At 34.8% G+C, this 62128-nt stretch overlaps 4 protein-coding genes across 6 annotated transcripts; 1 reads left to right on the top strand and 3 right to left on the bottom strand.

Moving 5' to 3' along the window:
* The first annotated feature begins 6598 nt into the window (after positions 1 to 6598).
* slf (C-type lectin domain-containing protein slf) lies at positions 6599 to 29300 on the top strand. Of its 2 annotated transcripts, XR_001848465.1 has the most exons (4): positions 6599 to 6757; positions 16766 to 16910; positions 28355 to 29166; positions 29210 to 29300. XR_001848465.1 is itself a non-coding variant. In XM_017624162.1 (3 exons), exons 2-3 carry the CDS (start codon positions 16766 to 16768, stop codon positions 28915 to 28917), a joined length of 708 nt encoding a protein of 235 aa, XP_017479651.1. In that variant the 5' UTR covers positions 6599 to 6757; the 3' UTR covers positions 28918 to 29300. The 2 variants fall into 2 exon arrangements, 1 of the variants encoding a protein (XP_017479651.1); XM_017624162.1 differs by having other exon boundaries at positions 28355 to 29300.
* Positions 29301 to 30224: 924 nt separating this feature from the next.
* LOC108369157 (U2 small nuclear ribonucleoprotein auxiliary factor 35 kDa subunit-related protein 2) lies at positions 30225 to 32986 on the bottom strand. 2 transcript variants are annotated; one of them, XM_017624163.1, is made up of 7 exons: positions 32907 to 32986; positions 32743 to 32834; positions 31956 to 32679; positions 31787 to 31890; positions 31435 to 31579; positions 30523 to 31095; positions 30225 to 30448 (listed from the first exon to the last, which is right to left on the bottom strand). In XM_017624163.1, the coding sequence occupies exons 1-7, from the start codon at positions 32918 to 32920 to the stop codon at positions 30358 to 30360; spliced, it is 1743 nt and encodes a 580-aa protein (XP_017479652.1). In that variant the 5' UTR covers positions 32921 to 32986; the 3' UTR covers positions 30225 to 30357. The 2 variants fall into 2 exon arrangements, with proteins under 2 accessions (XP_017479652.1, XP_017479653.1); XM_017624164.1 differs by lacking the exons at positions 30225 to 30448; positions 30523 to 31095 and having other exon boundaries at positions 31488 to 31579; positions 31747 to 31890.
* Positions 32987 to 33527: 541 nt separating this feature from the next.
* Positions 33528 to 38519, bottom strand: Gr28a (Gustatory receptor 28a). Its single transcript, XM_017624165.1, has 4 exons — positions 38155 to 38519; positions 37766 to 38068; positions 33770 to 34393; positions 33528 to 33691 (listed from the first exon to the last, which is right to left on the bottom strand). Exons 1-4 carry the CDS (start codon positions 38473 to 38475, stop codon positions 33581 to 33583), a joined length of 1359 nt encoding a protein of 452 aa, XP_017479654.1. The 5' UTR covers positions 38476 to 38519; the 3' UTR covers positions 33528 to 33580.
* Positions 38520 to 44335: 5816 nt separating this feature from the next.
* On the bottom strand, positions 44336 to 56341 carry Gr28b (Gustatory receptor 28b). The gene is made up of 4 exons (XM_017624166.1): positions 55643 to 56341; positions 46350 to 46748; positions 46091 to 46249; positions 44336 to 44705 (listed from the first exon to the last, which is right to left on the bottom strand). The coding sequence occupies exons 1-4, from the start codon at positions 56339 to 56341 to the stop codon at positions 44562 to 44564; spliced, it is 1401 nt and encodes a 466-aa protein (XP_017479655.1). The 3' UTR covers positions 44336 to 44561.
* Positions 56342 to 62128: the final 5787 nt, after the last annotated feature.

A 62128-nucleotide genomic window follows, 5' to 3' on the forward strand; every position in this document is an offset into this window, starting at 1 on the left:
TAAACATTAAAAGCGATAGAGACAAAGATAGAGAGGAAGAAAGTGATAATGATAAAAAGTAAATACAACTGAAGAATGTGCGATGTTATATTGTGATGTGTAATGCTACATATGTTATGTTATTGAATCTACTGCTATTCTATGTTATGTTATGCTAAGTACTAAGCTAAACTCCCCTCCACTTAACCCATTCCAACAAATTTTATTTCAGCTCAACTCAACTCACATAAACTATCCTTAATTTTAGCGGTTGAATTTCAACCGCTAGGCGAACACTAGTTTATATAAATGTAAGTGACCTAAATTCTCTCTCAACTCTTTTCGAAAAGGCAAAACTTCAGTTTACATCCGCAGGCCAAGCCCTTTAATTTGGCACCTAGTTTTAGAAAATCGAACGAACGGTGTGTGGATCTGATGGCATTGATTATTAAATAATTCAAATTCAATTGTCTACAGGTAGCAACTCTTTTCGAAAAATAAAACCTTACTGCACATCTACAGCACGGGCCCTTTAATTTGACAACTCATTTCTGCGAATTATATATATAAATATATAGATGTACAGACATTGGTCTGTCACAATTTTATAATATGTATAGATGTGTTAAGACGCCTTCAGCAGGGGAATGAGTTTAGAGAGAACTTTTCTTAAAACAAAAATATATTCTCAAAGGGTGTGCAGTTACCATCGCTTTGAGAAATTAATTTTCTGACGCTTCATCACCCGTAATTTCAGTTAGGCACTTAATCTCGCAGCTATGGCGGTTGCAAAAGGAAAAAAAAAACACTTATGAAAAAAGTTCAGAAGACTATTAAAACTTAATTTTATGGTGATAATAGGATAGAGAGATACTTAATTTGCATTGCGCGCATAAACACACTCACACAAATATGTAACTATATGCAAGAAACTATGTATGCACATATAAAAAAAGATGTATTTAAGTCTATGAAAACAAGTTGCTCGCTTAAGTCTTTTGTTTGCAGTTTGCTTTTGCAACACTAAAATGCAAGCTGCATATCTATGTACGTATCTATAATAAGCTTACCGACAGTACCTACAACGAATGCATATTAACTATGCATTAACACATAGTGCTGTAAATACAAACATACATACATACCTACACATACTCCTTTACGACAAAGACGTTCATCCCATGAGGCCTCTTAGCACAGCCACTTATGCGCATTTAACTTTTCTTACAGCTTTGTGTTAACTTAACTATTTAAGCTATTTACGTGTTTTGTATGTATTTGTGTTCGTATGTACATATGTACGTATGTATGTATGTAAATGAGCGGAAAATTAATTAAGTTGCAGATGTGCAACAAGTTGTTGTGAACCTTAAAAATACTAAAATGATATTAGTGTTGAAATTTTACACTATAAATATTTAGTGCGAGTAAGCAGAAAACTGGTCAAGCGTTTTATGTTTTGTTTTTTTATTTTTCTTTATTTGCTTCATATATTTTTTTTTTTGGCTTTATTCATGTTAATTTGTATGCAAACGCCCACCAGACATTGCCGCCGGTCTGCGGAAGTTTGTATTGGTTGCATATGATATATGTAAATATGCAGTATGGGATTTTTACGAATTAATATTACTGATTAATCAGTGATTAAGCCAACGATGAAATCATGTGATAAATCAAATTGGATCTAGTAACGTGATACTTTGTTAATAAAGATTAATTTCTTTCTTTAGCTTAGGTTAGGTTAAGTCAGACCTGTTAAATAATGATTAATAATCATAATGATTATTAATTAAAGAGTGTTTTTTTTTTTTGGGTAACCATTTAATGATTAAATACCATTATTTTCACCTTTTTAATGATTAATAATTAATTACTTTAATTTACTTTAATTAAATAATGAATTTTAATTACATAATTATTTTATTATTTTCGATTATTTTTGAACTTTTTTTATTACACGATTAATATAACTATTTAATTATTTTCACTTATTTTTGATTTATTTTAATTGCGTGATTAATATAATTTTTTGATTATTTTTAAATATTTTCAACTTGTAAATAATACATTACAGCGCATTAATATACATATGATGAGAAATAATACAGTAACATAAGATAAATGCACAAGCAGAATAACAAAAACGCGGTCAACATGCATACCTATGTCTATATGTAAGATCCGTTCGAATGGGTCCTCTACAAAATTCTTTCTGAAAGTATTAATGAATAGCAAAGATAGTTTACAATGTCTGTAAGAAATCATTATTTACTTGTAAACTACAGTACAAATATTTACTCGTAGAGTTAATTTGGTTTCAGTTATTTAATACTAACTTATAAAAATTTGCCTGCCAAACACAGCTTTTTCTATTTCGAAAAATAATTAAAAGTAATTATTTAACTAGAAATAATCAAATAATTAAAAACATTCAAATAATTAAAAATAATCGAACAATTATAAATAATCAAATAATTAAAATTATTAAAAAAATTAAAAAAAAAAAAATTTGATTAAATTTGATTATTTTTGGTTATTTTTTTAATTGCCATTAGTCATGATTTTTTTGATAATTTTTAATTATAATTAATTATTAATTGGTGGGTTATATAAGAAAATTAAAATAATCATTAAAACTAAAAAACCCAAAAAAATAGGAAAAACGCACCATGCTCACCACGAAGCTTCCCAAGCGACTGATATCTATTTCCGAAGGTGCGTGAGCCTTAGGTTCGCAAAGGTAGGGCACCAGTGCAGCAGGTGTTGAGATGATTTCAGCTCATCATCCCCCATGCGGCGGGTGCAGTTGGAGTCATCGATGATATTCAGCCTTACTGCTTGCTTACTTATCACGCAACGACCAGTTAAAATTCACATCAATAGCGAGAGGTGTAACTTGCTTAGTCACAAGAGCTCCCTGGACTGCCTCCGGTCTACAAGTGGCCACAAAGATTTAGCCACCTTGCATTCCAGCGCACGCTGGCACGCAGCGCAATGTTTCAGAAACCAAATCAAAAAGTGATGTCTGGTTGCTCTTATTTTACATAACAGAGTGCTATTTCCGAGATGAATTAATACCAAATGCAAATACCGAAAACATATTTTTGGATCTAATGCCATGTCTTCTGGAATTGATTTTAAAGCTCACATGCTATTTCTTATTTCTGAAACGCTTTCTATATTTTAGTCGAATTATTGTTCTTTGAAACTTCTGCCAAATAGACTTTAAGTGGTTGTGGGAGAAAAAAAATTAAAAAAAAAATGTATTCAGTGAGAAGATTGCATTGAACACAGCCATTGTAAATATTACAGATACGTCCATTTAATGAGTAAACTTTTTTTCTTAAGCGCACTTTAAGCCAAGGCGAATTTATACATATAAGGTGGTGTTGCTAGAACAGCTGATTTAATTCGTCTCGGTACAAAATGTATGTCAAAATTTCTTATGAGCGAAGACGAAATTTTGACATTTGTGTACCGAAAGCGAAAACAAAATACATGTATTTTTTTGTTTTTGTACTACCGCTACCACTGAGTATGAATTCGCCCTGCTTTAACAACACAAAACGTGCTCCCGTCATATCCGTATGCTACGAAGGTCAGCCTACGCGATGAAATCATGTCCAACGGTAGCGTTGACTGCCATTTGTCATATACCACCGATTGATCTCTTTATTGAAGAAAGTTTTTCACAGAGTATCCTGCGGTTGAGGGAATTGAGTATTTCGCATAATAAAACAATGCAGAGATTACGTTATGGCTTTAACTGATAGGAAAGTCGTTGCACAGATCTGAATTCCGTGGCACAGCAGCTTTCATAGCAACGAGTTGGCCGACGAGCTAGCTAAAATCGGCTTTGGATATCTCAGTGGCAGAAGAGATTCTTATGCCTCTGAGGTGGTTACCACTAGGCGGAAAGATATACAATTCTGCAGGGTCTGTAGTAGTCTCTGACCCACCTACTGTGCTAAGCGAATCGCATATCTCATTAAACTGAAGAGGAGGGATTTGTAACGACTAACTGCCGTTTTAATAGGGCTCTGGCGCTGAAAACCCATGCAGCAAGGACACTTCTTATCGCAGCTGTAATTCACCAAATGCAGTAGAAATGGTGAAGCATCCGAGATAGAGGCAAAGAAAAATATAAAGATAAAACTGCTGAATGAGATATTTTATGATATCCTATGTTGTGTTATGGTACGTTATGTTATGTTATGTTTCTTTATGTTATGTTATGTTATGATTTTATGTTATGCTATGTTATGTTGCGTTATTTTATGTTATGCTATATTATGTTATGTTGTGTTATGTTGTTCAAGGCATTTCACCTCAAATCCGCACAGCTCACTTTAAATCACCTAAAACCCCCTCATCTCACCTCAACCAACATCACATCAGTTGCTCTAAGCCCACCACGACTCACCTCATTTCATCTCAACTCTTTTCACCTCAACCAAATCATCTCAATTAAACTCACACTAACTAATGTTATTACACCTCATTTCACCTTATGTTACTTCAACTCATGTCACCACAGCTCTACTCACTCGAACTCACCTTAACTTACATAACTGAACTCAGCTCACCTGAACTCACTTCACTTTTCCTAAACTCAACTCCCCTTCATTTTAGTGGTTGAATTTCAACCACTGCGCGAACACTAGAACACTATAAAATTTTGTTTACTAACCAGAAAAATGTTTTATCTTAGATTGTGATTTCCGCAAATTCTTACGAAAATAATATTTTACGTTCTTCAAGTTTAATAGCGTATTATGATTATTATTAATGAGAATACTAGATAGGACTTGTCCAAAAATCTAACTCAATTTCTCATCGATGTGCCTATACTACGAGTAAATAACAATGCTATTTAGTTTTACTATCTAAATATGCTTTTGAACATTATTAATTGGCTACTTATGGGCTTATAAAAACATAAAAAATTAATAGTAGAGTACTTACTGGTCTCGTAATCTTTATGAAAATATTTGCTTACATTAGACTTAAATTTTGGTTATTTTCTAAAATTACACTAATTTTTGACTAGAACAGAAGTTAAATTTATTTTATATACAATTTTTGGCATCTTTTTCTCGTTTGGTGCTATAATCGCCTAAGCAGTTTTGGCAGGGTTCAACATAGCACAATCTTTTGTATGCATGCGTTAAGATTAAAGTAAAAAGTAGATGAATACTGCGATTGCAACAATTCTTAGCGCTTATTTCTATTTAAATTTTAATTTTTTTGACAATTCTTCGAAGCAGCAGATCTTTGCATTTTCACTACGCCAACACCAACCACCATTACCGGCAATGTCAGCTAGCGGAACCAATGGCGACTAAATGCATCCCAATGCAACTGTGGAATCGGCAAGTTTCAAACAAAATCATTGAGAAAAAATAAAGGCTTTTGAGAAACAGCAACAATAACTACAACATCAACAACAAAAAAAAGCAACAAACAAGTGTGACAACACACACTTATCGATTGAGATGAAATAATAGCGATGATGATACACAAAAACACACATACATACATATGCACAACAACCCTGCAGTGAAATGCCACAACAGTTAGAAAAAATACTAGTTCATTAACTAGTATGTGCCTACCAGTTCGACAGTTTCGAAGAACCTAAGCGTTCGGCGACATCTGCCTTTGAATTGCCAAAGCCAAAAATGAAACGCAATTAATTGCTTTTCCTACAAATGACGGCTGTGGCGTAACGCGAAGACTGCTGGCTCTGATTCTGAGAGACTACATACAGGTTCGAGGCCGTTGGAGGTGGTTAAGCTTTTTAAAGTTAAATCAATGTAAGTAGAAATAATTATTTCAATTTGAAAATCGAATTGCTATGCAGAAAAAGCATACATATAGAAAGAAATGATTGTGCCATAAAAAAAAAGAAATAAAAAAAATATTTCTTTTTAATTAAACTAAAAAATTACAATAAAAACTCTGAATAAAAAAAAAATAAAATAAAAAAAATGTTCTTTACGCCAGGATTTGAACCTGGGACCTCAGGTATTCCGCGCGAGTACTTTGCTCTGTCGTCCATTGCGACTTTTGGGGCGCCGCGAGCAAAAAGGCATGCTTATGCTTTTCACGGGGGATGAATTGACAGACTATCTCATCAACTGGCATGACGCTACTAACATTTCAACTAGTAGATGCTGATGCATAGCCTGACAATCGATATCTCGTGAAAAAGGATAGAAGGTGAACTAGTTGGGCTGTAACGTAAACTGGTTGAATTCTAGTTCACAGCTAGTTGCTTTCCCTGCAGGGAAGCACCTTGCCGCCTACCTACACTCAGCAGTCACTCACTCACTTGCTCACTGCTGAAGAAGCGCCACAGCCGCAGGGAGTCACACAACTACAGTTGCAGAGCTGCCGATCAATACACTGATTACCTACTTAGAATTCGCTGCAAATGTATCTACATATATACACTCGTATGTACGTATCAATGTATTTGTGTTGCTGTCGCGCCTGCTGGTATGGGTGCTATTGGTTAGACGCCGCTGGCATGATGTCGCCGTTGACTGACTGGTTTAACGCTTCGACATCCACTTTGCTGCGCGCCCTGACACTCTAAGTGGCTATAAAACACTTTGCAGCTCGCATTTGACTTTTGTTTTCGTTTGCAAGTTACAGCGTCTGGTTGTGCCAGATCCGGTAATAGTCGTCGAGTACACAGGCACGAGCGCATACTTTAGAAAATTGTGAATTCTAATAATTGAAGAGAGCATTTAGAGTGCTAAGTGAAGCAAAGGTAAGCGAATTGGAAGTGAACGCGAACGAAGAAAAGGATATATATTTGCGAAAATAGAAAAAAAAGAAAAATTATCTTTGAAAAAACAAAAAAAAAAAAAAAAAAATTGTGGCGCTGCAAAACAAAATGGATTACATTCGAGTGAAATTACTAATAAAATTTTAAACTCAAAGGGTTTTGAGTTAAAAATTAAACGAAAAACTGAAGAAAATTATTATTGATTATGACAACCGGCATGAAATTAAAAAGGACCTCATTAAAAATGGCAGTGTGAAAGTGCAGTAATAATATTGACTTCATATAAAGACTGTAATGGACGACGATGAAGGGTGAACTCTTGCAGAACAAAGATACAAAAAATAAATTTAAAAAAATATTACATTAAAAAAGAAGAAATAAACATTAGCATGCCAAAGGATTTAAATCAAATTAAGTGAAAAATGCAAAATTAAGCTGTTGCCAAAATTTCAAACTCTTGAAAAAATCATAAGCAGGTTTAAAAACAACTTTTTAAAATTTTGCAATTATTATGAAGTGTTAAGAAATTCTCAGTTTCACTCACTCGCTAATCTCTGATTGGAAGCAATAGTTACTTAGCAAGTTCGTGCCTTAAGTCTTTCGTTTTATGAAGGAAGCAGTTTTGTATTTTTGTTTTTTTAGGGATTGCAAAATTTTAATTTATGCGTTTGAAAAATAATATGCCGATTGTGATTGGACGGTGATGAGCCAATTGCTTGACTGTGTTTCAGCTGATTTCAAGTTCGTGACATAAGTCTTTTGTTAGGTTGGGGAAAATAGCAGCGGTTGTTATATCAGTACGTATTAAACTATAGCAATGGACAAGGGGTCTTACAGGCCTTCGAGCCAATGCCGAGAATACTTAAAATGCTACGTGCGCTAATTTTGACAATATTTTTTAGTTTCTTACAAAAAAATAAATAATTATTTCAAGATCAAACTTTTCCTTTGAGACCTATTCATCATCTTCATACTTTTTTATGAATTTCGCTAAGATTTGTAAGAAAAAAATGGCCATTTAAAGGTTGAAAATCGTATAGTAATTAATTCTTCCAAAATATTATTTTTGATAAAAAAAATATATTTAAAAAATTTGAAAAAAAAAATTTCAAAAATTAAAATTAAAAAATTACAAACTTAAATTAAAAAATTCGAAAACATTGTTTTTGCTTTGATCTAAAAGCTTTAAAAATAATATTTATAAGTTACTTGTCTAATTGGAAATAAAAAAATTACAATTTTGTTCCCAAATAAAAGTCTGTTTAAAAATAAGAGGACGCTATTTTTATTTAAAACACACTTCGTAGAAAAGAGATATATATACATATGTTAGTTTCTTTATTAGGGTGCACCGCTCTCTATACAAAAAATCAGTATTGTTTTCCCACCAGAATTATAAAATTTGTTATATTTTAATGGCCTTATTCATAAAAAATAAAGTAGGTTTAGAGAGCTTTATAAATTGATGTTTTCATGCATTTTTCAATTTGTAAACCTTTTATAAAGCTACTTTATTTTTTATGAATGAGGCCATAAGACTTCGGCTAAACTACCTCGAAAAAATATTAAGATTTATCAATTTGAGCTTAAAAGTTGCATAAGAATATCTTTCAATGCAAAGTTTTTGTTGTAAAAAATCTAGATTTTTGGAGGTACGATCACGTTGATCTTTCTATTTTTCCGAAATATTTTGGCGCAAGTCTTATACATGTTATAAGAAATTTTGTAATTTAGGTGGCAATTTTTTTACATATTTTCAATGAAAAAGTTCAAACTTATATATATACATATGCATATCGAAAGATGTGTCAATGGATTTGAAAAATATATTGAAAAATATATTTCAAATTATAAAAAAAGTTTGAATTTCACACACAGAAATTTTGAACACACAGAAAATTGTTAAGAAAGAATTTAAATAGTGCTTTTTATTTATATAAAACACGTATGTATTTCAAAATAGGTAATCAGTCGAAAGCAAAAGTTGGAAAGTTGTATATTTTTTACCATACTAAACCTAATAGCATAGCCATTTTCTTTTTTTGATGCAGAAATACTGCTAGATTATCTAAACGCAGTTCTACATAAAAAAAAAATACAAAATTAAATAAAAAATATAAATTTCTTATAGCTCGATATACATACATATGTATGTACATATTCAAAATTTTATTCAGCGCTTCAAGTTTTAATATCGATATTAAAATATATATAAAAAATTTGAATTTAGAGAATTTTTCTGGAAATTTTTAAAACATAAAAATTTGTATAACTTGTATAGGAAATTAGTTTAACATATTTTCAGTGTTACTTAGAAATCCAATATCATAAGTTTAAGTGCCCATATTATCTAATCGAATCTTATTTCAAATCAATTTTCAAGCTTAAAAATTCGAATATTTTGAAAAGTAATTTTGAATATTGATTGTATATAAAGTGGTCAACAACATCTTATTCTTTTTTGAAAATTTTCTTTAATTTCGAAATACATATGCTACTCAATTCAAAATATTAGATATTAAATTCCATAATGAAATTACTTCTATGGTATTCTGCAGCATAAATTCGATATTAAAAAGCATAAATCCTATCAATTAGCCCAGTAGCTTAGGAATTTATCCTGAATCAAGACTTTTTTCTTAAAAAAAAAATCACAATTTTCTGGCTCCGGCTATTTATTCGGTTAGTAACTAATCGATTAGCAACTTTTTTGTCGGTTGATAGTTGAATAGCAATTTATCGATTAACCGTTCGAATTCGACTAAGCGTTCATTTTCGACTAACGCAGTATAATATGGTAAAATTTTCACATTGCTGTTAAGAAATTCATTGAAAACTTTACCCAATATGTGCTATTTACCGACTATTATTTGAAACAACTTTTGCTAATCGACTAACCGATTAGTCGACTAACAAGAGCTCTACTTCTTCCACATACTGTTTTATTCATTTCATTAAATTTCATTTCAGTTATAAGGAAAATCCCTCCCTTTTAAACCACTAATGGTGTTTTCGTTTCTATCGGAAAAGTTCGCCTTTTTTGATTGACCCTTTCTCTTTTTGTGTTCGATTGTAAAATTACGACACTCTAGCAAGGCGAAAAAGGCTGAAGATTGCTGCCATGGAAATCAGATGGTTGCTTAAAACGACAAAATTATGAAATGCGTAACATTTTTTGGAATGAACGAAAACACAATAGGGCTGTTTAGGATGTTGTGGAAATGGTCTTGGATTTGCATTTGCCAATTTTATGCTTGCTGCCATGGCAAGCGTGTGCATTTTATTGTTGTGTGAATTTTACAAATGCAAATTTTAGTGATTAGTATTCAAAGTAGAACTACAAGCGCAACTTTATCCCTGACCCAAGCCCACTCATTTGTCTTTTTCTAGTTCAATTGTCAGCAAATGTGTGCGCTAATCACAAGCTCAATAAATGAGTTTAAATCTCAAGTGACGGAGCTAAATCGATTATTAAATTAATTAATGATACATTTGTAAAAAATGCACGCCCAAATGTATGAACGTCATTTCGTCATTAATTTTAATTTAACATAGAGATTTGACATTCATGGGTGTATAGATTTGTGACAAATTGCTTCAATTATTTGTGGCTGTTGATTAATGAAGTGTGATTGGATTTTTTTTTTGTTTAAATAATTCGTTTTCTAAGTTTCATGTGTACAAGTACATACATATATTTAATTTGATAATTGCGCAAGTTTATGTAATTGTTATGATCAATAAATTTAAAAGATATAGCCCAAGTAAGACAAGTTAACAATAACAACGCTTTTTATGGTCACTGATATATACCTAGATATATATATAGTTACATATCATCACATTGATCAATAGCGATAGCAGTACTCCGCGTTTCTCTGCCGAGGTTATAAGGAGCTTCTGAGAATTTCTTGTGCAAGACTCGAAAAGGGCTTTTGATAAACAATGAGGATCATTAGCGCATATCACTTATGCACGCCGAAATCATCAAAGAAATTGTAATCAATGGATTCTAACGTTAATGAAAGTTCTAGACAGCCAGAAAAATTACTATCGTTGTCACTAGCCAAGGGACTTTGAAAGCCAAATTATATCGAATACTGGGCCGAATTAATAAAAACAAAGCAATTGCTTTTTCTTAAAATTGCATACCTTTTACTTCAATTTTGTTTGAATAAATCGAGTAAAGTGTTAGAAATTTTAAGAAAAAGCAATTGCTAATTTTTTATTCATACGGCCCACTGTGTAGAAATATTGTCGTTTGACGAAGGCAAGAACCTGTGGGGATGGCAAACGAAGCGTTGGCACTGGTTTTCTTACTTGTAATAATTCAAACAGAAATCCTACAGCTGGTCTGATATACAGACTTTGTAAAATATCAAGCAAATTCAGGCCTGACCATAACAGGGCGAAGAGCTTAGATCTGCTTAATAGATCCCTCAAGTACATTTTCGCTATAGTTTTATTATTAGTAAAAATACTATTGAAGACATTTTGTAACTTTGAGTTGATCTGTTGAATTGTAGTAAATAATTTTTATTTTATTTTTATTTAATTTATGTTTTTGTACGATTTTCAAATCTTCGAATGTTATAAGGCACAAAGTGCGTATATCCAATGAAGAAATAAGGAAAATCCTTTGTTAAAAGCCTCTTTTTATGTGAAAAAAATGGAAATTTATTGATCTCAATTGAGGTCAAGGGCGATTAACGCAGAGTTGTAAACAATAAGCATTACTCATTACTATTATATACAAATAATAATATTATTTTTGTGACTTTTGTTCATTACAAGTTCGTTGCTTAAGTCTTTTGATTAAATGCAAACAAATGCCCGTACTTTAGTAGAAATGATTTTGGAAGTTCGTTTCACACGCCACATATTTCTATAATGAAATTATAATTTAATGAAAATGAAATCATTTTCAGAAGTACATATGTACGCACAGATATATGTAAATATTTACACAACTATGAAAAAATATGCGCCCATTCACGCAGCAAACATTCCAAAATCGCATTACATCAACTCTAATTCAAAGTCAAAGCAAACAAACGAACTCAAAAAAAAAGCACATAAATGAGCTTTGAGCGTGCACTGAATTATTTATTGTCACATTATTAGACATTATTGTGCAAATGAAAGCCTAAAGCTATACAATAACAAAATCAGAAAAAGATTAAAATTACACACGCATCTTTTGCACAACACATCGCCGATGAATCAATAGCAATCAAATTAAAAATTAACGAATTACTACATTGTTGCTTATATACATATGTATGTATATAAGGGTGCCTCACCAAAAAAAAAAAAAATTGCGTTTTTTTAACGAAATTATAAAACCTACTATGTTTTAAGTCTTCCGGCAAAATATTTAGGAAACTTATTAAGATTTACGTGAGCTGGAACGATTTTAAAATATATCCAAAATGGCATTACATATCGATCCCTAACTGCCAAAATAACGTAAGCAACATTTTTTTCAAAATTTTTTTTTGATGTAGAAATATTCCTAGAGCATCTAGATGCATTTCTGCATCAAAACGAAAATTTTGAAAAAAAATGTCGCTTACGTTATTTTGGCGGTTGGGGCTTGATATTTCAATTCCGCTGTTACTTTTCCAACATTTTTATGCAGACCTTTTAGGCTTGAACCCTTTGAGGTAATTTTAAGAAAACTGTTTCTTTAAATTAATTTTGTTTATAAAAAACTCGATTTTTAAGGTTTTTTCAACTGCATCAAGCTAACGTTAATCGTAATATATTTCCGAAATATTTTGGCGCAAGTTTTAAAATATAATAAAGTTTATGATATAAAATTGTTTTTTTATTTTTTTTTATTGCGAGTGATGCACCCTAATGTACCCATGTCGGTGCTTTTGTATAAAGCGTATGTATATATGTACATAGATTGGTTGGTGAGCAGCTTTGGCTCTTTTTTTGCTGCTTCTTGACTTATTATTTATTGGTGAGGTGATTTTTTTTTTATATGCAAGTCTCGCGATGCTCAACCGGTTATATGAACATCCTTGACATAAAAACAAATCAAACGAGTCATGTGCACACACACATATTGTATGAGCCGCGCAGCAGCACCAGTAAGTACACATAGTGGCAGTGGCAGACACTTGCGCATGCGTAGCCGCTGTCAGCGGGATGCGCATTACATGCACGCACGCACACCAGCATCAACATTAGCAACAGCATATCAAAAAAAAAAAAACAAAAAGTGATAATCATTGTTGCACACTTGCTATAATAGCGTAATAATCAATTTTTGCCGTTATTGTTGTTGTTGTTGCTGTCGCTGCTATTGTGAATTTGTTTGTTAGTTTTATTGGTTATTACTTGGTGGTCGTCGATCGCTTGCCCCTATGGCTGTAGTTGGTGGCGTCAACTCTAAGCCAAAAAATTAATGTCAAACACTAATGATCAGTGATTATTAAGATCTATTATTTCGCTGTACATAAGTGTGTAAGTAGTTAGCAACAGCAACAACAATGAACGAACTTACATATGCGGTACACCAAAATATCTGCATGTGTAATGTGTGTGTGTGTGTGTGCCTTTGTGGTGAATTGATTGTCACTTGATTATGGCAGCTGCAACAGCAAAGTTCAGCTACATTGCTACACCCATACACGCAAACATTTTGTGGTGGTCATTGTCATTTGAAACAACGGCATATTGAGAGGGTGCGTGTGTATTTGGAATTTGATATCTACTCTTTCCCCGCGCTCTACCCATGCCAGCCACTCAAACTTCGTTGATTTATTTACTTACAGCTGCTGTTGATGGCTTTCATTTATTTGTTGAAAATTTTATTGCAAAAAATTGCAAATTAAATGATTAAAGTTCATCTGCATTAGTTTTATGCAAATTTTATGCGCAAAAGCAGTTTTCTTCGTTTATTTTTTAAACAAAATAAAATTTAAATAAATCAAATATACAAAGCCAAGTTTTTAAGGCAATCATTTTGGCACTAATGACCCGCAAGTTCAACATCTTCAACCAGCCGTAAATGGCAACTTGTTTTTACATAGGTAGCTAGCTATCAATGCCACGCGCCGTAGAATAGCTAAATAAGGTAATCGAAAATTAGTTAAGAATTAATACAAGAATGCTGCCAAGTCATTAGATTTATGAAATATTTAACTGAATCTTCTTGGCAATGCCTTAAACTGAAATCATGAAAAATAAAGTTTAAGATTTGTTTATATATACAGCTAAATTGAATAATTAAGAAGTATTTCTAAATTAAAAAAAAAGCAAACATTTGGTGCTTCATATTTTGCTAAGCGCTTGGCCGAGCTGCTACTACGATTTTCTGTGTAGACCTTGATGTTGTCACACAATTTAGGTATTCGTTTAACTGAGTTTACCCGACATAAAGTCAATTTATAAGTTCTCACAAATTGAGAAGTTTAACTAAATTCACCTTGAAAATTGTCTATTCTAACGATTATCTTGAAAGCTCTTTTCTGTGTTTCGAAAGACTCATTGAAAGACAAGCAAAGTAGGAGGCCTTAACGTTATTCTGTCTGCCCTTTAGCAATACGTTCTCTGAAAATTAAATTAAAATCTAAAAATTAAAACAAAAATTTAATTTCATTAAAAAAAGAAGCAGAATAGACCCTACAAATTAAATTAAATAAAAGCGAATATTTTTCTTAACAGTATATATGAAATCTAAAAGAAAATTAAAATAAAAAGAAAAACTATATTAAATAAGAAAAAAATGTACTTAACATAAGTTTATAAAAATTAAAAATATATACTTGTATTTAAAACAATAAAATCTAAAAATTAAAAACAATTAAATGAAAAAAGAAAAATTAATTAAAAAAACATTAAATCAGTTTCCAAAAATTAATTGATATTAAAAAAAAACCTATAAATTCAATTTAAATATAAAAAATAGTTGTCTTTTTAAAACAGTAAAATCTAAGAACCAAAAGAAAATTAAATTTAAAAAGTACATAAAATAAGTATCTAAAAATAAAATTAGATTAAAAAAAAAGATTTTTATTTTTAAAGCAATAAAGTCTAAATACTGAAAGAAAATTTAAATGAAAAAGAAAACAAATTAAATTAAAAAAGGGAAGAAGAAAAAGTTAAAAAAATATTTTTCTTTTTAAAGCAATGAAAACTGAAAACCAAAGAAAATTTAATTAAAAAAGAGAAATTAAATAAAAAAAGAAAAATTACATAAAGTAGGTTTCTAAAATTAGATGAAATTTAAAATAAAATTTCTATTCAAAACAATATAATCTAGAATTTAAAAGAAAATTAAATAAAAAAAAAGAAAAATTTAAGTAAAAGAGAGAAAGAAACACATAGTTATTATAAAAATTAAATTAAATAAAAAAAAATATTTTTTCTTTTCAAAACAATGAAATCTAAAAATTAAACTAAAACTAAATTAAAAAACTAACTAATAAAAAAAAACAAAATGAGTTTCTAAAAATTAAATTAATTCAATAAATTTGTATTTATAAAGCCCGTAAATATAATTTATTATCAGTAGCTTTGAAGGCGGAGGAGGATTCAATACACCAAACAATTAAATATAGACTTTAAAATATTAGAATTACTTGTAAGGCAAGGTATTGTGAAACGCCTGAAGAAAATCTACATATTTTTTTTTAGATTACATAAGTTGGGTAATTTGGAATTTCGATCTCTATTTTGTTGTTTTTTTATTTTATATTAATTTTTATTTTTTTTAACTTTCTTTATTTTTCATGGTTTTTAAATTTCTGTATCAGTTATTATATTTTTCGAATTTTTGATTGTGAAACGCGCGAAGTAAATCTACATATTTTTTGGATTACATAAGCTGGTTTATACATAGTTTTATAAAATTTTTAATTTTAGGATTTTTTATCAATTGTTTATTTCTACCTGGTTTTACGACTGACATCCAGTTTAAATTGTTTATTAATTTTTTCCGTTTTGGTTTATTTTTTTTTAATTTTCTTCTTTTTGATCTATGACTGTTTACTTCCAACTATTTCATTTTAATTTCCGGTTTTTTGTACTTTTCTTCTTTTTAATTTTTTTTTTTATTTTTTTGTAACTTTTTGAATTCTTTGATAAGTTTGACTGTTATCCATTCCAGCTTTTTCGAGTTTTTATAACTTTTACAGTTTTTAATTACGTTGCCATAATTTAATCACTCTTTTTTTACAATTTATTATTTTTTGAAATTTCGTTCTTTTTATTTTTTTCCAAATTTTGTATTTTTTTTTTTTGTATTTCTGACTGTTAGCCATTTTATTTTTTTTTATGAATTTTTAATTTTTTTGTTTTGTTTTCCATTAGATTTTTTATATATTTTATTTATATTTTTTTGAGTTTCTTTTATTTATTATTTTTTTTTTTAAATTTTGTTGGTATAATTTTTTTATTATTTATCTTCAGTTTTATATTTCGTTTTTATTCCCATAATTCGATTTTTTACAAGCTTTTATTTAACTTGCTTTGTACGTATGTATGTATATATGTTTGTTCGGATCAAATCTTATAATCAATTTTCAGCCAACTTCCTGATGAGCTACACACTTGAAATTAGATGAATTAATCCGCTAGGTGGTGAAAATCCCGTATTTTTAGTCAGATTTGGTTTATATGTGAAATGAAATGTATATTACCCAAATGAAAGGAAATAACTCCACAAAAAATTAAGCCGATATATGGCGCGAGTGCCGATATAATTGAAAAAATGTTTTTTTTTTTTACTATTAGCTTATTTTAAATTTTCTTCAAGGTTAAACATTTTTTTCCAATTTTCCATTTCATTTAATTTGTTATTTTTCTTTAGTTTTGTACATATTGTTTCTGGGGTTTTTTGTTGTTTTGAGAATGTAATCCATAAAATGCGATCTCCTCAAATCACAGTTTACATATAGATGTTTTGGAATGAAAATAAACTCAAGTCTTAGCAAATAATTAATTACTTGTGTTTTTTTTTTTTTGTATTTACAGATGAAGATCACACTTGTGATAGCTGCTGTCTGCATAGTAGTGGCGTGCGCTGAACCTGCCATCTCACAGGCCAGAACAACGACAACAACATCAACAAAGCCTGGTAGATTCTTATCACTGCCTGTGCCAGCGAAATGTGCCAGACGTAAGTAGAGATCCATAAAAATTTAATGCTTGTTTTAATTAATAAAAAATGATACTAAAAATTAAAAAAATAAAAATTAATAAAAATACAATTACAAATTGAAAAATATTGCTGAAAAGCAAAAAAAAAATCTATTAAAATAAACAACAAAAGGAGCACAACTGCGCAACTTGCCGCACGCATGCGCCTACCCACCTACCAACCTAATCGTGCCATTTGTGTAGTCACCAATTGGTTAGTGTGTAGTTAAATAAAAATTTCATATTTATGCAGTGAACGTCAAGCGACAAATGTGTGTAATGGCTGCGAAGCTTACATAAAGTCAAAGCAGGCAAAATGGGTCATAACAATTCGCTTCCTCGCATTTAGTCAGGCGAGACAGACGTGACACTTGTGACTGATGTCCATAAAAAAAAATTGCATATTAAGAGTGGAAACGTGCGTGAGTGCGTTTTTTAAGGCGAAGCCAATTGATTTCGATGAGGGGGAAATAGTAAAAAATGAAAATAAAAAGCTATTAAAACAAGGAAAATTTGAAAAAAATCGTGAAAAATTAAACGGGCTATGTACTCTCGTTTACAAGCTACACAGCCCAGAAAATGTGTTAAATTTGATGCAATTGCATTTTAGGTTTTTTTTTTTTAACTAAAATTTTGTTGCTATCGTAGTTAGTGCAATAACCAAATATTTATGAATTTTAGCTGATTAACTACCTGGCTACTGTTTACTCATTGCCCATTTAATACCGGCTGTTGGTAGTTCGCTTTTGGCTTACCAGCAACAATCACAACAACGCCTAAAACTGTGTTGAAACGTGTAACTATTTTGTATACTACTTATGTATGTGCATGCATACGGATGTGCATACAATCATACGTGCATAACGTGCACATACATTCATAAGTAAATAAACTATATATGTATGTATGTACGTGCCAACACTTTTTGGCCACCGAGCCACCAGTCCGCATGCAGCGGCGGTCAAACACGAGTTTTGCATTTTTAATAAGTGGAAAATTGTATTTGATTTGGCTTTTGGCAACATTTACACAATTTTTCTTCACGTCTCTCCTTTTTCAATCGAATGCCTATACATACATACATAAGTATTCGTATGTTTATATATATATTTTTCGTACGTGCAGTACAGTAATAGATTTTAATCGAAAACCCACATTTGGTTACATCGACATTGTTGTACATTTATGAAGACATATTCCACATTTTTACACATTTTCTTGACTGATAATTATTTTCAATTGCTGCGGGCACTTGAACATGAAAACCACGAATGTATTGTTAAAATTTTACCATTGAAGGTCGTTGCATGCAAACTTGCATTGGAAAGTGTGTAGGAGAGAATGAATAGAGCGGCAAAAAGAAGTAGAAAATGAGGTCGGTTGTTGGCCTTTGGTGAAAATGCGAATAAAAGGATGGTAATAAAATAAAATAAAATGATAAAAAATAAAATAAAATGCAACAAAATAAAAAAACATAAAAAAAAATAAAAAATAAAAAAAAATTAAATAAAATAAAATAAAATAAAATAAAATAAAATAAAATAAAATAAAATAAAATAAAATAAAATAAAATAAAATAAAATAAAATAAAATAAAATAAAACAAACTAAAATAAAAAGGTAAAATGATAAAATAAAATAAACTAAAATATAATAAATAATAATACTATAAAATAAATTAAATAAAGTAAGATAAAATAAAATACAAAAAAAAAGAAAGGAAAAATGCAAAAAATAAGAAATAAGCCTTGCTGGTCACCTTTTGTTGAAATTTATTATAATCTCTATTCTTCACAACACTTCGACTACTCGTACATCCCGCTCAAAGTCTGCAATGTCCTGTATGGCTACCTGCGACAAACTTTAGTTTCTCTTCAGGGAAGCTCATTAGAAAATTTTGCATCCCTTCAGGTTGTACACCGCTAATAAGCCTTTTGCTTGACGAGTTCCTGCGGTGCTTCCTCGGTGTTGCTCTATCATTCCAATTATCTCTTTTCCCAAGCTCTTCTCAAGTTTGAACCTACTTCAAGCAATGTTTCAGATCTTTTGGTGGTGTATAAAGTTTCCTTCCCATTTCACTCTATCCATGGGCCCGGGAAACCCTGGAATCAGATGTCATCTCGCTAAAGTCGGAATCGTAAATCATCCGGTTTGGCTTGTTTACTTCCCAATAAGAATTCATTTGTTCGCCAGACTTTAGAACAATTTTCTATGTATTTTTTAGTTCCGCTCTTGTTTTCATGAAAAGCTAATACATACTACATAAATCTGTGCTTAACAAAATTTGCATTTATAAATAGATAAGAAGAAGACTAATGGAGTATAGCAAAATAAATGCTGGCATAACCTGATTTGCTATAAAATAAAAAGCGCTCATCTCTTAGTAGTCTATTAAATTCCAATATTCTATTATTTATCTTATTAGAAAAATAAAAAATAAAAAACAAAAAACGTGCACACATCCGCTTCGCGCAAACGAATAACGAATACGCTTTTATCGTCAAGCGGATTCTTGGTGTGCGAGATTTACTTGGCGAGCCGGTAAATGGAAAAGTTATGGGTGCGTTTGTATGTAATTTTTTCCCTTTAATTTTTTTAATATTTAAATATACTTTGTTAGAGCTTGAAATTAACATGAGACACGCTGTAGTCGTTGACGCTATATTTTTTTTATTGTTGTGCTAAAAACAGTTTTTTTTTTAATAAAAATGAATTTTTAATTAACTCACATCAAACATGAAATTTGTTGATGACACAAATCGGCTTATACATATGTATATACGTAAATATGCATATTACGTATACACATTAGGATGGCTCGCCAAAAAAATGTTGCGATTTTTTTCAACGGAACTAAAAAATTTATTATATTAAAATACTTCCGCAAAAAATTTCCGAAAATAATTAAGAATTACGTGAGCGGGAGTGATTTGAAAAAGCTCCGAAAAATCGATTTTTTTAGATAAAATTCGTTTTTATAACAATTTTTTTCCATTTCCAATTTTTTTTTTTTGGTAGAAGAGTTTGAGTTTAAGCTTAAAATGTTGGCATACAAATTTTTGAAATTTTTTTCAATGGCATTAAAATAATAATACTTTTGGTAGCATTTTCAAATCGGTCCCGCTTACGAAATTCTCAATATTCTTGCCAAATATTTTGGCGAAAGTCTTAAAATAAAGATTTATAATTCCGTGCGGAAAACAGTGCTATTTTTTATTTTTGTATGGACAGTGATGTACCCTTTTATATGTGTATATGTATGCATTTATGTACTTACATACATATGCACGAGTATTTTGTAACGTGGAATATTTTAATATGGGAATAATTTTTATAATCAATAATTAAAATTGAAACTGCATGAAATTGAATTAAGAAGCTTGAGAAATTCAAACTGTTGCTCGTACACGTAGCAGTAATTTCAGTTGTTTTGAAAGTCTTTTTTTTATTTAGCTGCTGAATTAATTACACTGAATATGTGTTTTCGTTTTTGGGTGTTGCGAAAGGGAGCAGTGCAACAAACACAGCAGCAGATATACGCTACTGAAGATAGCTTTTCTGCACTTTATTATCTGTAATGTAATATACGAGTATACTTATATTATTACATATTAGGGCTGTGCGATTAATTGATTACTCAAAATTTTAATTAATCATAAAATAAATAACTCAATTATTCGATTAATTGGAAATTATGATTACTCAAAAGTTCCGTTACTCGAGTAATCAAGATTTTTGATTAACCAAAAACAAAAATATTTGAGTAATTTGCTTTATGATTAATCAACATTTCGAGTAAAATGAGTAATCAACATTTCAACTCTTTACATATGTATAAAGTAGTTAAAGTTCCTTGATACTTTGAAAACAACGTTTCTGTTTTCAAAAATGAAAGCAAACAATTTTTTTCATATACAGAATGTAAAAAAGAAAATAAGCATTTTCCAAAGCAAACTCTGTTAACGAGCAAAATTATTTTTTTTGAGTAATCATATTTCAAGTAACTCGATTAATCATCGTTTTGAGGAATCAAAATCTTGATTACTCGAGTAATTGATTAACCGAATAATTGATTAACCAACTTGCTCGAGTAATCGAATAATCGCACAGCCCTATTACATATGTATGTACATATATGTATATAGGCTAGTGAGTTGCATTGCAAGTTACTATTTACATAGGCAATAAAGAAAGAGTGACCATAAAAATTGCCAGCAATAAATATCAAATAAAGCCGGGCCTGCAAGTTTGTCAGCTTGTCGGCTGGTCGCTTAGTCAACTTTTTTGACCAATCAATCGGCTGGGCAATCTCGATTGCTTACATACTTTGCTACAAGTCGAATGCAATCAACATTGCGGATGTGTGTGCAAATGCCAATGCAACAGAAATAACGAATACAATTAGACGTAATTTTGTCCGCAATTCAAAGAAATCACTTAATTTTTGTTAGATCGTTTGTTTGTGCACTTAATTGTGCAACGGCATAAATAGTTAGCTATCTACATCATTGCTTGTGTTCAGATGCGAAGGGTGTGTAAAAGTTTTCTAGAGACCTAATTGCATTAGATAGAAAAAAGAAAAAAGATTGAGAGCCTGATTGCTGTGAATAAATGTGAATATTTGGTAAATTAACTCTTTAAGAGAAGCCAAAGGTGAGAGCCTATCAATATTAAGGTTCAAATCTTGGCACACATTTTTTTTAATTTTTCAATTAAATTTCCAATTGAGTTTATATGTATGTACATATGTATATTCGAATCGTGGGACTTGTAAACAATTAACAATTTTCATTAATATAACTTCCGCAGCAGTCTGATTCAGTATGAAAGCTGCTTTTCACTTTTTATGTAATCACTCCTTTTAATACTTTTTTCATAAAATAATTTTACACATAATTGTGTATATTAAAAGTATGTAAAAAGCAGCTCATCTTCATCAACTTTTACTTTGACTTCTTGTAGCTCACAATGTCTCAAACGATAACATTTATTGCGCATTAAAAAGTGTTTATTGTGAGTTACTATCATCTCACTTTGAGCTACCTTAAAGCTCTAAAAAAAAAGCGCTTTAATAGACAATAAGCAACTTAAGCCCTGATTATTATTTTCAACTATTGTCGCCATTGTATGCAATTTTGCACATAGCATTAAAAAAAATGCTGCATATTGTGCAACTCATTTTTTCTTTTGTTTTTACGAATAACTGCTGCCCTTTACTGCCAGCTACTAAAAATAAAAAATTGATTTTCTCTTTTTCCAAGTACTTAAAAACTTTTCAGGTCAGCTTAGCAAGCAAAAAATGGGTGGTTTTGCAAAAAGAAATAACGCTCAACAAAATATTGAATGATATGCTCACGTTTTTCATCTTCATTGGCGCACAGCGCTGACAATGAGTGGAAACAGTGTTGCAACATCGGTATAGTACAAAAATTGCTAGTTGCTTGAAGTTGTTTCCTACATTGGCGTTGCGAGGAGCTGCATTGTTGCAGTCAGCAGCCAATCTTTGGTTGTGCATTAGCGTTGCCTTTGCTGCTGCATCACCTTGCAACATTACTACTTACATTCATACATAGTGTATACTTTGCTGTCAGTTCTGCTGCAGCACAATGTTGCTTCTTAGATTTTTTTCCTATTTTTTTTTGTTGCTATTACGGAAGAGTTATGACTAGAAGCATCTGAAAACGAAAAATTGAAAAACTAATTGAAAATTCTATTAGGCAATGCATTGCTGTTAGAAGCAGAATTTCGAAAGAAGCGTCTGAATTTGGGGCAAAGTAAGAATTGTAGCTGTAGTAAAATAAGAATTGCTGCAGTTCAATACTTAATTAAGAATATTATACATAGAGTAGAGTGCAATTAAATTTGAGGTTGAAATAAATTAGGTTTTGATTGCAAGAAAGAATTTTTTGCAAGTTTCGATTTAGTTTTGTAAGTCAAAATGTAACAAAAAAAGAAGAAATAAATGAAATAAAGTATTTCAAAATAAAACTCTTTGAGTGTCGTTCTCTTTTCATCCATATTTTAAAATTTCGTTGAACTTATTATTTGATTTGAATTTAACTTCTTAAACAGTGGCAATACTCTCCAAAAAATATCCCATATGTTAATGCCAGTCATTAGCTAACTGTATATCAAATTTTATCCCAATCCGTCAGGCGTTTATGCGTAAAAAAGCAATAAAAATACTCGCACACTTGCTGATTCCCAAACTTTCAGACTTATTAGTAGGCTTCTTATAGGATATATACATATATGAATACTTTATATACATATATGTAAATATATGCATTCATGTTTGTGCAAAAATATCTAACCTAAAGTTAGCTACTCTAGTGTTTGATTTCCCTTTATCTAATTAAAAAAGATTCTAGCATGCAAGCAAGTTCGTTGCTTAAGTCTTTTGTTTGCTAGCGTTTGGATGTTGCACATCTTTTATGAAGAAACTATTTGCAACTGGTTTTTACGAATTATTCAGTTTGCAATTGCCTTGACCTACATGAAGAGAGAGATCGCTATAAGCAGATACTAGCGGATACAAGACTAAAGGAAAAAGATGATTTAACGGCAGATGCATTCAAGCAATGAATGAGTCGTTAATGGCGTAGTAATGAGGCTATTTAAGCTATCAGCTACATCAGCAGACTCTTCTACTGCACAAATCATTGGCATGAGTATACAGGATGCGTTAAGCATTGCAGTTATATACTTTTTTTTGCCAACTTTAAGTTCTTGCGCACGCCCTTCCATATGCCATAATTAAAAACTTCAGCCACTTGAAGATTTATAATTATTAAGCGCAGAAGAAAAACAAAAATTATACTAATTGCGGAAGTCTTATGAAAATAACTTATAGCGCCTTTTGTTGTACACCGCAAGTTGGTAATTGCATTTTCGGCTGCAACTTTTTCTACAAACCACAAATGTGTCTTAAATGCAAGTCATAAGTCAAACAATTTATTTGCTGGCAACTGACCACAAAGTACTTCCGCTTCACGCACCTAGGCGAAATGAAAATCCTTTCTCAAATCATTTTCTTTTGCCTCTGCAAATGCACTTGATTTTTTGACTTATTGTTTGTCACCATTAATGCCAGCTGGATCACAAATCTTCTCTGGTGAGGCGGCTTTTATCGCTTTTCAAAGAGCGGAAATTATAGCGGCTGGTATTTGCTTGAAATGGAAATGTGTGAAAGATTTCAACAGAGCAGTGTCTGTTTTGAAGTGCCATTTGTTAGCTAAGTGATTTCAGTTTTCCACTCCATTTTGTTATTGTTGAATTTTTATTTTCTTCCGCCATTTAAGTATACCATTTGGCATTGCTGGCTTTATTTCAATTGGAAGTTAAACTTTCTGAACCAAGTGACTGTTAGAGTGTCAAGTTTAGTGATACCATTGAACTGGATGCTAAAAAAATGACTGAGTTGAGTAGAATTAATTCCAAAAACGACACATGCTAGCTTAAAAGAAATGTATGTTGGTATGATAGTAAGGGGGAAGGGTCGAAAATTGCCGGTGTCAGAGATTTAGACAAAAGTGCCCATTTAATGCCCCAGGAAAGACAGACGCCTCCAGTACCTTTATCGAGCAAGAATGCTCTACAAAAGTTGAATTCGGGATGACATATATGTAGGGTGGGTCAGATGGGCAAAACTCATATTGCGCTCAAGCTCAATAGGTCAAGCTAGGCATTCGTTTTCATTAAGGAAATGAAAAAAAAAAAAAACACCTGAACCTCGAAAGTACGGTCCGAGCTCAATTCCGTTGCGGTTTAAAAACAAACGGTGATGGCTTGTCGGTGAGTGCTGCTCCGAAGGCTCGCGATTGTTGCAAAAACTCGACTACAGAGCTAACATTCCTGCACTTGAGAGAAAGCGCAGATATATCATTTAGCTCGCGTCGCTCCAATAGTGGCAATGGCCGAATGAGCAAAGCACTGGTGTGCCCTTCGAGAGATCCGGGTTCGAAACCTCGGGTAGCGAACTTTTTTTTAATATAATTTTATCCTTTTTATAGTTCAATTTGCTTTTAATTATTAGATTCCATTGTCTTACAAAAAAAAAAGTATAAACTTTTTTATTAAATTTAATTTTTAGAAACTTAATTTTTTTTTTTAGATTTTATTGTTTTAAAAAGAAAAATATACTTTTTTAATTTCACTGAGCTTTTAGAAACGTATTTGATTTTTTTCTGTTTTATAAAAAAATTTAAATTTTTCAATTTAGTTATTTATCTTTTAGTTTTGGATTTTTTTGTTTTACAGTCGAAACCGATTAGTTGCAATCTGGTTAACTGAAAACTCTGCTTAATTGGCACGGAAACTCTGGTGGCCCCACTTTTATTTTTGCTTGTTTGATACATCGGTTATTTGAGACTTCGGCTAAATGAAAAAATCGGTTCAATGGATCAACATTTATATACATATGCCTCAAAATTGGAATATACACTCGTTCAGATCCGTTTCAGTGTAACTGTTTATTAACTCATGTTCACAGCGTGAAATGGCCGGGAAGTGTTTTCGAATTTATGGCAACCCAGTTCTGGCAAATAATTGATCAGCTGATTTCATAGAATTTATCGAGCAAGCTGACTTAGTTCAAATTATAAAATTTAGTGAACCAAATTCGGATAGCTAAAATTTGGCGGTTTAATAAAAGTTTGCTTGTTTGTTAATTTTATTGTGGCGTTTTAATTTGCTTATTCCAATAGTGTTATTGAGCTTTATATCACGTTTTGCTTGTTAGGAGAAAAGGAAACAACAATAAAGGCTAAGCGGTAGAAGTTATAGCTGCTATTTCGGAGATCACCACATCTCCTCATCAGACTTTTTTCCTAGACTTCGGCGCGGATCAAGCCCGCATCATCGATGTGCAAAGTCAGAAGTGCTAACTACTGAGCTATGCACACCCCGTAAGCTGTTGTTACCTTATTCAACTTTCCTTTATTTCCTTATTCAACTTAATTGGCTACTGTTAACCAAAGTTCAGCTAATTGAAAGCCTCGGTTGGTTGCAACTGAATGGCGGAAAAAATAGTGTTGCAATTAATCGGTAAAAAGGAAACATATATATTTTATTTCGTTTACCTTCTAGGATTTTATTTTTTTTTCAACTTTGGTTTTTTGTCTGTTTAAGTAAACTATTTTTAAATTTTGTTTAAAAATTAAAGATATCATTTAAAAAAATAATTTTTTTTATTTAATTTTTAAGTACATACATACTATTTATTCCTTTTTTGATAAATTTTTTTTTATTATTTAATGTTTATGAATTTTGTTTGTTAGTTTAATTAGTTTCATTGTATTTTCTAAAATATGTTTATCTATTTCCATTTTGTTTTTCATTTTAATTTTTTAATTTATTTTTGTTTAATTGGTTGCTTCAAGTTTTTTCAAGTTGTATAGTTTTAAAAGGAATAAATATATATTTTGTTTTAATTCATTAAACTTCTAGAGACCTATCTTTTTTTCTAGTTTTTAATTTTTTGTCAATTTAATTATCTTTTTGGTGTTAGATTTTATTGTTTAATTTGATTTTTATGATCTTATGTTTTGAACTTTTTTTCTTTTTCAATTTAATTGTTTTTTAATTTTTGTTTTTTTTTTGTAAATAATTTTTTTTTTAAATAAAATTTTAGGTACTATTTTTTTAATTTTTATTTAATTTTTTTTATTTTATGTCTCGGCAATTTTTGAAATTTTCTTTGCCGAATTTTTTGTGTAGTATTTTTATGTTGGGCATGCTTTAAATATGTGAAAAGTGCGCAACATCGTATGGAAAAAATTTTCAAAATTCACAAGTTATAGTCCTTTGTAACTTGTCTGAACAAAACGCGTCATTATTCCACTTCTGAAACATAAATTCTTAATACTCCGCATCTATTGCTTACAAAACAAATAATTTTTAAAGAAAAAAAAAAACCGATTTAAGATCTCATACAAAAATTTAAGAGTACCGTTAATTTCTGCATAATCCAATGATGGGATCTAAACCACATTAGTATGGGACAACCTCTGAGACCTTAAAAAAAAATGATAGAAAACGGTTAACATGGTCCAAAGTTATGCGGTAACATACAGTAAAAAAAAAAATATAAAATTCAAAAGAATTGATAACCTCCCCCTTTTTTGAAGTCGGTTGAAAAGTAAAATCAATTACAAAAAAAAAAAAAAAAACAAGATAAAAAATAAGGTCGGCAGAAAATGAAATCTGATCAAGAAAAAAAGAAAATCCCAGCGGCTATGGCGCTCACGAGTATTATCAAAGACGCGTGTGCCTGCAACGAGCCCCACCCACATTGGCGGTAGCTGCTGATACTTATTCATTTGAGCAGCATTTTGCAACTTTGCATACAAACAGCGTCATTAACTATGCAAGTGTTTACATTTGTTGTGGCTTATTAGCCAGTAAGTAAACTGAAGATATGTAGGAAAATTTTAACGGCAAAAATGAGTTACAAAAGGGGATAAAGAAAATAAATCAACGCCGATGTGCGAAAAAATTCCATAAGCGCTTCGCTGCTGTTCAAACAAGTTTTTGCACAATATTTGGGCGGTTGCTGTTTCAATTCACTGCCGACTTTACATACATATTTACATACTGCATACGAAATTGCACATTTTTCTAGACACTTTGCAACATTTAAGCCGCTGCCGCCGTTAGTGGCGGTGTTTTTTTTTAGCTCTATCGCTGGTCGTTGGCGAAGCCGTCAAGGTATTGTAGTAGACATGTGTAACAAGCCACCTACTTAGCGCCAACACACACCCATTTGCGTTGCACATTAGCACAATTGCGAATAATTGTTGGGAAAAAATTTCTATTATTTTTTTTCTTTCTACAACCGGCTGAACGAAGAAGAAGAAGATAGCAATGGCAGCGACAAAGTGCAGCTAAAGAAGCGACTCCATACGTATGCTACAGCAGAAGTTATGTATTACCTGTTCAGCTGTTGTTTGCTGCGAGATCGTTGCTGCTGTTTTTGTATTTGTTGCTTTTTCGATCTGTTGTGGCAAGAATTGCGCAACAGCGACCCAGCAGTCGATAGCTACTTATCGTTATCGTGACTCTCAGCTGAGCTTGTTGCTGCAATATTTTAGCACTTGCCTTATGCTGGCTGCATGGCTGGCGGGAGGGTTCGGAAATAATGAATTGTTGTAACAGTGGCACGAATAGCTTGAGCGACGGTGGTGGTGTTGAAAAGGGCCAACGGAGAGACGATGCATGTGTGGCAATCGCAAGCGAGTTTGTTGCTTAAGTCTTTTGTTGTTTAACTGTTGGAAGAGTTACTGAATTCATAATACTAATACAAACATGAAGTAATATTTACATGCATGCATACATACATACATACATACAAATGTCACCTACTGTTGCATCAACTGCTAATTTCCTTTTTCTCCTCCCTCTCTCTTTCTCTATATCACCCATTCAGGTCCTAAGGAATTCTCCTACCGCGGTCGCAACATGTTCCTCAGCTCTCACGTACCAGCGTTGGCCAACAAGAAGGTCGATTGGTTGGATGGTCGTAATTTGTGCCGTGAATACTGCATGGACTTGGTCGCTTTGGAGACACAAGAGAAGAACAATCTGATTTTCCGTGTCATTCAACAGAACGATGTACCTTACATTTGGACTGCTGGCCGTATTTGCGATTTCGCTGGCTGTGAAAATCGTCCCGATTTGGAACCCAAAAATGTTTACGGTTGGTTCTGGTCTGCCACCCGCGAGAAGATTCAAGCCACCAATCGCATTCCACAAGGCTGGGGCTACAATCCATGGTCGCAAACTGGCCACAAGAAGCGCCCACAACCTGACAATGCCGAATACGAGATCAACCAGACCAAGGAGCAGTGCTTGTCGGTATTGAATAATGTCTACAATGATGGTATTGCATGGCACGATGTGGCCTGCTATCACGAAAAGCCGGTCATCTGCGAGGATAACGATGAACTGCTGCGTTATGTGGCAGCCACGAATCCGGGTATTCGTCTTTAAGGCGGCGTTGCAGTGAGTTGGTGGTGCCTTCGCATTGTCTGTGTGTGTGTTTTTTTGATTAATTTTATTATTTTATTTTAATTTCTTTTTTCGATTTTTTTATTTCTAATTTTATTTGTAAAAAAAAAAGTATAAAACAACAAATAATAGACTTTAGAATTTATTAATTGCGTGCATTCTTGAAAACTCACCTAAAATTTTCCGCTAGCTAAATTGCAAAAATTTGGCTGCAACGACGTTGAGATCACTTTACTTTGTAATTTTTTATTTTTTTGGTATTACACTGCTTGTGCTCTACTGCCAGCCTATTACATAAGCCGTTATATTTTTATTTGTTATAAAATATTTATTCTATCTACATAAATAAATTTATCGAATTTTTATATGCCATGCACTTTTCACAAAATGTACTTTTTCCAATTACTTATCTGCAATGAGTGCCGAAAATAAAAAATTAAAATCTTAAAAAATTAAAAAAAAAATATTGTTTTATTGAAAAAAAAAAACCTTAAGAGAATTATGAAGAGGAGTGGGTATGTATGAATTACAAAATTGTTAAAAGTGATGGGGCTTTTGTAACAGTAAGCGTTGTCTCGACAGTAGAACTCAAGTAAAAGCATAGACAGACGGCAACGTGAAACCGGATTAACGGTGCAGATGATCTGATCAAAATTGTACCTTGACTGACGGCAATAATGTGGACTGTAAGCAATAAGACTACGGATTTTCCAATACAACCAAGCTGCTACAGATAACACCAAAAATTTAGACCTAATTCCTAAAACAATCGCTTCTACGCCAAATCCAAGACATGTTGTTTTAAAGATCTACGATCGTTTAGATCAGTAAAAACCATTAAGTGTTGCCTGTATCAGAACGAAAACTTCTAGAAGGGTTGCACCAAATCCTTTAAAGCATTACAGACATTGACCCCAAGCCTGCAGGCACTTGCGGCAAGGCATGTTTCTCAAAGACCAGACTCAGCCAGGGACGTATGTAAAAGCTTTAACAGACGGCAGCGTTGATCGGGATTAACTGGGACTTAAGCCGGATCAACTGCAGTTAATTCCAGAGTTGATCCGGATCAACGCTGCCGTCTGTTTAAGCTGTAAGTCATTTTCTAAACCAGAAGAACTATAGACAGGCCTAAACGACATTCATCGGGGGCAAATCAAAACTTTTGTAAACTAGAAGAGTTCAAAAAAGCTATAAAAAACAAAATAGTTTACTTTTATACATACTTTAGGTGTAAAATAACTCGAAAACATATTTTTTAACTATGAAATTTTTTAACACTGTATGTTTTTATTGAAAATATTTAGTGCTTGCAGAATATCGTCGGTGATACTGCAAAACGTCAAGAGTCAATTATTACCCTTGGCGCCTTAGATGTGCTTTGATCTGCACCAGAGGTAGAAGATATTTCAAAATAAACCACTGTTAACACTTCGACGCCGCGTTTCTCCGCTCGGGACTTTCTTTGCTCCGACTTCTGTTGCTGTCAATGCTTTTATTTTTATTTGGAGTAAAGCTAGGCGATTAAAAAAAAAAAATAGTAATATTAACAATATTTCTCAGACTGTAATTCAGCAAAACTATATGCACCTATCTGAGCTACTAGATTTATGGTATTTTCGCTTTTTATGCCTCTCCTCAGCAGTTGAATGCTCGCATTTGTCGCTGCCATTCTTATGCTCTCCCTTGTCATCATCCTGTCTAGCTGAACGACTACTTTCACTTCCAGCAGATTTGCTCTGTCGACCATCATCACTCTTAGTGCTGGGTGTACAAGAGCGCGTAGTGTGATCATATTTGCTTTTACTGTGCTTATTGTCACTAGTTCTGGACTCATTTTGGCAGTCTTGATGCTTTTCAGAATGCTTTGAGCTGCGCGAACGCTTTCTTTTGTGCTTTTTATGAGACTTGTCGCGCTCATGTTTGTGTTTTTTGCGTTTACGCATTGATTTACCATCGACATCTTCGTTTTTTGTTTGGGTGTGGGTGGAATTTTTTAGTTTATCATCATTTTTATATCTACGGCAATCATCGCTTTTGCTAACTTTTTTCTCAGTCTTTTCTGGATCAAATCTCGTTGCTGCAACTTCAATTTCAGGACTTTCGGACCAACGCCAGTTGCGTGAATTGTGTTTCACATCATTCGCTGTCACCATGTTCCAGCTTGAAAAATATATTAAAGGAATTAAGGATAATTCAAGGCTTGCTTTGTTAATATGTATATCGTCGTTTAAAGTACAAAACCGCGTATCAAGATAATTCAAAACCACGTATGTGAGGGTGCCTAATTATTTTGTAAAGTAAAAACACTCATATTTCAAAATGTTTCTCTCTTTTATAAAGCAATCGCATTTCTGGCTAGTATATTTCAGGACGAATGGATAAGGCTTGAACCAAGGGCTTCTGTGAGTAAATCCAATTTTTGACAAAAAGAGGTCAGTTACGCGGTCAGAACGACGACGATACGCGCTTTTGTACTTCAAACGAGGATATGTATTTTACCTTATTAGGGGCGTGGCTACCTGCACCCTACCACTTGGTGTTTTCTTGGCCACCAAAGGCGTGTTGTACTTATTACCAGGGTTTTTGAATAAGTGTAAATAATTACATTTATCACCCTTAGGACATTTGTGCGCGTGCGATAAGCCTTTTTTCGAGAAATAGAAAGTTTTGTTAAGGAAAAGTGTTTAGCATAAAATGTTAAAGTAGAGAGATACAATTAAAAATCATATTTAACACAAGTTATGTGCCCTGTATGTTTTCTTTTGATCGTTTTGATGTTTAGATTGTTATTTGTTTTTCTAAAAAGGATACCATCAGAGCAATATGTGTTAGCTGCTAACGCCTCACGTACCACAAATAGCGCCCCGCCAATTTTCAATGCTTGAAAATTCTACATTTAGTTGCCTGCCGGCATAAAAGCGACCTTGTAGCTTTATAAAAGCTTTTAAAGCGGATCTGCAAATGAAAAATGATTATAATTTTCTGTACATGTATCACACGCAGCGATTCATCAAACGCACCTCTCCTCCAAGTACTCGACGAACACATGTCCACGCAAGTGTCGCAGCACATTACGCACAGTACGGAAATTTCGTAAATAACCAAATCCCTGCAATTCCGGTATTACATCATCAAAGAATTCTACATACGCCTCGCGCAAGTCCTGCTCACTTAACTCCAAACCACCATCAGCATTTGCGTATTCTTTGTGCTCTTCCTGTTCCAACAGCGGATGCATAAAGAAGTGACGCACAACAATTATGTTGGAAAGCAACGGTCTACGATGATTATTCGCACATGACGGCCCAAAGCGGCAACAATTTGTACGATCATAGAGAATACACAAATTCTGACCGGGACGTGACTCTACCACACGTCTCAGCTCTGCAGGTGCTGGACCATCAGTGTTAAGGAACCTTTCTGTACATTGCAACATTTGCTCAAACTCCGCAGCTGCTGCCGCTTCGCTACGTTCACGTTCCTCGCGGCGTCGTCGTTGTTCGGCTTCCTTTGCAGCCAGTTCCTCTGCTTGTTGTTTACGTTTAGCTCTTTCTGCGGCTTCCGCTGCTTCGCGTTGCTGTTGCTTTAGCCGGAATTCACGTTGAGCAAGCAAATCGCGCCTCAACCAAGTTTCCTCTTCTTCTGCATGACGCTTTTCAGCTGCGCGGAGCTGTTCCTCCTCAAGTTGAGACTGTTGTTGTAGCCACAATTGGTAGGCCGGATCTTTGAGTTTGCTGGCTTCATCTGTGTAGATTTTAATTTATGTAGTTTTTTGAAACGCAAGTGATATTTTGCAAATAGATTTACCTTCTTCCACACGCAAGTCACGCGCCACAGCAGCTTTCCGCCGTCTGCGCCTCCGTCGTTGCTTCTTTAACTCTTTTCGCCATGGCCGTTTGCTTGCGATTTGGAGCATTGGAAAATATGGCTTTATTAACTTTTTTTATAGTCAAATCAGAAATAAAATTTACCTTTTTCCCGGCATGGTTTTCGCTTTTGGTGTGTCTTTCTTTGTGATTTGTTTCGCGAAAAGTCAAAATCAGCTGTTCCCTGGTGTTATAGTATCCAAAGCACAGATGTCGCCGTTGAGCGAAGGAAGAGACACATAAGGGAAACGGAAAGCGCTGTTTTCAAAAGCGGTGGTGGAAGTCAGATGTGTTTTCCCGACACACTTTAAAATTTAATTACAGTGTGGATTTAATACGTATTGAAAAATATGATTGAAACGTCGGCCGGGTAATGTTCTATAATAAAAACGCATTTTGCGTCGAAAGCGGTCCGCCTCGGATTTATGAATGTACCCCTGGCCAAGCACAGTCACTACAAGAACATTTCTCAAAACTTTGTGGGAATGTTTTTATGATGTTAGAACAACAGCATTTGCGGGCATGTTATCGGAACGACCTGGACTAATATCTGAACAAGGACTGTCAGCAGTATTGCTCACAACTCTGGAGATAATTGTAATGTTGTTACTTGTAATTGTAAGGTAAATACTTTCTGTTACATTAATGAAAAGCAATATAAAACCTTTTGTACGTATTTATTTTGCAAGATTATTACAATAATTAGTTTGCATGAGTGACACTTATTTGAGACATTTTAGGTTGAAATAGATATTTTTCCATCCTTAAGGCACATCTGTTCATCCTGAAGCTGGAACGGCTGCCGATGAGGCGTTTGTTCGTTCCCAGTGGGACGGCGTGGAGCGAAATTGTATCAAAATAATGAGATAGCAAGTGGCGGCACCACAAATCTAAAGGTAAGACAAAAAATATGAAAGTACCAAATTAAATTCCATCTTATTTCCTTAACAAACGCCAGCACTTCTCACCGTAAATATCAAAGTGCGATCCAATTTGAAAAGCCCAGCTGCGGTGAATGCCACAGGTCGATGTGACAGTTGCATTGAAAAGCGCAAAAGGCGATCTTGCACAGCCGAGTCATCAGAAATATTCAATATTTTATGTACAATAGCTGCAGTTCTATTGCTTTCCCTAATAGTTTTGCTGCTGCCCTCGACGATCAGAAGTATTATTACCACATACCACACCATTTGCGTAAAGAAGAATGCGAAGAACTCATCTGCTTCAAATTTATCAACACGACTTGGTATTATAATCGCTTCCAATATATAGAAATCATCAAATAGAATGAATAGAAAGGATATAGCGATAATGGCGAGCATTGGATAATTGAAATAATCCTCAATGGTACAGCAAATGTCGCAAAGTAAATTGTGTACATGGCTCACTTGCTTCAGCGCTGTTTCAGGATTTTCACGCACAATCGAAGTGACGCTATAGCGTGGACGTGGTGTGATGGTTGGTTGAATAACAGCTGCTACATGTCGCCGTGGTATGCTATGGCGGCGTGCTATACGTATCACTGAATGCATGGGCGAGAGCTCGATGGCATCACGTTCCTCGATATGCGAGTCGAGTATGTCTTGCAGGACCTGTGAAGGGAATTAAAATTAGAGGATTATACTTAATATTAGGCAAATGAAGTGAGATAAAGTAATTTGAAGCATCTGGGTATTATGCAACAGTTCCTCAACTATAATTAATTCCTACTCTTGCGCTCACTGGACAACGTCAGCAGCTCAAGAGCGAGATTTGATAGTCAGCCAGTGTGTTACCTGATCAGCCGATGGATTGCGGCTCGCTATACAAACGTGATTAACGAGGTATTAATACCCAAAATGTGATTGCGCGACATATAAGCATCGGATGGGCTACCCGCTTTTGGTATTCGTCCAGTCAACCGTTTTAAGGACTCTGATTGTCCGCCCCCTTGACGTCTTTCTGAGAGCAAATCTATCTACTGGGAATGGAGTATCTCCACATCAACATATCGCTTATTTGCGTCCAAACCTCGCCACGACATAAAAATTGGGATAGGCAAAGAAGGTATCTTTGGTAGTATTGTCGGAGAATTTAGGTCACTTGACGATACCTGCGCGGATTCAGGCTGATCACCTTCACCGTAAACCAAAACATGGTAGTGTGAAGCAATAAGTTCTGTCAACAGAAGATCCACCATGCTACAATGTTGTCATCGGATCGAAAAGCGAATCCAATCACATTGTGATAGGCGCAGAGCACGTCGCAATATACGTCGAAATGATTCGCCATGCCGGTCTCACTCTGGCTCTAGGAGAGTACTATTCAACACACCACCAAAAGTGTGCAATGGTATCGCCACTCTAGTTTCTGACGTGGAATGTCAAGCCCCTGCAGAGAAAAAGGGCAAGGTGCGACCAAGATGGTTATCGAGAGATAAATAAGAAAGAAGAGATGAATCATAAAAACTATGATAAAAGCCAAAGTGGGATGCTGGCCTTCAGAATAAAGTACGATTTTTTTAGAAGTGGAATAATTATCTGCATGAAAAATGAGCCAGGTGCACCAATAAACTTAGCGAAGCTGGAGTATTGGTTGACCGTTTCACAAGGGTCCATAGTAAAGGTATGGACATAGCATGGTCAAAAAAGTTACAGGGAGGCAAGAAAACCCACCTTGAAGAAGAGAAGGATCGAAAGCTATCACAAGACACGCAGAAATACCTTCAACCAATGGGGTACATTAGGATAAATACTGGGATTAAGAAAGAGCATTGTAATGCGATGAAGTTTAATTAATTAGGAGGTAGGCCAATCCAAAGGTGACCGGGTGGTATATGGAGTTAGGACAATAAAGCCAAAATACACTGTCGTGAACAAGATTGGGAAAACTATATAACAAGCTAAATTACTAAAAAAGTAAAATAAGGGCAGCAATGAAAGATTCCTGGCAGAAGTTCTTCGGAACAATGAGACATCAAGGCTTCGCAATACCAAAACCAATTCGGAAAGAGGAAGTATCGGGATGGCAGATGGCTTATGGAATCAATGTCAGCAAAAGGCCGACACTTCCCACAAGGGAAGTTGGGTAAAGCGGTGTACTGTCGCTAAATGATGATATTTCCATCCAAACCGATGTCTCAAGGATGGAAAAAGGAGTCTACAGTTAAGGCAAAAATAGTCCCTGCCTGATTGCTGCAGTATCTTTCAGGAGGAGATCTTCGTTGGGTTCACTGAGTCATGTCAAAACCTCTCTCTGCTGGGTTCCTGGATATGGCAAACTCAAAACGAAATAACCGATGAGATGGCTAAAAGTGCCTCGGAAATTAAAATGGACGAAGCGTATAACTCCCTACTATCACCGATTTCTTACCTAATAAGGAAGGTAAGCAGTAGCTAATTCCCCATGAACCAACCATGACAACTGTGAGATCTAAAGATCCTTCTGGCTGAGATTCAACAAGAGTCGTAATAGTAATAACAATCTCCTACGGAGTGGTACCCTCCTCTTACCTCTCAGCCACAGCGGCTGCCGTACTGAAGAACAGTTGATGCTAAAAAAAAATCTGAAGGATGGGCTCTTAACGGCGTCACCACAGGGTACTGGACCAATGTTCCATCGATAGCGTATACCAACAAGTTCTCTCAGCAGAAGTTGTCGGATGAGAAAGAATAGGAATGGATTCACCACAGGTAAGGTGTTTCAAGCATATCGGAGCTCTACAGCTTCGTCTGGGATAGAAAATGGTTTAACAGACATTGTACTGACAATATGGAATAATTTCGGTTAGAAGGAGGTGTGAAATTCGGCCTCCGAGTGGAAGTACAAGTCATTTCTAGCACTCGCCTAACCAAATGTAACCTATATAGAGAAGTAAAGCGTGTGGGCCTGGTTTAGGATGAAATGAAGTATCTACTGTCAACATGTCACAGTTGACGTGGAATATTTTGGCATTACGCTCAACAGGAAAATTCTCAAAACGTCGACATGACAACATCCAGAGCCACAAGAGAACTAATGGTATGCAAACGACTTGTGGGAAAAACATGCGGCTGCGGTCCTAGGTTAATCAGATGATGACCAATGATAATCCATGAATCGGTGGCCTGGGTCTCGAGCGTCAACCTAGTGACTTGGCATTTTTGGTCCAGGATTTAAGATCGCAGTTTCCATGGCAGACTCCCAAGTGCAGGTTCACGTCATCAATCTGCGTGAAGTGATTAATCTTCAGCGAAAATATCGCAACGACAACATCCTAACATTAAGCGATAGGCCAGCCGCACTCAGCGCCCCTCATTCTCATGAAATCATGTCTGCATTGGTTCTCGAGTGCATAGAGAGACTAAAAGCCTTAGCAGCAAACAACAGAGTCTTCCTTCGCTGGATCCCGGGCCACAAAGGCATAAAAGGAAATTAAGTGACGGACAGGTTTGCTATGAAGGTGGCAACAACAACACCAATCGGTCTCAAGTCCTTCTTTGCAATAGGACTACACACCATCAGAGAAGAAAAAACAAGTAGAGAACTGTACTGGAACCAAGTCACTGGGAAGCGGCAGGAAAATAAGCTATTGGGAGGATACAATAGGAAAAGTTATGACAAGCCCATTAATCTATCAAATTCGGACTCTGTCCTATAGATTCATACCGGTTCTGTAACAGGACAGCTGAAACTTCTGATCACATATTCCTCGAATGTGATGCTGTGGCGCGAAGACGAGAGAAGTACCGGGTTTAGGGACCCCGCAGCCGAATCACAAACACTCGATGTCACCAAACAACCTACTGGATTTCCTAAAAGAGCTAGGGATGACCAAGGCGTTGTAACGAGCAAGAGGGCATTACAATAGATCTTCTGGTCTCAGTGCATGCCTCAACCGAATATCAAGCTATCTATCTACATAAGTATCATTGTTATTTCCATTGTAGCATTACTGCTTATTGTTTACATATTTATATACAAATAACTGTTTCCCTTTCAGTTACCTCATTCATCATGCGAAATCGTGTACGTGTCAAATGTGTGGTACATAGAAATTTGAAGACCATAATGCTGATATTTAAGTGCGGCAAGGCGAATGTTGTAAACACCACAAATGATGGCCAAATTTCTGCTGAACGCAAAAGCATATAGCTGACCAACAAATAGACAGCATTGAATAGTAATAAACCCATCGAAGTCACAAATGAATACAACAGTATTTTGCGATAGTCGAGTTTTAGGCCCAAACGTAAAAATATATCATCCACCACCAGGCAATTTTGTATGATATTCAGCAGCAGGTTGCGCTATTAGTAAGTACAAAGGAATAAATATATATACAATTACAAAAATAGCCAATTAATTAAACGCTTTTTACGCTCAGATCACTTACCTTAAAGAAAATCGAACTGAATATTGTAACCATTGCAATTATGCCACTTAGCGAGAGCGTCGCATCGCCCAATCGCGTTATGCTGGTCTGAAAGAAGTAGCTAATGATGGAGTCACCTTCGTGTCGTGAAAGGAAGAAACATAAAACAAAAAAGCAAAAATGCACAATGCCCGCGGCGAATGAGCAAACAGAAGTGCGCACTTCTTTGTTGACGCTCATACGAAATGGTGCCAATCCAATCAAGGATATGTAGGCCAAAGGGCGGAGGGATTGTAAAATGCTATCCGATTGCGTTAGACGTTTCAAAAACTGCCATGCCATTTTATGCGCGAGCACTGCTTCGAATTGAAAATATTTATGTAATTAAAATGTGTAAGAATGAAGGTATGAATGTGTTGTGATTCTTATCCTTTTTGCTGTATCAAATAACCGCTATTTTTAATTTGTAGGTCAAAGTCAACCGGAAGTACTAACAAAAATTAATAAACGCTTAGTAAACGTCCGCCAGCGACGCGCACTTGTTGATTACTGCCACGGAATTTCATAATGCGGTAAAAATTATTTCTTCCTTGTTATGTGTTACGACTAACAATGCCTCCGTATTACTTACGTATCGGACATTGTGTAAATAGTTTATAAATACATACAGTGCTGGCCACCCGAATAGCGCTCGCTTTTTATCCTCGGTATTGACACTTTTTATTTTTGCGGTGTTAAATGGTGTACCCAAAGATTTAGCAGGCAGAGCTGCCACTGCGTGTGGCGCAGTTATTGTTGTTGTAGCGGCACTACTAAGCCCCGCCTGTTTCGGGTCAACTTTTAATCATTATCGTCAAGCTCAACTAACGGTAGGCCCAGGAAACGAGCTGTTTCGATGGGGTCGGACCAAAGGGAGAGGGGTGTTAGTTGAGTCGGATTGAGCTGGCATGTGAAGAGGTGGTTGGTGTCGTGGGGGGAGTCTCCACATGCCGGGCACTCATTTGGGATGTTTGGGTCGAGTCTGGACAGGTAGCTGTTTAGGCGGCTACAATATCCAGACCGTAACTGAGCCAGGGTAACGCGGGTCTCTCTAGGTAGTTGAAGCTCCGTCTCTTCCACAGGTGGTGATTGGGCTCCGATAACGACATTCCTAGGCCGGGAGTCGAGGTAGGTGGAGACAGACTCCCTATGAATGTCGTTAATCGCTCGTCTGTACGTCATTGGGTCCAGTGGTTGTGGCGCAGTAAGGCTAAGTGGTGTGGACTTTAAGTTCGCCTCGAGCTATGGCCACACCAGTATTCTAAAAAGCTTGGAGTTCTTACCGACCCGAATAGACTACTGCATACCGCTTGTGGTTCCGAAGAGATCTTTCAACGCTCACATTCCAGCGAGAGAGGGCTGGCATGGGCGCAACATCTGAAGTCGGGGTCGTGTAAATATATTTATGGGAGAATCGAAGCTAAATGATAAGGTAGGTGGAGGCGTCTTCTCATAATAACTCAACAAATTTGTATCAAAATTTCAATCTTTTTTAAAACAATTTGAATATGCAGATTTTGATGTCTGTGAAGTTGGCAAACATACGGTTTGACGCAAAAAGAAAAAAAGCTGTCCTGAGTAGCTAGAATAACTAAAAACTTTAAATTTTTTTATTTCTCAAAAATTAAAAAAAAAAAATTAACGTTTTTTGCGTAATTTTTCTGCACTTTGTTCTTTTCAGGAACTCTAGACCTATTGAAAAGGTACTTTATAGTTTTTATTTTTTTTCAAAAATTAAACTCTAAACTTTTTTCAAAAATGCTGTTATTGGAGTTATTTTGCACAACTGCTTACAAGTAACCATAGAACTATTGAAAAACTACACAGAACAGTTTTAATTTAATTTTTTTTCAAAAATTTACTTTTTTCGCCTTTTTTGAAAAAAAAATTTGCATTTTGTATTTTTTAAAAAATTAACTATTGAAAAGCTATGTATGAAAGAGACAGTATGAATTTTTATATTTTTTAAAGTTAATCTTTCCCAAATTTAAAAAAAAATTTTTGTTTTCGGTGTAAATAATATTACAGAACTTTTTATTCTTTTTAAGAAACTCTATAACTGTTGAAAAGCAACTCAGAAATATGCTTAAAAATTTCGAAATTTTTTATTAAAATTTGTTGAATTCTTATAAGTTTGCACAAAGTCGGATTTACATGGTTTTTTTGTTATAGACTCTTATAAAATAATAGTAAATATTAAACAAACGAAAGAAAAACTGTCAATACTGAGGATCAAATTAGGCCGCTATTCAAGTGGCCGGCACTGTATGTATGTATGTAGGCTATTGTATGTACGCGCGCTATTGATATACTTTTGGTACGGCGGTGGCATTTGGGAGTGTCGCACATCCACCATTGTAGATATTGTGGCTGTCTTTTGTTGTATTTTCGCGACATTCAATACGCTTTATATGTAGTTTGTCAGCTGAGGGGCTGGTAAAGTGGTTTCGTTCATAGAAGTTTACACGCATCGTTGCGATAAAAGGACATTGGCAGCAATCGGCTTGAATGGATGGCTCGTTATGAGTTGTAATAAGCTGAAACAATTGACATCAATAAATAAAATGTTGTAAATTCCGATGACCGCTAGCACTGTGAGAAAAGGGTTATTGGAAATACATAAATGACGAGTGGTCATAAAAATTGTACTAAAATAATTTTATGTGCTTTTGTTCCTTAGTATCAACATTTATTTGTATATGTACAATATGCAATTATTTACATACAAACTAGCGTGCCCGGCTTGCATTGTTTTGCATAAAAAGAAAAAGAAATTTTTATTGTAAGGGAGTTTACACTCACGTATTTCTTTCAGTGTAGCTTGCAAATTTGTTTTATGACAATTTATGTATATAAAACTAATTGCTTACAAATGTAAACAATAAATGTGTGTATGCGATTGTGACAATGTTGACATTCGTACATATGTATGTATGTATGTGTTCAGAACAAACTTAGGCTGGCAGAAAAAACAAAGGACACACAGGAAACGCGCCAAAAGGTCAGTCAATACTTTAAGCGCTTAGCCGTTATATTTGTACAAATGAACTGGACGTATGTCAATGAAATTTGGCACACAGATAAGTTATCATCTGGATTGATATAGAATACCTTTTTAAGAGAGTTGCCAACTTTTTAAAATTTAGAGTCATTTAATTATTAAGTTTTAAAAAATATATCAACGGTGTAGATATGAAACGAAAGAGGCTCTAAAATAATTTATTTTGAAAATATTTTTTAAGAGGGTTGCCACCAGTTTAAAATGTTTAAATCGATTAGTTAATAATAATATTTGATTGGCACTACTCCTCCGATTAGTGGCGTGCGCCTTGATGTTGTCGCACAAAGCGGAAGGCACCTACAGTTTTACGCCGATAAATTTCGAAGGAAGCTGCCGTCTATTAAGAAATCCAAAAACAATTTAGTTAACGTGAGGTTTGCAAAATCTTAATTCTAAAATATTTTTGATAAGGTTTGCCACCTGTTAAGAAAGTTAAAAACAATTTCTGTTTAGTTGAGTTTAGTAATCAATTAAGTTAACAATTAAAAAAAAAATTTATATATGGATATCAAGCGCGAAGTTTAAAAAAAGCTTTATTTCCCAAATATTTTAGAAGGCGGCTGCCATATGTTTAAAAATTCCAAATCAGTTTTTATTTAGTTTAGTTTAGTAAACAATTTAGTTAACAACTCAAAAAGAATATTTTAATGTCGGTATCAAACAATAGAGGTTTCACGAAAGCTGTATCTCTTTCGCAAATATTCTTGACGAGAGTTGCCACCAGTTCAGAAACTTAATTGACAATTAAATTGAAATTCTACTACACTGCAAAAAAGTGCCATATTTCGTCGCTCCTAGGATGGACTCCTCTCCATATTTTTATCCAGGAAACAGCAGCCACGAGTAAGCCGCAACTTCGACTATCTAACGACGGCTTCTTCACAAAGAAGCTCTATGCTGGTATTCCTGGGAAGATACCAGGGATGGAAATATGTGGAATCTCTGATTCTATGACTAAAGAGGTCTGCTTTGGCTGAAAATTCCAAGTGATAATCCCCGATTTCGAGGATTCGGCAAATGGGCTCCCTGCACTTGATGTCAGATACGTAGTATACTGTAGTACAAGGGTGGTAGACAGAGCAGGTCCAGGTATCTTTGGATCTAGCACCAAACTTGCGATTCCCATGGGCAAATGGCTAGGCTGAAATAGTCGCAATTTTGAACTGCGCAAGATTAAACCTTGAAAAGGGTTTAAAGGGCGCATTTCTAGTTATCTTTTCAGACAGCCATGCAGCCATCCGGGCCCTTTCAAACAGTACTGTTATGTAAATCCAAGCTAGTTAGAGACTGCTTTGACATGCTAAAAATTCTGGCAGCCAAAAACACGGTAACACTGTGCTGGGTACAAGGCCATTGTGGAATCGAGGACAACGAGATCGCCGACGAGTTGGCACGAGAAAGATCGCAATCTGCCTTTTCGGGACCTAAACCAGTCTGTGGTCTCAGTTGGTCCTCTTCGAGAGCCATATTTACTGAGTGGGTACACTCGGAACGCTGTAAGTAATGTAATTAGTAAATAGGAATGACATCAGGCAACTTTCTGGGTACCTGACCGGTCACCATCTATTGCGATTCCACTTGCACCGAATAGGTGCGATCACAGAGTCGGAATGCCGGCGAAAATGATGTAACCGACAATTATTTTCCTAGAGTTGTAATTCTGCAATTAGAGTTCTAATTCTGCAATTAGAGTTGTAATTCTGCAATTAGGTCACGATAAAAAATAGTTTTTGAAGAGGGATGCCGCCTGTTTGAAAGTTAAATACCACTTTAAATTATAAGTTAAACGAAGGCTTACGATGTGGATGCCAAANTAATTCTGCAATTAGAGTTGTAATTCTGCAATTAGGTCACGATAAAAAATTGTTTTTGAAGAGGGATGCCGCCTGTTTGAAAGTTAAATACCACTTTAAATTATAAGTTAAACGAAGGCTTACGATGTGGAACGCTTTATTGCGAAAACATCTTTAAGATTTTTTTGTCGAACCTTCCTTCCTTTGACTTGTAAAAGTTTAAATAAATTTAATGAAATATTGCACAATAGATGTCAAACGAGATAGGTTGAAAAAGGTTTATTACGAAAACAGTTTTGAAGAGTCTTGCCACCTATTTAAAAAAATAAATTCAATTAAAATGAATATTTGCAAAGTGGGATTTCTTTCGCCTTTACAGCAAAGATAAGTGAAATATAACAATAAGGTATTAATATGAAAGAAAAATTGTTGGGTTTTTGTAACTCAGACATATTTTTTAAAAGATTGGCCACCTATAAAAAATTAAAAAAAATGTACATATGTATTGCATATAGTATAAAGACTAGTTCCGAAACGTAATTTTTTTTTTTTTTTTTTACCTTGACCATGCCCTGTAACCTCGGAACAATAAACACTTTTTAACTAAAATTTTATATCTTCGGTGATATAATTTGTTTTCTTTCCAGAGCCTTAATTTCATAAATTTAAGAGTGTTGCCCTAGTCAAAGCAACATCACAAAAAATATAGAAAAAGGTTTTTTCTTAACAGCGGTCGTCCCTCGGCAGGTAATGGCAAACCTCCGAGTGTATTTGTGCCATGAAAAACAGCTTCTCATAAAAATACAATCGCCGTTCGGAGTCGGCGTAAAACTGTAGGTCCTTCCGCTTTGTGTGACAACATCAAGGCGCACGCCACAAGTCGGAGGAGAAGCTCGGCCAAACACTAACATATGTGTAAGCGCCAATCTATTATTATTATTATTATTAAGAGTGTTGCTTTGACCCGATTGAATTTGATTTTCATGCCTGCTGGTCCCAGTTTTATTTACATACATACAAACTTTTAGTCTTCGTTTTTATTGAAAATTTATTATATAATACATACATTATATCTATTTAGAATTTACAAACCTGAACTTTTTCTTTTTTTTAATAGAATTACACTTTCAAATACATCACATTTAAAAAAAAATTAAACTATTCTAAAAATAAATCTCAACAATCTTTATATTAAAACAATTATCCCTGGGATATCTAAATTAATATAAAAAGTACAACGCATTTAAAAAAAAATAAAAAATTTAAATATTTTACAGCAATAATAAGCGTTTTCATAGCGGAGAGTTAAGTTAGCTCACAAACATCCAGCAGCTTTCGGCTTTCAGAAAAAAAATAATACAAAATTAACTGTGTTAATTCGCACTGTGAGAATTTTACTCTCGTATTTTTGCATTTCAATTTAGTTATATAAATACGTTAAAAGCAAACTGAGTTAGACAAGTCCATATATTGGGAACAAGTAAATAAATGATAACAAATGACCACCGTACGTCCATTGTAAATTTCCATCTGCATTACGGTTCAGTCGTAGCGGTATTCGTTAAGAGATTCATCAAAGTCGTTGTGTTAGGGCCCGCCTGCGGTGAATGTTGCTCTGTTGTATTAGAAGATGTGAATTGCAGAAGTATTATTAGGTAGGTGGTGAGAGCGCCACTAATCTGCAATGTTCGTAGAATAAAAAAAGTAAAAAAACAAAACAAATGTTACATTAATATGCATCTAAATATTTTTGTTCTTATAAAGCTAGTAATATATATATATTAGGGTGTTTTTTTTTCGCGACAATTTTTTTTTTCAAACCCACCTCGAAATTTTGTGGGATATACCTAAAAAAATTCTTAATATTAATATGAAGTACTCGACCAAAACGTGCAAAAATTTCCTGTTTAAAATACACGTAAACTTTGTTTTTTTTTTGCTTAAAGATTCTACAGCTCAGAGGCATTTTATAGTATCATCTTGGTCAATGATATGATTTCTTCAAAATTTAATGCTCTACAAAAGTGTCCATTACGACGTAACCCTAACTCCCACCAGCGAGTTAGTACGGGTCACTAAACCAAATTTTTTCGTGAAATTCTAATTTTTTTGCCCCTATATTTTAAATAACAAGAACTAAAGAAAAAATGAGAACTATAAACTTGTGGGAAATTGAATTTCCCATAAAAAAGTTCTAGAACACTAAATCGGTAGCATCGATATTTCTTGAGTTATTGGGCCTTGGAGTTGATCAACAATTTAGCGCAATAATCCATGAAAATTCCATACTACCTCAACCCTTGACCAAGATTATACCATATCATATTTATTTTACTAAAAGGAGTGTATCTCTGTATGGATATACAATCAGTGTCAAAAATATGAATACCCTGACGTTTTGACGATTTTCTTTACTTGCATTTTCTATACCAAATTCTTTTTTATTTTTTATAAAAATATGGTTCATTCAACAACAAAAACTAGCAGAATCAATTTTTTCAATTTCATATAGAACTCGGAAAAATTCAAGCAATACCAAAAAAATTCACCAAAATTTTCAACTTTTCAATTCGATTTCCTATAAAAATTATGAGTATGCAGTTTCGTAGCTCATTTAGTATAATAAGATGCAAGTTTCAAGTTTCTAAAAATTACCGTTGATTATTGAGATTTTTTTTTTGGCAAGGGTGTTCCGCTTTTTATTCTAAGAAATCGAATTGAAAAGTTGAATTTTTTTTTGAAAATCTTTTGGTATGGTATTTCTTGAATTTCTCCGAGTTCTATATGAAATTGAAAATATCGATTCTGCTGGGTTTTGCTGTTAAATAAAAAAAAAAAAAAAAAAAAAATTGGTATGAAAAATATAAATAAAGAAAATCGTCAAAACTTCAGAATATCCATATTTTTGACGCTGACTCTATACCTATAGAGAATCTATTACAAGCCAGTTGAGAATTGCAAGTATGCCAGCATAATGAGTTCGTAAGCATCTAAAATGCTCGAATTCTGTTCAAAAATGATATTAACCTTAATTTTATGTATGTATATTTTTTTGCTTACATACCGTAAAGTATAGCGTCCGATCTATATTAAAAAGTCCTGCTGCTGTGAAGTTTATTTTCAGGTGCAACAGTTGCAGCGAAAATTGCTGTAGCTTTTCCTTTACATCTGCGCTCTTCGCTTTGTTGAGTAGTGAATGCACAATGCCGCCGGTTTTCTCGCTCTGCAAAACATCAACATAAAACAAAAACAAAACATAAAAATTATTCAGGTATGCAATTTTCTTCAAAACTTTCTGCCACTTCCACCACATCATAACCCACCTTTTTGATAGCACGATTACTACCCTCCACAATCGAAATGATCGCAATTAGATACAAAATCATTTGACACGAAAAGAACGTAACAAATTCGACAGTCTTAAATTTACTCTCACGCTTCGATTTGCCCAATAATGTCTCCATTACATAGTAGGCATCGAAAACGATGATCAGAAAAGCAATCGAAATGATAGTCAACAGCTGATAGGTGAAATATTTATTTGCTGTTGATGCTGCATCACAAATCATTTGATGTATTTCCATTGATTCCTGTATAATTTCACAGGGATCCTTTGTGACCACAGTGTACATGGAGAACGAGTCCAAGCATTGTAGCGAACGCTGCTTGGGTATAGGTTTAACAACACTATTGTCCCATTGGTGTGCGAGATTTTTGAGAACCTGCAAAAACGAGAGTAGAAAGGTTTGTTACTAGTTGAAATTGTGGGCTAGAAAGTAATAGGTTTGGACAAAAAAACAAAAAAGTTTTGAAAATTAAATTCCTAACCTCAAGCCTATCAATCGAAATGAAATAATTATTTCTAATGGACTAAAGTTAACCGGTAATAAGGAGGTTATTCGTTCTTATTTGTATTGCATTTATGATACCCTTCTGAGTAATTCTGCGTGTCGACTTAATTCTGCAGACAAGAAACGTGTTTTGAATTATCGGTGAAGACTACCGTAGCCATACTTCGTGGTACTAGCCACCAGAGACCTACCGAGAATGCCTTTAAAAGGAAAAGCCAAAAATTTTAGTTACCTTTTGACTTCTACTATTTTGGTTAAGAAGAAGGTAAGAAAAGATCCGAAAAAGTTCCGATGAGTGAAAAAAATCCCAAAAAAGGCCTTAAAAAGCCACGAAATATCGCGCAAAGTAAGGTGGGGAGACACCCGAACAGTTATACACGATTGAACTTCAAAAAAATCCTTAAAGTTCCTGAAAAATCCAAAAAAGTCCCGAAAAAAATTTCGAAAAGTTAAAACCAAAGAATTTCGAAAATTCGCAAAATTTCTGAAAAAAAAACATAGACTCCTGAAGAAGTCACAAAAATTCACGAAAAGTTTGTAGCGAAGATTCTGGATCGGTATTAAAAAAATCAGGAAAGATCTTGGAAAATAAAAGCGTTTCGAAAGCTCTTGGAAAAATCCAGAAAGTACCAAAAAATAAACACCAAAAATTCCTGAAAATTCTGAAAAATAAACAATAAATAAAGTCCCGAAAAAATAAATAGACTCCTGAAAAAGTCCCAAAAGCTATCCAAAAGTTTATCACGAAGAATCTGTATGGGAACCCAGAAAATCCGGAAAGATATCGAAAAATAAAAGCGTTTCAAAAGCTCTTGGAAAAGTCCAGAAAGTATCGAAAAAATATACCAAAAGTCCCAAAAACTGTGAACAATACAAAAAAAGGGAAGACAAAGAATCCGGAAAAGTTCCACACATTTCTAGAAAATCTCCTGTAATAAAACAGTAAGAAAACCGCAAAGTCCCCAAAGATCTCGACCTACGACCGCGCGCACACAGAGAGCTTATAGCTGAGCTGATAAGCGTCGATAGAGCAAACACAGTACATCATGCATACATCAGAGGCTATTTCACTAGCATTCTTATAACGCCTAAAAGCACGCTCTTCAGTTCCTCCAGCGCCGTCGTGTGCTCGAGGCCTAAATCATCGTTACAAGATAATTATGAAGGTTGATTATATCTGTTGCAGATGATTTTGGAGCTTTAAACCCTTTGGCTACATTAAAGTATGTGCATTAGGGTGGTCCAAAAATGCATGTGGAGAAAAAGTAAAGTCGCAATTTTTATGCTCTCACCTCCTAGGGTTGTTCTATACCGAAAAAAATACACGCCTATTTTTTTTTTTTAATCAAACAATATTTAGAGGTCGCCCAAAGCGCTTAAAATTGTCCATGTATTATACATGGAAAAAAATCACTTTTCGTAATATTTTTCGATCGGGAAAACCCTGGCTCCTCTTCAGGAGATTTCCAATTATATGACCCAATTACTTATTTAACCATTTTTTCATAGTAACTATATTTTATAGGTACACCAAAACCACCAGAAAATGCCCGAAAATGTAATAGGGGAAAAAATGAAAAAGTCTTTAGCAATAAAAAATTGTTAAATAAACAATTGGGTATTGTTATTGGAAGCCTGCTGAAGAGAATCAGAGTTTTCCGATCGAAAAGCATTGATTTTCAGGAATTTCATACCATTTCTACGAAAAGTCGTTTTTTCCCCAAATAAAACTTTGAGCGCTTTGAGCGACCTCTAAATATTTTTTGATTTCAACATAAAAAAATAGGGGTCTATTTTTTCCGTATAGAAAAATCCTAGGGAGTGAGAGCATTAAAATTCCGACTTTACGTGTTTTGGACCACCCTAATGTGCATAAGTCATATTCCTCAACCAAAATCGATTACTTTGAACCACACTCATACACTTTAAAGTTAAAACCAATATTTTATTTTTTTTGTTCACTCAACTTTATTCAGCGCACGAAAATATTGCGCAAATCTGCTAACGATGGCACTAAACAAAATCACTATGCCACAGACGAGTATATGCGGTGCAAAGTAGGATACGGCAGCCGGAAATGACGGATGTATATTATATCGAGCCAGTATGCCATAAAAGCATAATTGAAAGTAAAAAATTGTCAAAGCAAAAAACATCAGCGCAAACAAATTCGTACGCATTGCCAAATGCTTTTGTATAAATGACACGCCCACATTATAGAAACGTTCTTCGATTTTATGCATATTCTGGATTAGGGAGCAGAGCTTCTTGCGATACACAAAACTAATGCCAATCACTATGAGATTACTAAATGTTCCATTGAATTTTTGCATGCTATCCGTTAATCTCGAAACATTTGAGATGAAAAAGTTTCCAACAATTGTTTGGCTATGCACCAGACTATACACGAAGTTGACGTGTATAAATGCGAAGCGCAACGCCATATTTAAGTAACCCCAGGCAGAGGATCCTAAAAAATGTTGACGCGTTTTCGACGATACACAAATGTGGTATGGCGTTAAACCGAAAAAGTGTGCGACAATAAAAATGAATCGCAAGCTGGCGTAAATGTTTCGTGGATGTTTTATGTCGCGTTTGAAATTGCGTAATGCCATTGGCAAACGGAAGGACATTTTCTAAAAATTTTCGTTATGATATGACAAATACGCACGCGGACGATCCGCACTTGACTAAAAGTTGTACAAGCAAGGCATACGAAAATATGACTAGCAAAAAATTATTGCAAATGTAAGTGCTACTGTAGTAGATACATATGTATATATAACTAAATGTTATGCGTACAATATTGAGTTAAAAATACTTTGCTACAGCATCGATTTAATCTTGTTCACAATTGATGATTTGACATTATCAATAAACGCGTTTCATATTTTCATCGCACAGAAGCAATACTAATTAGCTAATTGATAAATTACTTAATTCATTTTTATATAGGTACACTGAGAAAAGAGTTTAGTTACGTCAACTAAGGCTGTGTGCGAGTACTGGTTCGATGAGCTAGCTGAAAGAAGAAAAATTGGGCGTGGCCTCGCCCCTTATTTCTTAATTTTGATGGTATACATTTTGCTTTGCTGAAAAGTAAAAGGGCGGACCAATGGGTGGTAAAAGTGGAATTTTCAATATTTTCATTGTGCAATCGCATTGAAGGCATATAGGTCCCAAAACAGTTACAACACATGTATGACCTTCCCAAAGAGTTTGTACAAGCTGGTGAATATGCGGCTCAACATAACAGAAAGAATACCTACCAGTACGGAAAATCCACCAAGACTACTTTGGCCAAATAGAAATATGCCCTAGCGGTCAATCTCGACGGATATTCATCGGACATCCGTTCTTCAAAAAGCTGCAATAACTCTCGTATCGTTGTTTAAGAGCCCTTACGCGTGTTACCCGGACTTTCGCAATTCTGATTCAACTCTGTCTGTGTGGGGAGTATGAGCTTTTAAGGCCACAAATGGCCACGATGTGATATGAATCCTTGAATATGTACCTACATAACTCTATGTGATGGGTCGAGGGGGAATGACGGAATGTTTCGCATCGGCACGTTTCTACCGGCGCGCCGCTTATTAGAGGTACTATCATGCAGGTGGTTTCGGTGCTGCATCCCTCTAAGGATAGTGTGGCACTCTGACGATTGAATATCTACACGGATGAATCTGAAATCTTTTACGGAACTGAATGAAGCACATCTGCCCTCTAAGCCGAAGTGTTCGCGATCTTTGTGGGAATAGTCAATCAGCCGTCAGACCAAGCTCGTCTGATTGGATTGGAATTGAATTTCGATAACTTAAAAAATTTTTCAAATGTTAGTCAGAGCTATAGGAAATCCGAGTGCCATATTTCATCAAAACCGTGCAGCCGTTTCTCTGTGAAGAGCAGTCTCGCATAGTGAATGTTTTTTGTTTTCATCGAATTTCAAATTACCTTATACCGATGACTAAAGTTCTTGATTAAAAAAATAAATCGACCTCACATTTTTGAAATTCCTTTTCAAAAGTATTCTCAAACTAAAATCTTCTTCAATATCTTCCCTCTGACTTTGTGATACGCATGTATTTCAATAAACTGATGAACGAATGGCGCTTTCTGTTTTCGAAAAAAATGCCACTTTCTTATATGGCAACATTATCAGAGTGCAACATTCTAAAGAAAGAGCACGCAATATGCATGTGAAGATGCTGAGAAAAGAACACGAAAATTTAACGGGCCTGGTGCAGGGCAAAATAAATGCAACATTATTTCGAGAAAAGAAAAAACGTTGTAAGTAATTAGAAATTGATTGTTCGAACAAACGGCAACCCTCCTAAATCAAGGTCAGGAATAAATCCCTTTCCAATTTCGATTTATACCCATCTTTAAATAATTCATCCAAATTACTGAATGATTTGAATGTAACTTTTGAAACACATGGCAACTCCCTTGAAACATTCGAAATGTTAAAACTAAAGATTTCTTAAAATTTTTTTGTTTGACTACGATATTTTTATATTTTGTATACCTTTTGAATTATTTAATTGAGTTAGACCTTTCAGACAGGTGGCAGCCCTCCTCAAAAGTACTTTCAAGCTTAATCATTGTTAATTCTCCGTCGCCGGACACTGCTATACATATTTTAATTAACTTATGAATAAAGTGGAATTTTAATTTTCAAACATGTGGCAACCCCGCTAAATACAGTTCAGAATTAAAAATTTTTCAAACCCCCACGATTGATTCTCCATATTTTAATAGTTCGTTTAACTTATCAAATATTTTGAATTTAATTTTTTACACAGCTGGCAGCCCTCTTCCAACACCTCAAAAATATTCTTAGAGTTCAAACTAAAGATTTCTTAACACTACTTTGTTTGACATCCATATTTTGATATTTCCTATATCTTGTGTATAAGTAAACTAAATTCGACATTTCTAGCAGGTGGCAACCCTCTTCAAAATATTTTCAAATTACTTTCTGAAACCCCTTTCGTTTGGTACCCATATGGTGATTCATATTTCTCTTTCTCAATATGATTTTTTAAACAGGTGGCAACCCTCCTCAGCTAAGAAACAAAGCTTTTCAAAACCATTTCGATTGATACCGAGTTTGTAATAAATGGTAATTGATTCAGTGAGGTTTCCGCGTGATATTCAGTCTCACCGCGTGAATACTTATTGGACAGTGTCCTGCCAATGCGCTAAGCCGGCAAAGACAACCCGCTCTATTTTTTTTTTTTTTTTATCAGTGATGTCGGTTCATGTGCGTGTCTTTCATAACGCAGCGAGGGCAAGTGCTTATTCTCCCACTAACTTAGAGCGCACCGTAAACAAGTATAACACTGGCAGTGGCCCCTAAATATTTTTTTAAAATTTTCTTTGTACGTAGAACAACCTAATGATGTCGATATTTTAGGGACCACCATAATACCTACATATGTATGTACAAAATAATCTCACCTTATTAATCAAATTGAAATGTTGTTGAAGTCGCAAGAGAAATGTTGAAAATAGCACCACCACACTCAATAAGAATACATGTGGCATAAAAAATGTAATCATCGCTTGAAATGTCGGCCAAATGTCATTATGAAAGAGCATCCAAAAGCAACTGGACATATAGGCTACGTTCAATGTAATCACCAGGAACATTTTCATGTGTGTCAATTTCATGATATACTGATAATTAAATGTCACACCAATATTGAGAAAACGCTTATCCACATATGCGACCGTATTACACAGCGACACAATCACTCGACATTCACTCAAACTAATGCCGAATAGCGTCAACATGCCCAGTAGGCCGATAAATTTTTGCAGCGTATCACCAACTTGTGAAATTTCCGATTTGAAAAAGAAGCCCACAATGGATGCTTGTTCCGCGAGCGAATGTATAAAACAGTACATGAAGAAGATCACTTGCAAGAGCGTATTGAGATAACCCAGGCGGCTGATGCGCAATGTACGTTGGCCACACATTGTGCCGTGTATGCGAAAAGGTGTCAAGCCGAGTAAAAAGTTGAACCATAGTAAAGTTTGTGATGCGCTATAGGCATCAGTCGGACTGAAGAGCTCTTTCCAGAAATGCATTATTGACGCGAACAGGACTATTTTGTATTCGAACTAAGTAGCTGCCTTGGGTTGGCTGTAGTATTTATACTAGTTAGCAAAGAATATGATTAGGACGCGGCGATACAACACGTGAGTACTTTAAAATTTATAGATTTGTTGATTGACACCTTGTAAGAAATTATTTTTGACACTGGTAATTTGTTGGAAAATTGATTGCCTGGAAATACTAAATATTAGCTGGTGTCTTATTAAATTTGCCGGTGAGTCGAGAGGAGTGAAAGTTGTTGTCTGTCGAGGTTCAATGGGAAGACTCTTTGAAAGTATATTTAACAGTCCAAATTCAATAAGTACCCACAGATTGTGAAAGTACTTTGGCAATTAGAGCGAAACTTTCCAGTATCGTCCGTCATGTGAGCGCCCGCTGTGAGTGAATGCCAGGTTGCCTCAACAAAGAGAAAAAAAAAAATAAAATTAAGGCGTAAACCTACTAAACACCTTTTTGTTTTGTCAGAATTAAGTACTCAAAACAACGCGTGCAAAAAACAGCACCCAGGACTTTCTTTTTCTCTGGTTTAAATCTACTTGATTTACGAATAAATGGAAGCAGAATGTTGGGTGTCAAAGAGCTCAGTGGTTCGCCTTGTTATGGGAAGTGCTGTGTCTGGTTGCGGACCGAGGAATACCTGGTCTAAGCCCTATCTGGCCAAATAGTCAGATGCCTCATTACAAGGTACTCCGGAGTAACCTGGCGCCTAGAGTAAGAAGAGTTCGTTATGTTTTCCATTGTCATTCAGCCGACATTTGCATTGCCGAACTAGTCTAGAAGTAATAAGAGGGCTGTCCCCTACCTTAAGAGCACCTTGGCTGCCACTACAGACACGTAAACTTCTGCATCTCCACCCATTTTCCGCCACGTAATCCATGGCCTTGAGGAATGCCAATACCTCGGCTTGGAATACCGAGGCATATTTCCCAAGAGAAAAGTGAAGTTCATCCCCATTACGTTCGACATAGATACTAGAGCCTGACTCAATGTCAGTCAGTGGAGCCATCAGTAAAGATTTGACAGTGTGTGAGCCTGCGCTCAGTGCTCGAATTAAGCCAGCATTCAGCCTCGGGGAACTCAACCTTGTAGAATCTGCAAAGAAAGGGAAATGGTAGCTACTATCCTGGGACAATGAAAAGACACTTGTGTCTAGATATCTGTCTCCAGTAATCTCCGCCTCACCACACCAAGTGTCATACCAACATCCATTTCTTTTAAGCCTGCAGGTGACCTCTAAGGCCTCCCCATGTATAAAAGTGCAAAGTGATGGTGTTGTAAAGAAAGCTTCCGTACGGCGACTGTTCTTTGAACTAAATACTTGCTGTTCCAAATAAAATTAATGAGCTGCAAGAGTTCCAACTTGGCTATCTCTGCCAGATTGACCCGTAAATCCACATAAAATAACCCTGAGACCTCATAATCATCTCGCTTAACACAGAAGTCATTTGTAACGGTTATCGCTAACGCTTTTTCCTTGGTTTTTGACATCTCAGAGCTATGCCTGATCAGTATTTCCAAAGGAACCCCAATCTCATTACCTTGGATCCTGCTGCTTTCAAAATCGCTTGGCTCTGGTGGCATTTTCGGCTGGTCTCGTGCTATTTAATTGAAGACTCTCTGGCTTCTCGATAGCATAAATCTCAGTATGAAAGACGCTACAGTTGTCTGGCTAAAATACTGAGAATTATACCGAGTAGATATCGATGCCGGTTCCTTGCTCTTTCCTGGAGACATAAGTGTAGATGGATTATGCCGTCATTTGCCAATGGTGGTGCATCCCATTTATATCTAGCCCGAAACCATATAGACAGTCATTCAAGCAATTAAGTAGTAAGTTTTGGCTTTTAAGTGCAATTTTGAAACAATTAAGCCGAGATAGCTCTTCGCGGGTGTTCATGGAATGCGCCCCGAGATGTTTAAATCTTAGTCCAGCGAATGCCGAGCAGCTGAGCAGGAAGTGCTGAGATGATTCCACCTCGTCTTCCAAACAGTTGCGGTAGTAGGGAACTATGACGATATTAAGTCGCACAGCGTGGGTTCCTAAAGGACAATGTCAATGGAGCTTTAAAAATCGCCAATCGGCTGGCACTTTTATAGTGGCCACGTTTGCCTAAAGGACGCTGCAGAGATCCGGCAGTCTGAACACATAATCGACTGAGAGTTAGTGGCAGTAGACACCTCCTCCAACTATCCAGCCTAGTTTCGATCCGTCCTTGAAGATGTTTATTGGAACTCTACTCTAGAGACTGCCCTTTTCTCATTTCCACTTCTTCCGATAGGAAGTGGAAAGACTAAAGATGATTTGAGGTTGTACAGAGCGTCGGCTGGCTATCACTGGCACACAAACAGATCACATAAACTTCTGCCTCAAAAATGTTCGCATAGTTTTCCATAGGGATAGAAAATTTTGTACTGGCCAGATTAATTCTTTGGATTTCAAGGAGAAAAGAGTTAAATTAGGTGACCTGTGTGAATAAGGTTGCACATTAAACTTTTTTAGTTAGCCCCTAAGGAATCGTCACAGTCCGACTCAAATTATGGGTCGATTAAAAGTCAGTGGTACACTGCTCTGAAGTCGAGTTAAGCACTTCTAAATTTTACCACAAAATTAAAAATTAGTCTCACCAACTCTAACCAACCTCACCTTATTCAACATAACCAATCGCATTTCTACCATCTTCGTAATGCCTTGAAACATTGCTGTGGCAATCGAGATCACAGTGTGCTGAAGTGTAAATACTATATAAAGCGGCGTCGACGGCTCCAGATTAGCAGATTTCAGTAGTATAAAATTACCAAACGAGTATGCAAAATCCACGATGAAGACCACCAACAAACTCAGATAGCAATAACGCAACACTTTGCTATACCTGATATGTACACCAACACTGCGTAACAGCACATCAATATCTTGCATCGTACTTAAGCTATATTGGAGGCGATGTTTGGGAAGAATAGCCGTAAAAAAGATTACAGTAATGCCGATAAGGCCACTCAAAATCTGCATAGTGTCACCGAAACGTGAGATGCCCGTGTGAAAGAAGTAACCCGCGACCGTTTCGAAATCATTCAACAACGTCAGCACATAGCAGGCCACATACACCGTTATGTGTATCAAAGTATTGAGATAACCGAAAATCGACTCCTTCAATTTTTTATTGCCAGCGCCGTCACTTTTGATGAAGAACGGCGTTAGACCATGCCAAAAAGTTACCGCGAATATTGGCTGCACACTCTCGTAAAGTTGGTGTGCTTGAAAGAATCGACGTAAACCGCTGACACGTTGTGGACGCGTGACGGCGCACACATCTTGTGCCTCAATACTATTCGTGTCTTCGTCCATTCGCGTTGACTGCGCTACGCTAACTGGTCGCACATTGGCGTGTTGTTGTGACTTTTTATCCCGCGCGGTAATGTCGATGCCAATGCTGGTGCCATGTGGCAGTGTCAGTGTCCTTGGTTCGAGAGCGTGAGTGACCATCGATATGATATGCTCAGTTTACGCCATTTCAAATGAACACCGATATCCTTTTTTCTGCCTAGTAAAGTATACACTTTACATATGCAAATGAGTGGTGGCCGGAGTTGTGGTTATGTTTAGCAGTTGACACTTAAGTCGATTACTGTCGCTAACCCACCTGTTGGTATACCATTCACACCAAATCCCCTAATAGGACACCAGGCAGTGTGGTGGCTACTGCATTGCTGTCCGTGTTCATTAAACACTAAGCTTACTAAGGGAGTTTGTAGGAACGGCCAATGGAGAACACCAAAAATACATTTACATACATTAGGCCGCATCCGAAAAGAAAACGTTCTTCGTACACCCCTGAGACTAAAGTATTTTTGATGTGTAAACAACTTAGCTATCCAGCAGAAAATCCGTAATTGCTTCTTGTGTGCGCAAATGAACATTTCTGGACTAGGTTAGGGCCATTCAGGCCCATTCACTAGTTCAAGACTAGTTTAGGCCTATTTCGGGCCTAGTTCGGTAACACCTTGGGGCCTATTCAGGACTATTTAATTTATTATTTCGAGATCATTTCTTTACTTGTTTCTGATCATATTGGGTCTAGCTCACGACTATTTGAGGCCCATTTCGGGTCTAGTTCTGGACCATTCCACAATGAGTTCATGAATATTTCTGTAATATCTTAGGCCTAGCTCGAGATAAATCTGCGCATAGTCTAGGATCATTTCGGGCCTAGTTCGGGATCATTTTTGGACTAGTATGGGCCCATTTCGGGACTGTTCTAGGTCTTGTTTGAGACCATTTCGGGAGTTATTCTCGAAGTGGTTATGAAAAAGTCGTGTACTGGTCCCTACTAAATTAGTGAAATGAAATAAAATACTATAAATATTTAATTTCTAACCTAACCTATTTATGTAGGTATGGAACTGAATCGCTTAATGTTTTGCCAAGTCGTACACAGATGTCTACACAGCACCAGGTACTTGGTGCTCAAGCCTTTTTTGCAAGGCAATTTCGATTTTTTTTCGGCATTTTTACATTTATCTATTGCCATTTGTTATCGACATTTACTGTCGGATTTTAAAGTATGATATATCGATGATCTTCTCTAAAGGAGCGATTTTCGTCCAACCAGATCTCAGTTCTTATCACCCTAACGTTCCACCCTAATGTCAGTAAATTAAAGCTCTCCAAAAATCAAAATCTAAAAATTTGGTTCTTCGAAATTGCAAAAATACTTTATGACTTAGGTGTGTACGGCGAACATTTTTTGTTTGCTTGTAAGGTGGTACGGTCTAATGTATATTCTTATATACATACATACATACATACATACATACACATATATGTATACTCGTAGTTAAGGAATAGTACACAATCGTATATTGACTTGTTGCTCTTTTAATTGCTCGTCGTGGACATATTTACGCACCTTCAGCTACAAGTCAATTTGCATATGAGAAAATGGGTTTTGTAAATTAAACTAAGTATATTGTTGACACATTCCAATTAAAGGTTTTGCTGTATGTATATTAGGGTAGCTCTTCATCTTGAATGCATGCTCATATCCATATTATAGTTTGCCACAATAAAGGGATGTGGCCAACCTTTTCAACTTAGTGGCGACAAATCGCTCTTCAACGATTTGTTTTTTTTTTAATTGTGATAAGTTCGAGTGTACTGCTCTTCAGTTGGATTCCGGACCGGCCAGGACTAGTTTTGGGAACCTTTCGGAATTTTGTCGTGATCTTCTCGGCAATGTTTTCGTGATTGACAATTGAAATATAAGAGCCGCCCTAATGTGGGCACATGTATATGAGATGTGTATAAACCTTCCATTATTTGCACTAAGCAAACATTAAACTAAAAAATATTATTGTCGCCTACACTTTGTTAATTGATGAAGGTTTCCGCGTCTCTACTTTCTTTTTCTTCAATCGCATCCTGTTGGCCCCAACCCCTAAATGCAGAGTACTTTCAAGTTCATAGAATAGGTTAACGGCATTACATTGTTTTGTCATCGACCGTCTAGCTGATTGGTGAATATTTAATAAACTAGTTGTTCAGACATGCTTTTGTTATTAATATCGTAAATGCTGGTATGTACCATATATTAGAACGTATCATTTACATTTATGGCGCCATTAGTAATTGCAGGCATATGTATGTATGTATGTATACTTAACTATTTACCTATCGATATCCCACTTACATAGCTATGTGCATATGAAAATATTAAGAGCAACAATATTTTATCTTAATTAAAAATAAATTAGTGCACTGATCCACTTAGGTATCTCTAATCTGCATAAATATCTGAAATATTTTTGGTTGCTATGAGTTTGAAAAATATTCATATCTCTTAAGTACAATTAACCCTTTTAACTGTGTATAGCTTCAGGCCTACTAAAGTGGCAGCAGTCACTTTGGGCTGAGTATCAACCCGTTAGGGTCTATGAAAGATATTTGAAGGTGTCGTACCATAGGCTGGTCCCTATAGGTCTATGCAGCCTGTATACAAATTTGGCGTCTAAGGTCGCTCACGTTTCTTTTGAAAGCTTCTGAGAGGCTGATTGTTGTTTATGGCATCAGTGGGATTCCCAGGAAGCGTCTGCCTCTAGCCTGTAGCTGTGATTTGTGCGATCAGGCTTAAAATCTCTTTTTAAGGTAATTTATGAGCTTTTCTTACGGAAAGGCTTCGTATTAGAATCTTTTCTTAATATCGAATGCATTTCAAGTAATGTCTTTTCCGCGGTAACCGTGGATCTCCTGGGTATATTAAATATATTTGTATGGCAACTGGTAATCGGTTGGACATTTTCGAAAATTGCTAAAATACATTTTGTTGTTTTTTTTCCTAACTGAAATTGCACGGATAAATGGATATGATGATATGCCCACCCGAAAAGTTAATGACCATAGAAGTATGATTTAAGGTTGTCTATTAGTTATTACTTATTGAAACCGAATGCTTTTCAATATTTTGTAACGAAGAGTCAATATCAATTAACTAATTAATTTTTACATATCGCAGTTATATATGTATGCAGAAATGAACGCAACCTCTTCTTCTATGTACATAGTGTAAGAAATCATAACTGTATCAAAAGGGGAAATATAGCTAAGTTAGAAAAGGTATTAAACGAATAAAAAAAAATTACTAAATTATTTCAGCTAAGCCGAGTTCGTTTGTGTCTTCTTATAGGTTAATTAATAACATGCACTTCCGCCAAGAAAACTCGAGAGAAAAAGAGGCCGCCTACAGCGCCACGATGCGATTGGGCGCAACGTGAGCCATATGGGACCGTTACAGGGAGCTGAAGAGGGAAGCGAGAGGTATTTGCCGCATTAAGAAGAGAGAGGCCGAAATACGTTTGTAAGTGCGAAGAGATTGAGTTTTATTTTGAGAGTTAGGCGACTTACTGAAGGTTTCAAGACCTGGGCCAATAAAGAAGAAGAAGAAGAAAATCTGCTAATTTTTCACATCGTGGTCAATTCTTTTTGAACAATGTAAGGTCAGTCCCATGATATGTAAAACTTTATTTTCGGGACTTAAGGACTTATAATAGTGTTAGGTCGCTGCCATTAAAATAACAAGATTGCTCAAATTCTTTTTCGCCAAAAAATTAAATAAACTTCAAATTATTTAATAAGTTAAATGAATTATTGAAAGATGGGTTTCAATTGAAATGGGTTTGAAAAGTTTATATGAAGAGGGTTGCCACCTCTTTTGAAAGTCGAATTCAACTTCGTTCATTAGCTAATTGAAATGTGTATCACAATACCAGACGAAAGAGATTTAAGAAGGTTTAAGTTAAAAAATCTAAAGTTAGAAATTTTAGAATTTCTTCGAGTTATCTTAAGAGAGTTTTCACCTATTTGGAAAGTCACATTCAAATTATTTAATAAACTAAATGAATCACTAAAAGATAGGCTCAATGGAAATGGTTTTGAAAAGGCTTCATTTCCTAACTACATGTAGGTAGGAATGAATCGATGCGAATAATACTCGATACTTTTCGTCCGATACCAACTAATTTTGGCATCAATACTTTCGGACCAGGTACTGAATAGGAGTTGAAAAAAAAATGCTCGTATCGAAATCCGATACTAGGGCGAATTTCGCTTCGGAAATTTTTCTCCATTTTTATTCCTAATATGAATCGCCGTGGGCTTTATGGCTGCCAAAGGGGAATTTCATAATGAAACACTTTTTCTTACAAAAGGGACCTTTATGTCATTTAAATTTCCATTTTGGGGTATTTAACTAAAGAGCCTTTATGGGTACCTTTAACTTTAAAGTCTGTTTATGAAATCGATCAGCCAAATAAAGCATCCTTTAAATTTTAAAGTATTCTTTAATCTTATTATGAAATCGGCTCTAAATCAAAGAACATAAAGGTAGTTAGTTCACTCTTTCTACCTCAAATAAAACCGGGAATGAATAAATCGTTTTGTACTTGGTAATTTTCGAACTAGTTCAGTTTGAGTCACTGCAGCGTATAGCTAGTATTACTATTACTAATAATAGAGGAATACTGACTGTGTAATAAAGTAAAATTTTGGTGTCGTCAATCAAATGTTTTATTTAACAATCCAGTGATCAAGGCAGCGTTTGAAAGTACATAATTGGTATATCAATAAACTGACAAATCGTCCTCCTTTGAGTAGGATTGTCCTCCTCAAAACGTGATTTGTCCTCCCCAAAAATATTGTCCTTCTCTGTACTTGTCTTTTGGGCAAAAATATTCTCCTTGTGCTCTTTTTCAAGTTTTATAGCAGTGATGAAATTTAAAAAAAAAATTCGTTCAGAATATTATTATTTCCTAATCGTACACAATTTTTTTATTTAAAAGGAGTTTACATTGTTCAACTTTCAGTTAAATGATGTAAACTTTTGGTTCAACTAACCAACCACCTGTGAAAGTTGAACAGTGTACACGCCTTTTAGCTTTAATCGATAATATTTAGTACGGCTTCCCACGGCACCGCAATTACGTAGTTCGCTCTCTCGTTCGTAATTCGCACTTCAATTGCCCTTAAAAATACGAATTACCTCATTTATTGGTAATTCAGATCCAATTACCATGCAAAGTAAAAATAAATCGCTGCCGTCTCTAATTTTTTATCGGAAATTTATCGAAACCAGTTTTTCTGAGTACGAAAAGTATAGTTCATACATGTGCAGAGATAGAGATATGTCAAATCGAATCAAGAATGTGCCCGTGGGAAAGGGGTTGGTAAAAACTCGGCATTGGGTATTTATCACTTGCCATATCATTTAAATTCGAAAATAATAAAAACGTGGTATTGTAAAAAGTTTTGTTTGTAAATTAAATTCTACTTACGACATTAACAATTTCTTTCATACCTTATTCAACATAACCATTCTTCGCTCAAAGCCGCCAGCTATAAAGCTGAAGAGGCAAATCGCCAAGAACAACACCGAATGCTGTAAAACGAACGCTACAAATACACAAAACGATGGCTGTACACTCACTGAACGCAACAACAAATAAACACCCGTACAATATATAACGATAATCAGTGTTTTCGTAACTGTCAACATCAATGCGTAACGGTAAATACGCGAATATTTCACACGCACGCCAATATTTGCATAATTCTCATCCAACTCATTAAAAACATGAATTATGC

The sequence above is a fragment of the Rhagoletis zephyria genome, unplaced genomic scaffold (genome assembly GCF_001687245.7).
Source record: "Rhagoletis zephyria isolate East Lansing unplaced genomic scaffold, Rhagoletis_zephyria_1.1 Rzeph_scaffold_03517, whole genome shotgun sequence".
NCBI classification, from domain to species: domain Eukaryota; kingdom Metazoa; phylum Arthropoda; class Insecta; order Diptera; family Tephritidae; genus Rhagoletis; species Rhagoletis zephyria.

Bases quoted from the DNA above. Each gene is read 5' to 3' on its own strand.
- Gr28b (XM_017624166.1), bottom strand. From the start codon at position 56,341: ATGGACGAAGACACGAATAGTATTGAGGCACAAGATGTGTGCGCCGTC. The intron at 46,250-46,349 runs GTGGGTTATGAT...GATGTTTTGCAG, and splicing joins GTAATCGTGCTATCAAAAAG to AGCGAGAAAACCGGCGGCAT. The intron at 44,706-46,090 runs GTATGTAAGCAA...CGAACATTGCAG, and splicing joins ATCGGACGCTATACTTTACG to ATTAGTGGCGCTCTCACCAC.
- LOC108369157 (XM_017624163.1), bottom strand. The intron at 32,680-32,742 runs GTAAATCTATTT...AAATCTACACAG, and splicing joins TGACTTGCGTGTGGAAGAAG to ATGAAGCCAGCAAACTCAAA. The intron at 31,096-31,434 runs GTAAAATACATA...ATATTTTTCAAG, and splicing joins GTAGCCACGCCCCTAATAAG to CTGGAACATGGTGACAGCGA.
- Gr28a (XM_017624165.1), bottom strand. From the start codon at position 38,475: ATGGCATGGCAGTTTTTGAAACGTCTAACGCAATCGGATAGCATTTTA. The intron at 34,394-37,765 runs GTAACTGAAAGG...TTCCCTTCACAG, and splicing joins GATTTCGCATGATGAATGAG to GTCCTGCAAGACATACTCGA. The intron at 33,692-33,769 runs GTGAGAAGTGCT...TCTTACCTTTAG, and splicing joins ATCGCACTTTGATATTTACG to ATTTGTGGTGCCGCCACTTG.
- slf (XM_017624162.1), top strand. From the start codon at position 16,766: ATGAAGATCACACTTGTGATAGCTGCTGTCTGCATAGTAGTGGCGTGC. The intron at 16,911-28,354 runs GTAAGTAGAGAT...TCACCCATTCAG, and splicing joins GCCAGCGAAATGTGCCAGAC to GTCCTAAGGAATTCTCCTAC.